Genomic DNA, 71,629 nt, shown 5'->3' on the forward strand with positions numbered 1-71,629 from the left:
TCTCACAAATTGCTAGACCCCTAAATGCTCTTCTTCAAAAAGATGCCATCTTTATTTTTGATGAAGAGTGTCTCCAAGCTTTCAACAAATTAAAGGAGGCTTTAATCTCAACTCCAATTGTGCAAGGGCCAAGATGGGATTTGCCATTTGAGCTTATGTGCGATGCAAGTGATGTTGCGATTGGAGGTGTATTGGGGCAAAGGGTAGAGAAGAGGCTTCACGTGATTTACTACATGTCTAAGACCTTGAATGAAGCTCAACGGAACTACACCACAACAGAGAAAGAATTTCTTGCCGTGGTTCATGCTTTTGAGAAGTTTTGGAACTACCTCATTGGTTCCAAAACTATTGTCTACACTGATCATGCGGCTATTAGGTACCTTGTGGCAAAGAAAGAGTCCAAGCCTCGTCTTCTTCGTTGGGTGCTATCACTTCAACAATTCGATGTAGAGATTCGGGACAAAAAGGGGGCCGAAAATGTGGTTGCGGATCATCTATCCCGGTTAGAGAACGTGCAAGATAATGACGATGGGGTCCCAATTTGTGATGAGTTAAAAGATGATGTGCTTTACTTGTTGGCCGAGAAAGATCTTCCTTGGTTTGCGGATTTGGTGAACTATTTGGCTTGTGGGGAGTTTCCCCCAAATGCTTCAAGGAACCAGAAGAAGAAGTTGAAAAGGGAAGCAAGGCATTACATATGGGATGATCCGATCCTTTTCAAAAGAGGAGTAGATGGTTTACTCCGTAGATGTGTGCCAAATGATGAAGTGAAGAGCGTTTTGAAGATGTGCCACTCCGATCCTTGTGGAGGGCACATGGGTGCCAACAAAACAGCCTTCAAAGTATTATAAAGCGGGTTATGGTGGCCTCAAATCTTCAAAGATTCATGGGGATTTGTGAAAACATGTGACTCTTGCCAAAGAACCGGTAATGTTTCGAAGAGAAATGAAATGCCTCAACAACCGATTCTTGAACTTGAGGTGTTTGATGTGTGGGGCATTGATTTCATGGGACCTTTTCCCTCATCTAATGGAAATCAATACATCCTTGTGGCGGTTGATTATGTTTCTAAATGGGTTGAAGCCATTGCCTCCCCAACTAATGACCACAAGGTAGTGATGAAGATGTTCAAAAAGGTGATATTTCCAAGATTTGGGATCCCTAGAGCAGTGGTTAGCGATAATGGTTCTCATTTTATTCATAATGTGTTTCAAAAGATGCTGAGAAAGAATGGGGTCCATCAACGATTTGGCACGACTTATCACCCACAAACAAGTGGGCAAGCGGAGGTTTCCAATCGCCAAATCAAGGTAATTCTTGAGAAAACAGTGGCTAGGAATAGGAAAGATTGGTCGGACAATCTAGATGATGCCCTTTGGGCCTATAGAACCGCTTTCAAAACCCCCATCGGCACTACCCCCTACCGGCTTGTATATGGTAAGTCTTGTCACCTTCCGGTTGAACTTGAACACCGTGCTCAATGGGCTATCAAAAAGATCAACTTTGATTTGGCGAGTGCGGGTGAACAAAGGTGGCTAGACTTGCATGAGTTAGAGGAACTACGGATGGATGCTTATGATTGTGCAAGCTTGTACAAAACCCGGTCAAAGGAGTGGCACGACCGGCAAATTGAAAAGAAGACCTTCAATGTTGGAGATAAGGTGTTGCTTTACAATTTAAGGATGAAACTGTTTCCCGGAAAGCTCATGTCAAGGTGGAGTGGTCCATTCACCGTTAAGGAGGTGTTCCCCCATGGAGCAGTTGAGCTAAATGATTTGGATGGATCGAGGTCATTCAAGGTCAATGGGCATCGCCTCAAGCTTTATTATGAGGATGCTCATGTTGGTTTGATTGAGTCAATGCAATGCAGTCTCATCTCTTGAATGTGTGAAGTACGTCAAGCTAGTGACGTTAAAGAAGCGCTTCCGGGAGGCAACCCGAGTTTCTAACCCTCCTCTATTCTATTTGCTTGATGTTTTCTTTTCTTCTTTCACAACTTTGGATTGATGGTTTTGCGTGTATTTGGTTTGTGTTGGTATTCTTGTTTTTCTTGCCTTAAAAAGGAATGCATTTTCCATATACCTTAGGCATGATTGTGTTGTATTTTAGTGTGTCTTGAGGGGAAGTTTTGTGCAAATTTTCAGATAGAGGGATTTAGGGGTGTTCGACCAAACTGCAGCAAGGTTCGGCCGAACTTTGCAAAAGTTTGACCGAACCACCCAAGAGTTCGGCCGCTCCTCCCCTAGAACTCAAAATGGGCTAAAAACTGTCGAATTCTAGAAAATCAAAGAGTTCGACCGAACTTTTCATAAGTTTGGTCGAACCTATGCTGGTCCGACCGAACCTTCAGAAAGTTCGGCCGCTCCTGTTCTGGAAATCAAATTAGGTTGAATTCTGGCAGTTTCTGGAAAATCCAAAAGTTCGGTCGAACTTTTAAAAAGTTTGGTCGAACTTATTATGGTCCGACCGAACCTCATAAGGTCCGACCGAACCTTTTTCGATCTTGCCCAGATTTAATAGACTTGAGCCGCTGCTTTCTCACTCTTACTTCTTACATTCGGCTCTCCCTCTCCCTTTTCTTCTCCTTCTCACCCTAATACTCCATAGTCACCCCTCCTTCAACCTCAAATCTCCATAAAAATCACTCCTATCTTTTTCCCTCCTCACTTCATTTACATCCACTACTCAATTCCTAAAATCTCCCATAAAAATCACTCCTTAAATTTTCCCCAATTTCTAGGGTTTGAGTGACTTGAAATTTCTTGATTTCTACTTACTTCCAATCAATTGTGGTATGGTTATTCTAACTTTTGCAAGCTCATTTCTTCAATTTCTCTTTGTTTTACCATGTTTTACATGTTCAAGTATGATATGTGGTATAATTGATATTGTTAGTCATGGCTTGTTTGATTTAAATGGTTATTGGGATTTCCTTGTTGTAATTGGTTGGTTGTTGTTAGTAGAACTTGTTTCATGATGAATATGCATGTATGACTTGGGGTTTTCATGATTTCAATTTGTTTGCTTGAATGTGTCAATCTTTCACTAGGTTGTTCATGCTACATTTTGATTGAGAAATTCTTGAGTTGGATGGAATTTTGTGACTATTACTCATTGTTCTCGGTTTGATTTCGATGAGTTTTGAGTGGATTTCATGAATTTTAGGGGACGTCATGCCCATTTTCGCCTAGGTTTTCTTAGGATTTGCATTCGATTGCCATAGGATTTTTAGCTCATGCCTTGGTTTATAAGTGTCCATTAATGCCTTGAATTGTATTGTTGCTACCGTCTACATCTATTTCACAACTCATGGCTTTTACTCTCATTGCACACACTTTTAATCTCGACGAGCTTCTTGTGCCCCCTTTTGGCTTGAATCTTCCTAATGTTAATTCTTGGCGATTTTTGTAGATTCACAATGCATCTTTTTGGCAAAAGCAAGTCCAAGAGGAAGAGGACGGGTGAATCTTCATCGTCAAATTTTCCTCCTCCACCCGGCATCTATGATCATGGCATCATCGCTCCAAACAAACACTTTTGGGATGTCTATAAAACCCTCATAGACCGTCCCATTCGTTCTACAAGGTTCTTCTGCGGGAGCACCTTAAGAAAGCTTGGCATCATGGATGAAGTAGTCCGGCTCGCACAAAACTTTGGTTGGGGCGAGTTCATTGACCTCCACGCTCACACCTATGAGCGCGTCACATTGGAGTTCCTTGCTTCCCTCCGCAAGGAAGTCATTGAAGAAGATAATGAAGGGAATGAATCTCAAATTATTCTTCACTTTCGTATGTTCAACGAAGACCATTCCCTATCCGAGAGTGAGCTCAATGAGATCTTCCATTGGCAAGCAACCGGGATGCATCAGCCTTCCGATATGACCTCAATGTGTCGCATTCCCTATAATGAACAAGAATGGTGGCAGAGCATCTCCACCAAGCCCATCTTTCGCACTAACACCGCAAAGGTCAACAACATCATCCATATTGCTTTGAGATACTTTGCCCGGCTCCTTCAGTATGCCGTATTCTTCAAGGCAAACCTCGGCTCTATGGTGAAAGATGAGGTAGCTTGCCTTTTCTTGGCCGACAATCCTCAGCGTTTAAAGTTCAAATGCTCCACCACTTTTATCTCGAGATTGTTGGACACTCGAGATGGGCGGCTTGGTGATGAGATACACATGGGGGGCATGATCACCCTCATTGCCCTTTCTTTGAATGGTGGAGCTTACAAGGACCAAATTGATTTGCTCCCCCATGTGCTCCAAAACAAAGAAGAAGAGGCCGTCGGCTACCCTCCTTATGCTCTTTCTATTGTTGCTCTCCGCAACCAACGCTTCATCAACTACTCCACCCAGAATCGCAAATTTATCCTCTTGGTAGATAATGGAGAAGAATGGTGTGTCCTCCCGGATCCTCCTCACACTTCGGTAGACCCTTCCAACCCGCTAAGGTGGAAGATTGCGCGAAAATTCATCCCCGATGAATTAAGGAAAAAACAAGCCCGCGGTGCAATCCCTCACCCTCAACCGGTCTACCAAGTGGAGCATAATTTCCCCCCCCCCTAGTGGGGGAGGTGAGACATCTTCTTCTTCTTCCTCTTCTCCTTTTGATATGAGTGCCCTGCGTAGTACCCTCGATGGTATTCGTTTTGATAATCAGGCTTCTATTGAACAATGGGGGTACTACGCAAGGATGAACTATGATAGTCTTGTGCAAGCGGGCGTTCAAACGCCCTATGTTAACTATCCCTACCACCCGCCTCAAGAGGGCCCAGTTCCACATTGGGACACCTATGACCCTAACAACCCCTCCCCCAACACCTATGCTTATTGGGAAGATCCTATCGACCCATCCCAACGTGTTGGTACGCCACCATACAACCCTTATCGGCCGGGTGGGTGCGACTACGCCTATGATCCGGCAAGCCCGAATCCTTTTGATGGTGGTTGGGGTACCCAAGGGTGGCCCTATGAGCACTTTAACCAACCTTTCCATCCATCCATGGATCGCCCGGGGTTTGATTTCATGAACCCCCCTAAGGAACGGGAGGATAGAAACCCCCAATGAGGGTTCTCTCCCTCCATTTCCCCCCCCCCGGACTTTCATGCCTATTCCTTTTGCTCGAGACGTGCAAAAGACTAGCGTGGGGGAGGATGTTCCTTTTGGTTGAAGTGTACATAGGAGGGTAGTGTGGTAGGATGGTAGCTTGTGCATATGGAGAACCATCACGGATAATGAATTTATTGTAGTTAGAGATGATTTTTTTTTGGTAATATTCTTATGATGATGATGTTATGAACCAAAAAAAAAAAAAAAAATTTGAAGTTGTTTTTCCCTCTTCTCTCTTGATCCCAAAATCCAAATCCCAAAATCCAAATTTTGTAGATAGCTTTTTGTCAATCTTTTTCTTTTGTTTATAATTCTAGTCTTTTCCTTTTGTTCACTAACTTTTCTTTGCATAGTTGTAGTGTTTCTTTTCTTTTGGCTCACTTTCCTTGTAGCTTGAAAACGGAAGCACAAAATGATGGGATAAGGAGCAACTCAAGCTCCGGAAACCTTGGTGAGATCGCAATTTTGCCTTGTGTTCTATTTCAAGCAGCATTTGGTGAGATCTTTCCCTACTTTCCTTTATTTTTTTTCCTTGTGTGCATAGTTAGCTTAGACTAGAATGGAGTTGATTGTTCGAGGTTGTTTGCATTTGATTCCTCGGAATCTGGTGATCGTTGGTATTGATGCCGAACGATCTTTGTTTGTCGATTGAGAATTATATGTTTACTAGCCTCTTATCTCTCTTGTACTCCTTGCATCAAAAAAAAAAAAAGGGGTGAAAAAGATTTTCCTTTTTATTCATGGCAAACCACGAAAAGCTTAAGGTTGTTTCATTTTCATTTCGAGCATAATAATGTTGACTCGTGTGTTTGAATGCTTTGCTTCTTGAGTGTTATAAGTTTGCATGCTTCGGGATTGCCATTGGTTGACTCTGGGACATGTTCATGCTAAGGTAGTTGTTCTAGAACTCGTTAGGCCCATCGAACCCAAATTCACTTGTTTGTGGTAAGAAGGTGTTGCTCTCATTAGGGGATTTGAAGCCCTAGAGATGGTTTTTGTAACCCGATGTGAGCTTTATTGTTCAAGCCTCCAACATTACTTGTATGAGCGGCGTAGGATCCTCACCAAGGCATGCTTAGATCTAGAACTTGGCGTCTGGCTCCCGAGATCGAGACCGAACTAACCTACGAATGACAAAGGCATTCTTCATTCGGTGACTATTTTTGTTTTCTAGTATTAGTTTTTTTTTTCTTTTGTATTTTTGGGTTGCATTTGCCCTTACCATGTTGAATCTTCCCCTCCTTGATTATAGCACATTGCAAGCCCATGGCCCTTTTGTTTTACTTTCACCCTTAGAATCGTGAAGCTCAAGCCATGAGGGTTTATTGTAGTTTTGATTTGAAATTTGGAAGGGAATGGTTCTACTTGGAAAGTGAAGCAGTGTTTTTGTGAATATATGTTCAAGAAAAGCAAATGTAAATCCTAGAAAAAGCCTTTGAAGCTAAAAAAAAAAAAAAAAAAGAGAGAGAGAGAGAATGTGACAAACGAAGGGTTGATGAATGAAGATGTAAGAGGAAAGCGAAAGCTCAAAAGTGTTTGGCATTATAGTTCAAGATTGTGGCAACGTAGTTTGAAAATTGGTTGATGATTGATTTTGAAAAAGAGGCTTGATCACCCTTTGCTTCACGGTTAGGCTAAGCACCAATTTCCAAATTCCTCCACACCCTTACCCCCCTAGCCATCGTTATAACCCTTTCAATGCCCTGTTGACCTAGGTTGGTTGAGTCACTTATCGGTGGAGGGAGCTGGAACTCAAGCATATGGAGAAGGCATGACTTGGTGAGATGTCGGGTTCCCCTATTTTGCAGTGTTTTATCTTTGTTCCGGCTCCTTCGAGGAGTCACTTGATGCTATCTCCAAGGGCGGATTTGAATCTAGATGAGGGAACGCGGTAAGATTGTATGGAATGCGGGGGGAGTGGTGCATGTTTGAGTTCTCTATGCTTAGCATAGCTTATCCTTCAATCAACTTTCGGCATCCCCTTGCATGCTCACTTCTACTACTCAGAAAGTTTGACACTCATTCATGTTTGTTATCTCCAAAAGCTCGATTTGGCTATGATTTGTGTTGGATTTGTTGTTTCTTTTTCCCTTGTTTTTGGTTTGTCTTGAACGCAATTTTGTAAGAGTTGTGGGGTATGCTCTCTGGAAACCCTCACGAGATCACAGCTCGTCCTCATCGGCGACCTTGGGGTTTAAATGGCTTGTTGCTTTTGCTAAAAGCAATTTCGGTTTTTCTTTTGTTCCTTGCATGTTTGAATAACTAATTCTTTCTCCCTTGTTCTTTTTCCTTTGCTTTGCTCGAGGGCGAGCAAAGGCTTAGCGTGGGGGAGTTTGATGAGTGACATTTATGTCACTCTTAGGGGTAGTATTTAGGTCTTTTTCCTCTTATTTTTCTTAGGTTTTTCCACCTCATTATCCTCTTATGGCTTCTTTTTGTGTTGATGAAAAGTAATGCTTATTTTGATAATCTTTATGCATTATTTTATCATCCCCATGCTCTCGTGAACTTTGGTATCTTCTGCAGGTTCCGTGACAGTCCTATGCACGGTGGGAGGCCCCTTGGCCAAGCATGGAAGCCATGGACAAAGGAAAGAGGGGCAAAAGGGAAGGAGAGGAAGCAAGAAAAGGAATTGCAAGAGGAGGTGTGGCCGAACCTCTGAAAGGTCCGGTCGAACCTTGGTGTGGTCAAACTTTTCAAAAGTTCGACCGAACCTCCAGGGTGCAGTGAAGGCAGTGTTTAACCTGTTTTCAGCAATTTTGCAGGAGAGGTCGAACCTCAAAAGTTCGACCAAACAAGGATCAGGGAGGTTCGACCGAACCTACATATGGTTCGACCGAACCTACCCTGAGTCCGACCGAACTTACCCATAGTTCGGTCGGACCTTTTCCCGATCTCAGCCAATTTTGTACGGACTATTTAAGGTCCTTTTGAGATCGTTTAAAAAAAAGACGGGAGAAGCAGGACAGTAGCCTAGTTTTCAGAAACCTCTCTTAGTTTGAAACATTCCTTAGGATTAATTTAGCTTAGTTTTCATCAAATCAAATCATTGTATTAGTGAAATTCAAGAATTATTCTCAAAGTTGGGCAATTTGTATTCAACATTTGAAGCTTCAATTAGTAATTTCTCCAACCTTCTTCCTTTTAATTTCAGATTTCATTTGGTATTTGCATGTTATTTAAATCTTCTTAGTTCTTGGTAATTTGTTATTGGATGATAGTTATTTCAATTGTTAACCACTTTTCCCCAATTATTAAAGTATTTAGAACCCTAATTCTTGATTGCATGTTGATAAACATGAGTTGTGAGTAGTTTTCTTGCTAGGGGTTGGGTGAAGCTCGACCTTTTTGGGTTAACTATGCAAATGTGGGAGAAGCATTGATGTTTGTATTGCAATTAAATTGATTATATGAGATTGCTTGTTAGTTCCTCATGATAGGTTTAGCTACCCTTGACTAAGGAGCTTGATAGTATGATATGCCTAATTTGACATGGAAGTGTAAATTGAGTACGTCATTACTTATTGTAATTTGATTATGTATCATCTATTGCTAAACTAATGAGGAATCTAAGTTTAGTAGTGTGAGTTGTTTTCTAATTGCATGAGGTTGATTTTACATATACTCCTTGCTATATCTTGTCTATTTTACTCCCCGTTTGCCTATTTGCCTTGGTTGAGCGGATCTCATTCCCTAGTATCTTTAATTCATTGATTTAGAACCATAGTTTGTTTGTCTTCTTGACGAACCCCTATTCACCAATTGACTTCGAGCTAGCTTAAGTGTAAAGATCTTTGGCAATCATATCCTGTTCCTTGTGGACCGAACTCTTACTTGTCATTATGCTTGGTTTGTAAGGTGTTTGTTAATAAATGTGTTTGATTGAGTGTGGAATGTACGACCGTTCGCACGCCCATCATAGATGAAAAGGGAATTATCACTTTTGCTGCATATAAACCCATTATGTACAAGGAATGTAGCAAACCGTTGATACCAAGCTCTAGGGGCTTGTTTTAAACCATAGAGATATTTCCGGAGTCGGCAAACATGATTCGGAAATTCAGAATTAACAAACCCGAGTGGCTGATGCATACATATAGTCTCTTGAAGTTCACCATGAAGAAAAGCATTTTTAACATTTAGTTGGTGAGTCGACCAATCTCTACCCATAGCAATACCCAATACTGTACGAATAGTTTCCGGTTTGACCACCGGACTAAAAGTCTCATCGCAATCAATGCCCACCTGTTGAGATTTACCATTAACAACAAGCCTTGCTTTATGACGCTCAAGATCACCATTTTCACTGTATTTGTGCTTAAATAGCCACATGCACCGAATAATATTCACCCCTTCCGGCCTCGGAACAAAATCCCAAGTGTGTTGTGTCATTAGAGCATCATACTCATCCCTCATGGCAGTGTTCTAGTTTGGGTCATGCATAGCAATTTTCGGATTTTTAGGCAAAGGGGAAATTGATTGAATTGATAGATTGAAATTTGCCTTTGGCTTAAATATCCCATGTTGAGCACGAGTGGCCATGTAGTGAGTGGGAATAGTGGGCCGAGTTTGTGGGGATGCATTATGTGGTGAAAAGGAGTGTGGTGGACTGATTTGGCGTGGAGAAAGGCCAGCTGGGCTTTCAAGCCCAGGCGCACCGTGAGTATGGCGCGGCCCAGCAGGAGAAAGGGGAGAAAGGCTAGCTGGGCCTTCAAGCCCAGGCGCACCTTGAGAGTGGCGCGGCCCAGCAGGAGAAAGGGGGGCTGGAGTTTGGGCTTGAGGGGTAAGTGGGCTCGTGTGAGCCAAATGATAAAAGGGGGTAAGAATAGGAGAAAGCTCAGAGTTGAGGAAATTTTTTGGGTGTTTTTGTCCCTGGGGAGAGTTACAACACGAAGACTGATCCGGCGTGAGCTGTACCTGCAAAATAAACAGAGACACCTATGGGGTGGTGCTCCGCCTCCGACGCACAAGTTAGTAACTTGAAGGGAGAGTAAAAGGTGCGGAAATTTAGGTGGGTATCTGCTCAAATTCCAAGCTCAGATGTCTCTATCAAAGAGTAAAATGTGTAATAAATGGTAAAACGTGCCCTCAAAAAGAGGGACATCTCCCTATTTATAGGGTCTTTGGGATTTGTGCCCCTGATTAGGTCACTGAACCTTAATCATTGGTAGGCTGCGCCGCTTTGCGGCTTTCTCGGGATTTGGGCCTGAAGGGCGCCTTTTTCCCTTAATTTCTGGAGTGACATGTGTCAAGCAGAGATTGGTCCACTTTGGGCCATCCTGAGGCTGACACGTGTCATCCTATGATTGGACCACGTGGCGGGGTAAAATTACCCTAAACATTTGCCCCTCACAGATGTGACGTGGCACACCACGTGGCATTTGTGACATGTGTCACGCTCCGATTGGCGGTAATTTTACCATTAAAGAGTAACCGTTCACCTTCCGAGTAAATTACGGAAATGCCCTCGTATTTACCCTCTATATATAGTCGTTTTACCCTCATAATCTTGTACGTTTACAAAAAAATTTCTAGAGAGAACTTTGAGAGAGCAGAAGTCATCCGTTTGAGTCAGGCGCAAGCAAGAAAGCTCGTTTTCCATCGACCCAGCCGGACCCGCCTAGTTCCAGATATTACATCAAAAGGTACCGTCTCTGCCTCTCTCAGCTCTTTTTCTTTTTTCACCGTTTGTACATATTTCTTGCAATAAATGGATGCATCACCAACACACACGGCACAGCCTAGGTTAGAGTCCAGCCGGTCACCAGGAACGGCTATGTCTAGGACTGGAAGTGCCGTATCGGGGTGTTGGGACCACCCTTTGCCTTGGATTCCGACTAGTTACGTGTCTGTGCAGGACACAATGGATCGGATAATGCAGACGGCGACTGATCCAAATTACAAGAGCGAAGACTCAGGCGGCCAAACGCCTGAGGGAGAAACGTCTGGTCAGGGAGACCAGACGGCTCTGGAGAAATCCCCTCCGCGCGCCCCTTCAACCCTAGCTGACTCTTTTTTGGAAAAGTTTGACCAAGGCGGCGACGAGGCCGTCTCTTCCCCCTTGACCCAAAATGAGGAAGAGACGGAGAGCGACAGCTCCGCCTCTACCTCTGAGAGCAGTGATGATTTACCCTCGCTTCAGGATAACGAGGAGGAGGAAAGGAAAAAATGGAACGAGAAGGACGATCCCTTCAATATCCACGTCTCCTCCAAGGACCGGATCCAAATGGAAGAAAACTTAAAGAATTTTACTCAAATGCACCCGCTAAGAAACGGGTATAGGATCCGGGTGCCGCCTGAGAATGGCACCATCGCCTGGGAGGACGATCAAGAGAACGCCAACAGCTATTTCGGCTGTTATGAGGCGGCGTTCAAGGCTGGCCTTCGCTTCCCCCTGCACCAGACGGTGAAGGCAATTTTAAGAGGCTACGGCCTCGGAGTCTGACAACTTACCCCCAACTCTTGGACAAACATTCCGGGGTATGTTGCCGCCTGCGAGTTCCAGGGGCTTAACCCCGGCTGGGAGGCTTTTGCTAGCATACATTATCTTAGCAGAAGCCCAGGCGGCTGGAGGGCGTGGTATACTCTAACCACGTATCCCCAATACATGATGACCTTGGACAAGGTCTCAAAATTCGACGGCTGGAAACACAGGTTCTACTTAATGTCAGCTCCAACCAGATGGGAGAATTATGAATTCCGTCTGTACAATAAGAAGCCCGACTTGATGGGCTGGAAGTGCGCTCTTCCCCAAATCCCAGAGGAAGATTTTGACAAAATCATTGAGGCAGACTTTTTTGGTCCCCAAGAACTGGATCCCCAAGAGCGCCTGGTTCAGGGATGAGTGCTTCCTAGCCGCCTGTGGGCTAGGGCACATGTTCACCAAACATTTGCGCCTGAGTTTATATCCGTCTGTAATATCTTTCTATCAGAATTGATTTATGATATTGATCAATTTCTCTTTTTGCAGAAGAAGCATTAAATATGTTGCAGACGGAGAAGACTCCCAAGTGGTCCTCTGCACTCATCCGCAAGCAACTTGCGGAAAAAGCTGCGGCTGAGGTCAAGGCCAAGGTAATAAACGCCTGACCCTTTCGCAAATCAATCTTAAAAATTATTTCTCCCGGATGCTAACTTTGACTTGGTTATTTCCGCAGGGAGGAGAGGTTGGAAAAACGTTTGAGAAACAACTCAAACGGGCTAGGGAAGAGGCCCCCGCCGTTCTAAACAAAATTAAAAAATCCACCTCCGCGTCAACTCCTGGCACCTCATTCGGGCATCAGCAAATGCGGATAGCGGGGCGAAACGAGAAGGTACGCGACAGCCTGTGCCTTGATCTCGTCAATCCCTTATCAGCAGCCGCGGGGTTCACCATGCCTGCAAGAGGTTCCCGCTTGGCCGACTCTGAAGGTAAGAACCCTTTTGAATCCCCGCTTGAGCTGGGGTGGCCTTTGAGGGTGAAATCCCACTCTCAACAGACGTCATCTTCAGACGGTCGGCAACAAATAGGTGCTGCCTTAGTTTCGCACTCATCACGTACTGATTGTGGTGCAGATCAATCTCCCCGCTGGCCAGACGTCCAGAAGCATGCCAAGGCCATGCTTGACGCCGTCCGGAAGAGGGATAAAGACAACATCCCTGGGTTAGAGACGTTCAATCTGGAACGCATTCTATCCCTACTGGCTGAGGTAAGAAACTTGTCAATTTATTTCCAAGTGTTTTATCCCGCCTGCAATACTTATACCGCCTGCTTTTTTTGCAGGCCATGCTGCAGGTGGACGGGCTCAAACGTCCTTATTCCCGCAAACGGGAAGAGGTAAAAAGGGCCAAGAAGTCCGCCTTAGACGCTGACAATATTGCTTTACACTCGACTATCGTAAATGAACTTGAAACTAAAGCAATCATTATGACACAGGCGTCTAGAATCCAGTAGCTGGAGGCGGATCTAGAGACGGCCAAACAGCGGGCGGGTGATGCTGAGACGGCCCAGAATAAGGCAGAGGAGGACCGGAAGAAGGCGGATAAGAGCGCCAAAAAGGCTGATGAGGCGCTCAAGAAGGCCCAGACGGACCTTGGCAAACTTCAAGGTGTTTCTGAAGAGAACACCAAACTGAAGACCAAGGTTGAGAGGCTAGAGAAGGAGGCCGCTCAGGCTCAGAAGAACTTTGCAGCAACCCTGGAGGCGGAGCAAAACCGTCTAGTTGCTGAAAGTGACGCTGACAATGATGCCCGAATGAAGATCGCCTGGGCTGCCTTGTACCCAGACGCGGATTACAGCATCTGGGCACTGGCTCACAGGTATGCCGAGGACGTGGTGTACCTGAGAGAGAAGGGTGATCCAGAGCCTGAGTCCTTCGACGCTTGGGTTAATGCCAACAATATGCCCCCCGCGCCTCAGCTACCTGGTCCGGGTGAAGCACAGGAGATACCCTCAGATGATGAGGAGGACCAGGAGGCACCGTCTGCAGGCAAGAAGTGACCTTTCAGCGGCAGTATGCCAATCTCTGTTTTTTATCTTTTCTTTTATTTATTCAGCGGCAGTATGCCAAAACTTGTTTTCCCGGCCTGCGTGCCGAGTATATTTGTATATACCGGCTAAGGAGCCGGGTTAATTAACAATTTCTCTTTCTCCCGGACGGGGTCCGGTTAACATTTAATCCACTACAATCGTTTGGTTGGGTGGACTTTAATGAATGCACCGACTGAGTCGGTTTTGATCACTTTGCGTTTCCGTTTGAATTTTCCTTTTTTGCGAGTTTTAATTTTTCATTTTTGCCCAACTTATCAAAAGCATGCGGCGATTTTTTGCCTAACTAATCAATAGTCTGGCTGTCCTTGCCCCTGGACGGCTGTGTGATTGGTTTCAAGTGGAGTTGGTTGATTGACTCTGAAACGTCTGATGCTGCAAAGAGCATGATATGTTTTGTAAGTTAATCAATCACAATAGTGATTGCCCTAAACCAAGTGCACAGCCGTTCACCAACAGGCGTTCCAGGTACTACCCAGGTGGCATTTTGTCCGTCCTGGTAGAGATTTCATAGCCATTGAACAACTCTTTTGCCCTGATTGGGATAGAGAGTGCAATTTTGGAATAAATAACCTGTGAGAACTTCATCCAGAGACCGATTGATGCCCCAGGGCATCCGGTATTTGGTAACTTAATTGTTCATCATAGATCATTCTGGTCAGACAGCTATGAGTTGACCAATTCGGTCGTTCAATTTTTGCCGTCTGAATGGGTACGTAGAGCCGACAAATAGTCTGTTCTCTGCGACGATTGCACCCGGAGGGGTGTCGCCGGACGCCTTTGTCCATGCTGGGACAGGCGATTTTATAAAATGAGCAACCATCCGGCCATTTCAGCCTCTGGTCTTGTTTAGGACCGGTTGTATAGCCACTAAGCGTTTTTGTGCTTAGTTTTTAATCGGAGAATTGGCCGATTTACCCCAAGTGTCGAACTTAGTTGTTTAAGCAAACGAGTCTGTCTGGGTATTACCCAGACAGACAGGAAATTATTTAATCATACCAAGTATCAAACTTAGTTAGGTAAATGAAAAATCCGTCTGAGTATTACCCAAGCGGATAGTCAAACCTAGTTAAATAAACAAAGTATCAAACTTAAATAAACAAGGGATCCGAGTATTACCCAGGCGGTCAAACAAATGTAACCTTTACTAAGTATCGAACTTATTTAGGTAAATGAAGAATCTGTGTGGGTATTACCCGGATGGATAATCAAAAAACAACAAATCAATTTTGCAAACAAAGTCTGAATCTTCATTAACTAACTCACTGTTTACAAAAAACTTACATTCTCAAAAGTAGTACTTTTTCAGATTGTCTACATTCCAAGTTCTAGGCAGGCGCCTGCCGTCTGGAGTTTCCAGGCGGTAGGTGCCGTCCCTTACTTTTTCATAGATCCGGTAAGGGCCTTCCTAATTTGGAGTTAGCTTCCCCAGCTCATTGGCCCTACCGATTGCCTCCATTTTTCGTAACACTAAGTCGTCAACTTTCAAGGGACGCTTGTGTACTTTTTTGTTGTAGGCTCTCGTCATTCTCAGATGGTAAATCTCATGACGCAAGGTGGCATTGCCCCTGCGTTCCGGGAGTGAATCCAATGCCAGGCACATTGCTTCCCAGTTTGCCTCTTCATCATATAGCATGACTCTGAGAGTCGGCTCGTAATGTTCAATGGGCAAGACAGCTTCAGCACCGTAAACCATGATAAATGGGGTTTCACCGGTTGCCCCCTTTGCTGTTGTCCGGATGGCCCATAGGACATGGATTAACTCTTCTGCCCATAAGCCACCGACTCTTTCTATTTTCTTCTTAATGTCGTCTGAGATGAGTTTATTGAAGGCTTCAACTTGGCCGTTTTCTTGGGGCCGGCCAACAGATGCAAAATATCTTGAGATCCTCTGATCTCCCAACCAAGTTTTTAGCTGAGGCGTCTCAAACTGAGGACCATTATCAAACACCATAGACATAGGTACCCCATACCGAGTGATAATGTTTTTCTAGATGAAGGAAATCACGTCTGAGGTTTTGATGTTTTTAACCGCCTCAACTTCTACCCACTTGGTGAAATGATCCACATCCACCAAGATGTAGCGCTTTCCGCCTGGAGCAGGCGTGTAAGGACCCATAATGTCCATGCCCCATTTTGCAAACGGGATTGGGCTGTGGATGGCCGTCAGGTCAGTAGCCGGACGGTGAATGAGTTTGCCAAATTTTTGGCACTTGTCACATTTCTTTACCAACTCCTTGGCGTCTGCCTCAAGAGTGGGCTAAAAATAATGTCGTCTGGCTCTGAAGGCTAGGGACCTGCCGCCTATATGGGAGGCGTAGAATCCCGAGTGCAAGTCTTCGAGAACTTCCTTCCCCTTTTCAAGGGTGACGCATTTCAACAAAGGCTTCAGAAACCCCGCCTTGAAGAGTTCTCCATTTTTCAACTCGAAGCTTGTAGCTCGCTTTTTCAGGACGACTGCTTCCTGTGGCGAATCAGGAAGTGTACCGTCTGAGAGATAGGCCCGAATGCCATCCATCTAGGTAGAGCTTCGGTCCAGAATTCCAATGGGATCCTCATAGATGCTTCTCTTTTCAAGAACTTCCCAAAAGAATGACCGAGGCGTATCATGGCAGGCGGAAGACGCCAATTTTGACAATTGATAAGTGTCATTTATGTCGCTATTTTTAAGAGTTTTCTAGTTATTTTTTCATAGTTTTTATATCTTTTTACTTGGTTTTAATAACATTTTATTACATTTGTCATGATTGCGTGTGAAATGTCGTTATTGCTCAATTTTGGCTTTTCTTGCATATTTTAGTTGCTTATGGAATTAGATTAAACTTTATTGGTTTATTCTTATGTTTAGGAACACTTGGATAAGTTCATTGCTCAATATTGAAGAAATATAAAACATAAAAGAACAAGTAATGAAGAAATGTGCACTTGATTTTCAATGATCGAACTTCAAACGCCTATATCTTTTGATCTACAAAACATTTTGGGGCAATTCTGATTGGAGATGAAAGCTTATTTTGAGAGCTTTCCAAAGACAGGTCATATGCCCAATTCCGTTTTAAAACGTGGGAGATATGCTCATTTGAAGCTGAGCGGTTTGCCCAGTCCGATAGGAGCGGGCGCGCATCCTATGAGGAGCGCCCGCTCTAAACTTTCTGGAACGATTCTGCCATATTTTGCTGCAGCTAGGGGCGCCCGTGCACGAAATTGGAGCGCCCGCTCCTCTGCACGCTGCTCGACTTTTTGCGGAGCTTCCTAGGCAATTTAGTAAGGGGTATAAATAGATTTTTTGCTCATTTTAGGGGGAAAATTCATATTTTCAGTAGTTTTAGGTTAGTTTTAGGTTTTTAGAGAGAGAAACTCTCAAATTTTGGAGAGAGAAAGTGAGAGAAACAATGGTTTTCATGGATTTTGGATAATCAAAGGAGGAATTTGATGATTTGAAGATCTCCATTTTATATCAATGAACATTTCTTACTCTCTTCTCTCTTTATGCTTTATTAATTGCTTTGTTAATCATGTTTGAGTAGATTTCCTTCTACTAGGTGTTGAGTGAAGCTTTGTTATGGTTAATTGAGTTATTTGAGATAAATTTGATGATAATTGTGTGATTAAATTGATTGAATTGATGATGGCATGTTGTTTGTTTTAGATTGGATTGATCTCCCAAGATAGCAAACTTAATTGCATGTTAGTTCTAGTTTGACAAGGGATTGTGAATTAGAATTTATATATTTGATTGCATTTTGGGTAAATTTCTTCTATGCACCTAGTCAATGAGGGATCTAGGCTAGGAATTTGAGAGATTGCTCTTGATGGTAATTAATTCCCATTTTAATTCTTTCTTTGCATGATTGATTATCAAATCGATTCCCATTAACTTGTTAATTTTTCAAAGTGGATCTTTGCCCCTAGTAGACTTTGTAATATCTTGATCTTTATATGTGTGTTAGTGTAGTTGTAGTGTCCACTATCCATAAACCGACTTCGGCGTAGCTTAAGCATTAGATCGAGAACAATCCAACATTACCGTTCCTTGTGGTTCGACTCCAAACTTACCACTAGACTTGTTTAGGGGTTAGTTTAGGATTATAATAAATTTTGTTTGGCCGTGAGGAGGTTAGTCGACGACATAATTTCCCCGCGCTCAACAATGCATCCGCCTGATTGTTTTCCGATCTAGGCACTTGACTCAGCCGGAATTCCTCAAGTGCCTTGGTCTCTTCTTTGACAACCTGAAGATATTTAATCATAGCCGGATGAGTAGCCTCGTAGCTTCCCTCATACTGGCTAACAACCAATTGAGAATCAGAGTAGGCGTCAATCATGGCCCCTGCCGCCTTACACATGCGAATGCCGGCTAGTAGGGCTTCATATTTCACCTCATTGTTAGAGGCTTGAAATTTGAAGCGTAGTGCATACTCAAATCTGTCCCCTTCAGGAGACTTGTAGATTAAGCCTGCACCACAGCCGTTCTTTGTAGAGCTCCCATCTACATACACTTTCCAAACCTGATCAAGATTATCCGGAGCCACCGGACGGGTCATTTTAACAATGAAGTCGGCAAACGCCTGACCTTTCACTGCCTTTCTTGGTTCGTAAGTGATTTCAAGACTTTGCATTTCAATAGCCCATTTCAACATTCTCCCGGATGAGTCCAAGGTAGACATTGGCCGCTTGAGTGGCTGGTCGGTGTAAATCACCACCGGATATGCCAAAAAGTAAGGCTTCAGTTTTTTGAAAGCCATATACAAAGCAAGGCCAAATTTTTCAACCATGGGGTACCGGAGTTCAGCATTTTTAAGAACATGGCTAATGAAGTAAACCGGGAGCTGCACGCCGTCTCGCTCAGCAAGGAGAATGGCACTGAGGGCATGATCTGAGACGGCTAAATACATGTACAACGTCTCCCTAGGTAAAGGATTGACCAACCTAGGTGGAGAATGTAAATTCTCTTTCAACCTCTGGAATGCCGCCTCAGCATCATCCCCCCATTCAAATCTGGTCTTCTTCCTAATTGCTTGGAAGAAGTAGAGGCACTTGTCGCCTGACCGGCTGAGGAACCTCCCCAAGGCGGCCAGACAGCCGGTGAGTCTCTGCACTTCCTTGACAGAACGGGGTGACTTCATGTCAATCACCGCCTGTATCTTCTCAGGGTTAGCCTCTATCCCCCTTTGATCAATCAGGAATCCGAGAAACTTCCCAGACTCAACACCAAAGACGCATTTCTTTAGATTTAACATGACCTTATGCCGCCTGAGGGTGGTGAATGTTTCTCGGAGATTAGCAAGGTGATCCGTCTGTATCTTGGATTTGACTATCATGTCATCAATGTACGCCTCTACATTCCTCCCAATTTGATTAATGAAGACCGTATTAATCATCCGTTGGAAAGTGGCAGGCGCATTTTTCAAGCCAAATGGCATCACAGTATAACAGAATAACCCCTGATCAGTGACGAAGGCCGTCTTCTCTTGATCCTTTTCCACAGAGGTATCTGATGAAAGCCGGAATAGGCATCCATAAAGCTCATCAAGGCGTGACCGGCTGTAGAATCGACCAGACTGTCGATCTTTGGAAGTGGGTAACTGTCCTTTGGACACGACTTGTTGAGGTATGTGTAATCCACACACATGCGCCAGGTCCCATTCGGTTTCTTAACAAGGACCACATAGGCCACCCAGTCAGGAAAATTACAAGGACGGATGAACCTGGCGTCTAGCAGCTTTTTGACTTCGGCAGCTGCCGCCTGACTTCTTTCCTCGCTGTGGTTTCTTTTCTTTTGCCGGATGGGATTCTTTTTGGGGTCCACGGCAAGTTTGTGGACAGCGAGATCCGGGCTGACGCCTGGCATCTCTTCCACTTCAAAGGAAAAAATGTCTTTGAATTCCTTCAGCAGAAGGTGCAAGTCTGCACCCAAAGTAGCATGAGCAACCGTCCCAACCTTTACAGTACGTTCTGGACGGCTGTCATCCAGAACGAGATCAATGCTTTCACTAGCCGGTTGGGGACGGAGCTCATCTGACCGTTCGCCGGTCAGTGATTGCTATTTTTTCTCTTTATTCACCTCCACCAGCAGAGGTGCCTTTCTTTTCTTTCCGGCTGCTGGTGGGGCAGGTGCTAGATCGGCATCCTTGACATTGTCAAGGTCAATTGGTTCCTGACCGCCTGGGGCCATAGTGTCTCTAACGGCTGAGAGATAGCACTCCCGGGCCGTCTTTTGATCCCCATTTAGGGAACCAACAGTGCCGTCATCCCTCTCATACTTGATAAGCATGAGAGACGGGATGATTACTGCCTTGGCTACGTTGAGGGTCGGCCGACCTAGGATAATCTTGTAGGCGGTTAACTCCTCAACGACCAGGAATTTGACGATAATATGTCGTCCCTGGCCTTTCTCTCCCAGCCGGATGGGTAAGTCAATTCTTCCGGCTAGGTAGACCATCTCACCCCCAAAACCAACCAAGGGGTGGGTGACCGGATGCATGCTGCTGACATTGTATTTCAGCTTTTGCAGGCACCGGAGGCTGATGATGTCTGATGAGATGTCGGTGTTAATAAGGATCGTCCAACCAGCTGGTTGGCACCCTTACATTCAATGACGACCGGGTCATCATGCGGACGGCGGACACTGCCCCTGTCCTTCTTAGTGATCAAGACGTCTGGGAAGGAGGTGCTTGCAGATGCCTGCTCATCATCATCCTTGTCCATCTTTCGAAGATGGCTCTTGGTGCCCCGGATGGTAGGGCCACCACAGGAGAACCCGCCTGCTATTGTGTAGACCGGCTCCTTGTCGTATCCGAGCTACTAGCAGGCTGGGGGGTAGTCTTGGAGGACTGACCCTTATTCTTCTTCTTTTCCCCAGCTGGGGACTTGGAAATGTAGGACTTCAACATTCCTTTGTCAGTCAGACGGTCCAACGCTCTTTGAAGGCTGAAGCAGTCGTTGGTGTCATGGCCAACTTCCTCATGGTATTGGCAAAATTTATTTTTTTTCCTCGATTGAATGGAACTTTTCATTGGATTCGGCTTCTCTAGGGACAGCCGGTCCTTAATTTCCATGAGGATGGAATTGCAGTCCTTGTTAAACTCGTACTTGGGGACGTACGGTTTAAACTCTTTCTTCTTCTTCTGGGACGGCTGGTCAGAATCACTAACCGCCCAAATTTCTTTTCTCTTCTTACTGTCTTCTTTCTTTTTGGCCGGCTGGGCTGGCCGACTGTCTTTCTGCTTATCGGACCTCTTTGAGTCCGACTGGCTGCCAGGCGAGCAGAGGTCGGTAACTTGAATATAGCTTTCCGCCTCCCTCAGAGCTGCCTGTAAGGTGAAAGCCCCTTTTCTGACTAGGTCGAACTTAAAAGTTGACCCATCTCTCAGACCTTTGAAAAAGTCTGTAAAAGCTACCTCATCAGACAGTCCTTGAATCTGAATTCTAATCAGATTGAACCGCCTGACATAAGAGCGCAGCCCTTCTCTCTCCCCCTGCTTAATGGTGCTCAAGTCCAAGCTTGTTTTCTTAGCAGGGATGTTCATTGAGAAGTTGGAAGCAAATAGGAAGGCAAGCTTCCTAAAACTGTCAATGCACCCGGCTGGCAGATTACCAAACCATTGTTGGGCGATGCCCTTCAATGTAGCCGGGAAGCAACGACATCAAGTGGAATCATCCAACCCCTGCAGATACATGAGGTTGGTATAAGCCATGAGATGGTCTTCCGGATTGGTGGTACCGTCATAGGTACCAACCAACACATTCTTAACCTTGGACGGTTGTGCCGCCTCGGTTATCTCCCGGGTGAACGCAGAAGGTTGTTCACCCAGGCGAAGCAGACGAAGCTGCCAGTCCAGTGGTTGGACATTTTGGTATGGCGCCTGACCTCCAAAGAGGGCCGGCTGCATGAAATGAGGGGGATACTGGCCGTAGACCTGAGTAGGCACATACGGTACAGCTCCAATCATATGAGGGCCAGAATGGACGGTATTACCGCCTGTCTGACTCTCATGCAAGGAAGATGCATTCTCGGCAGAGGTATTGTTAAAGCTGTCAGGAAAGTTCGACGTGGAAGCTGACTCAGACAGCTGTTGATTTCTCTTTCGGTTGATGATCTCCCGGACATCAAGAGATGACTTCTTACTTCTCACCGGCTGTTGAGTCCAGCGGGAGTTATTGTTATTCCCCTTAGAAAAAAGAATTTTGGACCAATCAATGGTCCTGGCTGCCTTCTCCTTTGGATGAGGAGTGGGCTGCCGATCTTTGACTGACTTCCCCTTTTCCTGAGGAGTCTTCTTGGCCGACTGACCTCTACTTGGGCCAGCCCGACTCTGGGTGATCAGCTCTTTAATTTCACCCTTGAAACTTGTCATGAATCTCATGAGCTCGTCTCGGGTGACAGGCGCTGATCCAGCTGCCGTATGGGTTTCCCCTTCCAGCTGCCCAGGGGGTCTACTTGCACCCGCCTAGGAGGCACCCCGCTCCAGAGTCTCTCTGGGCCGGATGCGCTTGATTCTGAGAGAGCCGTCTTCGGCTGTAAAGGTTTCGACTTGAGGATCTTCATCCTCAAGGTCTGTAAAGACTTCTGGGTCTTCGCCCAGACGGTTAGGGGGTGGTACAGACTCTTGAACCATCTTCGAGGTACTCTCCCCACAGACGCCGCCAAATGTTTTGGGTGTTTTTGTCCCTTGGGAGAGTTACAACACGAAGACTGATCCGGCGTGAGCTGTACCTGCAAATTAAACGGAGGCACCGATGGGGTGGTGCTCCGCCTCCAACACACAAGTTAGTAACTTGAAGGGAGAGTAAAAGGTGCGGAAATTTAGGTGGGTATCTGCTAGGATTCCAAGCTCAGATGTCTCTATCAAAGAGTAAAATGTGTAATAAATGGTAAAACGTGCCCTCAAAAAGAGGGACATCTCCCTATTTATAGGGTCTTTGGGATTTGTGCTCCTGATTAGGTCACTGAACCCTAATCATTGGTGGGTTGCGCCGCTTTGCGGCTTTCTCGGGATTTGGGCCTGAAGGCCGCCTTTTTCCCTTAATTTCTGGAGTGACACGTGTCAAGCAGGGATTGGTCCACTTTGGGCCATCCTGAGGCTGACACGTGTCATCCTCTGATTGGACCACATGGCGGGGTAAAATTACCCTAAACAAAAATCATAATCTGATTCCTTAAAATTGGTGAATTCCTTAAATGGAAATATTGACTCATTAAAAATTACGTGACGGGAAATTATGATTTTGTTGGATGACAAATCATAACAAAGGTAACCCCTGTGGTTTGATGGATACCCAAGGAAAAGACACAGAGTGCTACGTTGGGCTAGTTTGTGAGGGCTAGTAGAAGAAAGATTAGGATAGCGTAGTGAGCCGAAAACAAGAAGGTGGTCGTAAGATAGAGTACGAAGGAACAGAATTTCAGTGGGAGTTTTGTGATGAAGAGTTCTAGTAGGAAGGATATTAAGCATGTATGTAGCAACATGTGAAGAATACACCCAAAAAGAGGGTGGCAGACCGGCATGGAAAAGTAAGGTGCGAGACATGTTATTGATGGTACGTATCATTCTTTTGGCCTTGCCATTTTGAGAAGATGTGTTGGGACATGAGAATCGGAAAACCATACCATTTTCTTCACAAAACTTGTGAAATGGGGTGTTGTCAAACTCACGCCCATTATCACTTTGGAAAGATTTCACCTCCTTCTCAAATTGTGTTTTGACATAAGAGCGAAATTGGAGAAAAACAGGGTAGACTTGTGACTTGAATTTCAAAGGATAAACCCAAACAAAATGTGAAAAATCATCCAAAAGCACAAGAAAATACTTATGACCCAATTTACTAATTATAGGGGAACTCCAAAGATCCGCATGAACTATGTCAAACGGTGAGAAAGTTACACTCAAAGATGATTTAAAAGGAAGTTTAACATGCTTCCCTAAAGGGCAAGAGTAGCAAAAATGGGTACTTGTACCCTTATTACAAGAAATTAGATTTCTATTGCGAAGAGAATGAAAATCTTGAGTGCTAGGATGGCCTAGTCTACTATGCCATGTTGAAAGAGAAATTGCAGCAAGAGATGTAGGTGGGTTGTTGGAAGTAGCGGAAGATGATGAGAAAGGGTAGAGATCCCCCATGCTATCACACCTCGTTAGGATGTTCCCCGTAGTGAGATCCTTCACAGAAAAACCAAAAGGGTCAAACTCAATAGACACAGAATTATCGCTAGTAAATTTCCTAATGGAGATTAAATTTTTGATAATGTTAGGGGCATATAGAACATTATTAAGGGCAAAGGGTGGATGAGGGGGGGAGGTATGAGTGTTTCCATAACCTTTAACCGGAATATGGTTTCCATCACCGACCAAAATGAAAGAAGGAGAGTTTGAATGGACTATAGAAGAAAGAGTACCGGAGTCACGGGTGAGGTGAGACGTGGCGCCAGTGTCCATGTACCAAGAAGCATCAGGTGGTTGCATATGCATGGTGGTGAAAGCATGACTCAATTCCGTTAGGCTCATAGGTGGGCCAGTGAATTGATGCTGAGGCCTAGAAGATAAATAGGCTTGGGGTGTTGGATTTCGTGGCCCAGAGCCAAGGATGCCTTGACCTCTATTTTGCTGACTATTGTAAGGAGGGGCTGTTGGATATGGGCATGGAGGGGAGGCCCATTGTCCATTTTGTGGCCATTGCTGAGTATTGGGCCATTGTTGATTAGGCCATTGAGGTTGAGATGAGTATCCTTGTTGCCATTGTGGCTGATTAGTCCATTGTGGGGATTGATTTGACCCATTACCAGAAGGTCGTCCCCCACGTCCACGCCCTTTACCCCCACGCCAAGGTTGTTTGTGTCGACCACCGCGACCACCACCGTTACCAGCACGTGGCTGCTGTTCAGAAGACGGTTGGCTGGCCGACGATTGAGTAGGAGTTGCGGAGGACGAGGTGAGTAATGCGTGCTGAGTATGCTCCTCCTGTTTGTTTTTGCGGGTTTCCTCAAGTAATAATTGAGAACGGGCTTTGTTAAAAGAAGGCAGAGGATCGGCTTGTTGTATCATAGTGGCGATTGTGTCATATTCACCCTTGGTTAAGCCCTTAACCAGTTGAAGAACCATCTTATCTTCAGTGACAGGAGTGCCTACGTTGCCGAGCTGATCGGCGAGCATTTTAATTTGTTTACAATATTCTGCAATATTTGAAAAATTCTCTAATCGAGTCCCGGAGAATTGTTCATCAAGGTAAACAGCCCGCGTGTTTTTATTGTCCTGAAAAATATCCTCCAACCTAGTCCATAATTCTAGAGCAGTGGTGCCGGGCTTCATGATCGTGTGAAGGAGATCACGAGAAATAGTGCTGTATATCCACTGTTTGACGATCGCGTCAAGACGTTGCCAGGTTGCGGTGTCAATGTCAGATGGTCGGGGGACATCCGCATCAATGTGATCAAGGACATACTACGCGCACGCATGAATATGGAAGAGCTCCACCCAAGACGCATATTGGTCGTCTGCATTATCAAGAACGAGAGGGATGAAAGGAGGTCAGAGGTGGTGGTGGAGGAGGTGTCTCCTGGTTTTCATTCACCATGGTGACGATGGGAGAAAACAAGAAGAGAAAAAAAAGAAAAGGCAAGAGACGAATTGAAAGGCAGGCAGTCGGAAGTTCAAGGGATTTAGAGAGAAATCCTTGATGGCTCTGATACCATGTTGGACTGTGTAATTCCCTTGAGGGAGTCTTCTCATTAACCAAGTATATATAATACATGAGATACAACCCTAACACCATTAATGGCAATAATATAAATTACACAAAGTATCTGTTCATATTCTAACATCATCGTTAGTAAGGCAGGCGATGATATTTAGGTCGGTTTTCGACCCGGTGTTGATCCTGATTGGGAGGCGGAATATGGTATATAGCTATGGGGTGTTCGGAATCACAGTTCTTCTTTGTGGACTCCTAGTTGTTTTCTTGCCTGAGACAAGAGGTAAAGTGTTATGTGATACCATGGAGGAACAAGAGACTAGAGATAATGGTGTATAATTTAATTTGTCAATAACTTTGATTTTACTTGAAATAAATGTGATGGAACAATGATATACTGTAATATATTCTCAATGACTGCTGACAAATAAAAAGAAATATATACTTTTACTATTCTTTAATAATCGCAATAATTTAATTTAACTTTTGATTATCTATGCAATGTTAACTTTAGATACACCTTTTTTTTATTCTTTTGGTGTTTAGAGAGCCATAAAGGCGGGTGATGAGAATCGATCCCGGTATCACCTGGAATCGGAAGGGGAGCTAATTACTTGAATCACACTCAACTTTTTTTTAATTTAAGTGTACAATATAACATAATATAAATGATATTACTTGGTCTTACGATTTGTCTAGTACGTAGGTGGCCATAAATGATGGTAATAAGAATCCATCATTTGTGTGTAAATTTGTAGGGAAAATCAAGGTTCATTTCCATGATTATACTAGATCATCCCAAATTGTCCTTTTTTTTATATTAAATTCTATTCTTACCTAATACTTTCTCCCAAGTGGTAATGAATTTACATTATTATGGGGATTACAATTTACAAAATTAATTTTCTTTTAAGGAAAAAGATATATGCAGTCCTTAGGGCTGCATATAAGAAGTTAAAAGTGAAAAGAATTAACAATAAAAAAATATTTATTACACCGATTTACTCGTGAATTGTCGATAAATTCCCAACTTAATACTTAAAAAGGAAGGATATTAAATGCTTATATGCAGCCCTAAGGGCTGCATATAGCATTACCCTTCTTTTAATTTATATTTACAATTCATTCCTATTACCAACGTTTATAGCCGGCTACCAAACGAGCCATTATGTAATTGAAGTGGATTGAGCTATTGATAGCTTAGTCAATCGCATAATAAACTAATATTGAGATGATTTGATGAATCATGTGCTTCTGGAAAGCATATCTAAAAAAAAAAAAAATTTACATTATTAGTTTGTATGATTTGCCCGACTCACCAACATTATTAGCTAAATTGTCACATGAATTATTTTTTAGTATCGCTCGTAAGAAATGCGTACAATATAATACAATATTTTATCCGATAATTTCTAAATTTTATGATTAATAATAACCAACCATCAATGTCTTTAATCAACCGATTAATTTGAATTCATATATAAAGATGATGCTTTTACAAGATAATTAGTTGTAAATATTAAGCCTTAAACTTTACAGAAGCTAAAATTCCTCTTAAGGTATACTTTAAAGTTGTTAAATTTATTTAATTCAATATTGTTTATATCCTATATAATCTAATGTATGTTCTTGTTGTATAACCTGTAAATCTGTATTCTGCTGATATTTTATAATCGATTATTGATTGAAACCTGATCCAATGGAGCGCGAAGATGCAGTAATTGATCGTGAGGAAGAGGTTATGGCTCCTCTCTTGGTCGTCGTCTCTGTGGATGATATAGTAGAGAAAAGTCTAGGACGTTTAAATTGGATACAAATCATACAAGCAATCCTAGCATCTCTACCGCCTTTTTTTGACAGCCAGCAAACGTACATGAGCAACTTCGCTCATGTTCAACCAAATTGGCACTGCACATATACAACATATAACAATGCTTCTTGTATCTCTAATAAGTCTAACATATGCACCCTTTCGAGGAACGAGTGGGGTTGGGATACAGGCAATGTGCACACTTCGATCATGTCAGAGTGGGATCTCGAGTGTGCTAGCTCCTTCATCACCGGCCTCCCAACGACTTGTTACTTTGTAGGATGTCTATTAGGTGGGTTGTTGTTAGCTACTCTTGGTGATTCATCGCTTGGGCGAAAGAACCTTCTTTGCATTTCATCTTTGGTAATGTCCTTAGCAGCACTTGCCTCTGCATTTTCTCCCAACATTTGGGTGTATTCTGTTTTTCGATTCTTGAGTGGGGCGGGTCGTACTCCTCTTGCAATCTGTGCATTGGTTTTGTTGACGGAAAGAGTTGGGAAAAGATGGCGGTCACAAGTAGCTATGGTAGGATCATCCATTTTTCACTAGGAATATTGGCATTGACTGGTATTGCCTACTTAAATCGCGGTTCTTCTTGGAGAACTCTGTATTTATGGACTTCAATTCCCGGAATTTTGTGTTCCATTTTGTGTTATTTCTTCCTTTTTGAGTCCCCTAGATGGTTGTTCATGCAAGAACGATCTATCGAATCTATTGCCATCCTACGAAAACTAGGATCTATAGGTCCAATTGGTCACGATTACATGACCTTGCTCATGACCAAACTCGACACACAACCAAACGTTACTAGAATTAGTACTAGTACATTTGCAGCCCTTAAGATTCTAGTTAAGAAAAGATGGGCTGTACAACGATTGTTAGCGTCTATGCTCTTAGCATTTGGCATCGGTCTTATGTACTTTGGCATGTTTTTAGGAGTTGGTAACTTCGGGTTTAACATCTACTTAACCTCGACGTTCAGTGCATTATTGTCCTTGGCCTCGTATCTACTCACTTTCCTGTTTTGGATCCAAAGATGCAACAGACGGACCTCGTTGCTCGGGTTTTGTGCAATTAGCGGAGTAACAAGCATACTTTTCTCTATAGTAGGCCAAAATAAAGGTGATCATAATTTTTCATGAAGGTATATATGTTGGACTAGAACTAGTGTCACTATTTTGTGCATGTATGGCGTACAACCTCGTGTTGATGTATACGGTAGAGTTGTTTCCTACTTGTGTAAGAAACTCGGCCTCATCACTAGTAAGGCAAGCGATGATCCTTGGCTCGGTTTTCGACCCCGTGTTGATTCTCCTAGGGAGGCAAAATATGGATTATAGCTATGGGGTGTTCCGAGTCACAGTACTTCTTTGTGGGTTCTTAGTTCTTTGCTTGCCTGAAACAAGAGGCAAGGCCCTTTGTGATACAATGGAGGAACAAGAGTTTATGGATAACAACTGTAGCAAGTCTATAATTTGATTTGAATTGATTTTTGACTTTTGAGAATATCATTCATTTATTTTCTCAATTACGTATACATTGTAAGTTGAATTGGATACTACGAACGAAGTACTAGTTTTTGTTCTACTTGTCTATCTTATTCAGATCATGTGATCAAAGTTTGACTATAATTTATGATTTTTATAAAAGGAAAAAAATATAATTCTTTGTGGTTTTCTTCATATCATTTCAATATCTTTGGCACAAACAATAATTCAGTCATAAACTCATAAGTCATAATAGAGCTCAATTGTGAACCCTTCACCAACCCAATCCCCCCTAACGTCATTAAACTATTGTGTATCCCGGGCGATGCACCGGATTTTACTTTGAATATTAACAAATATTATTTGACCTATAATAAATAAACTATATACAGTAATTAAAATAAAATTGAACAACATTTACTATGTAGCTATATAAGCCAAATTGATGTTTAATACAAAGTATTTAGTATATTTTAATTGAATTTGAAACATCATTAAAAGATAGCAAAGATGGTTAGAACATTACATTATTTCTTATTGATCTTGTGTTCAAACCTAATAAACATTTTTATTGCATTAAAACATGTTTATAGTATGATGGATGATTTGACATACTTCCATATAATACTTGTGAAAGGTGATGTGGCATATATCAAATACATGTGAAGGGTGCCACGTGACACATATTCCGTTTTAGGAACGCTTTTTAATACATAAGTATAGATTGTCGGCTTGATTTTGATACTCTCAACTCACACATAGGTTACTTTCCTAAAACGCTCCCTCACATGTGAGACACTTTTAACCAAATTTAAAGGGGACTCCATCCCATAAATATATGACAATAGTAGGAGTAATTCATTAGTGTTACAAAATTTGTAACTCTTTCTTCTTTTATAATGTGGAACACTCAACTCTCGGAGAAGAAGCAACTTGTAGTCAAACTTTAACAATTTGAATAACATCCACCCTATTTGATACTTGTCAACCAATTATGATTAAATTTCTTGAACCCAATATTCAAAACAAAAAATAAACCCTATTCAATGTAAACCGATACAGTCTAATTCAACTCAATCGATTTTCTTTGTCTAACTTCAAACTAAATTTTCATACATAAGTCGTAATATTGCTACCATTTCTTAGTTGTTGACTTGTTTCTAGGTACAATTAAAGCAATACATATTAAACTATTAAAGGATATATTTTTAATCATTCGCTCGTATGAGTGTATAAAAATGAGTAAAAAAAGTCTACAATCGAACGACAAAAACAGCTTTGTAGACGTGTCTAGAAATGTCAAATCAAATGTGTAATTCAGGTTAGATAAAGTCAAATCATATCGAGTTTGATTCCTACAATGCAGGTGTATCATGCACCGATATACATTAAACGTATAATCATATCTATTCAAGTCACTTCGGGTATAATCGAATTATTTTCAAATCACAATGGACTAGGGATGGCAATTCAGGTTAGCAGGTCGGGTTCGGGTCGATTTCGGGTTATGTTTAGGAACAAATCAAAAAAATTGTGTAAAACTTAATATTATTACGAAATATGAAATTTTAGTAAAATCGAGTCGAATTCGGGTTGTTCAGATCGGGTCGGGTATCTCTCAATAACTTTGGGTCGGGTCAGGATTGCCAGCCCTACAATGGACCATCCAAGTACTCTATTGCCAAATATGCCAAGTAATTTGAGGCCCAATATAACACATTTTCCACAACAATATGGATCATTTTGATTTCTGCAATTTCTGCATTTGGTTCAAGTTTAGAGAGAAAAAGAGAGCAAATTTAAGAGAGAGAAAACATGGGAGGTGGACATGGAGGTCATGGAACAACCTACAAGGGGATGACTCTTCACGCTCCCAAACGATGGCATTCCGTCACCGGCAAGGGAATGTGCGCCATTATGTGGTAATCTTTCTCTCTCCTCCATTTTTTCTTGATTCAATTTTATTCTAATCAAAACCCTAATCGATTCGAACAAATTCTTCATATATTGTCTTCATTAATGGAGGGTCTAATTCAGTAATAACTGATCGATTTCACATTTTTGATTTTTTTTATGTGGGCTTTGCATTTTCTGGGGATTTTAGATATTGGGGGATTGATGTGATTTCGATCGTGCAATTGATTAGGGTTTGAAGTCGGAAAGTTTGGGGCTTTGATGATTTGAGTTTTAATTTATTAGATGTTTATTGTTGGTAGTCTTGGTACCCAATGTAAGAGTGATTAGGATTATGGAATTTGTAATTAATTTGGGGAGGTACTTTGATACTCGTATGATTCTGGAACTGATCAGCGCAGAACCTTGCTCGAAGATGAATTGTGTGGAATCTCGCTCGAAGATGACTAGTGTAAAATCTCGCTCGAGGATGAGTTATTGCCTTATTGGATTATACTGGAACTGAGTAACTTATTTATTGATATAGTTAAGTAGCCCTTTTAGTTAAAGTTGCGTGAGAGGCTCTTAATGATCTTTGCCGGCATTGCCACATAGACCTGCTGCCTGATAACACTTAAGTATTCTGAGTAGGAACAATGTTCTGGATTTTGTATGTCCTTGCCTGTGTGCTTATTGTTGTACCTGTTTAAAACCTGGGCAACACAATCCAAAAAGAGCTGAGTAGAAAATTTTGCATCCTAGCTTATCTTTGAATCAAATTCAGTATTATGTGCGCATTTGCTCAAGGATTTTGTAAATAGAAATAATTTTGAGGAAATTGAGTGGATGGAGATGGTTAGCTGCGTAGGGAAACATAGGTAGATCCTCATTGCTTGTCATGTGAAGCCCAACAAGCTCATTTCCTCCCACTGCCTTTAGCTATTTCCGTGCTCCAATCCTCCTACTCTTGTTTGACAAATTTTATAATGTTCAAGTCAGTTGGTAGTTATATGACTTATATCTGTGAGATACAGAAATAGCATAAGAAAATAACATAAACTCTCCATGGAGTTCAATGCAAGAATTTCATGTCAACATTTCTGCATAATACTGGTAATTTGCATGAAATTATTGTACTTTATAAATACTTTGCTCTAGGAGTCCAGGGTGATATAAACGGAAATAATTTTGAACAAAATGTGACGAGGAAGATGATCAGCTGTATAGTGAATGTAGGTAAACTGTAGAACCCAATCACTTAGCCCAACAAGCTCATTTCCCCCCATCCCTGCAGTAAGAAGAAGAAGAGTCTGCATATTTAAAAAGGAAATGCTGGTATTCTCATTGTGTAGCTATGCTCTTGAGATTTTGAAGTTCTTGATGATATATTGGTTAGGCCTGAGTTCTTGCTGTCCTATTTCATGAGCTAAAGTCATTATTTATTAAGGACCTTATCTTTTCCTTGTTGATTAACTAGATTGAGGAAATAGTTGGAATTGACTGATATCAATCTTTTTTGGAGAAAAGATGCGTATCTCAATTTATCTGGTTCTAAATTTATCTTTCAGGTCTGAAGTTTCGAATAGTGACTTGTTATCGTGTGATACTTGGGTTCATATAATGATCGAGTTTTGTAAATATGAGGCAGACTGGTTTTTGATAGTTGATGCTTGAAATTTTTTTAAGTTAATTGCTGCTCAAACACAATCTAGAAGTTGAGGAGTGAGGACAGTTGAATACTTGAATGAGACTTGTGAGCTTGTGACATGAGAAACTTTTGTACAATTAATGGTCAACTTAGTAATTAACTTCAAGTATTTCTCATGATTATCTTTTTGTATATGGGTGACACTACCAAGTGTATAATCAGGGTGTGCCTTCTTCCTCTCTCCTCCATATTCTGCTACTGGAAATTCCTCTTGAGTTAACCATCTCCTTTAAAATTTTCTAAGGGGCTCCTGCAAACCTATGTCGTCCTAACATAATTGTCCATGACTGTTCAATATTCTTAAATTATTTTTGGCAGTGTAAAGAGTTACATATGTCATTTCTTAGTCTTCTAGTTTTGCACTCTAGAGATGGTGCCAATTGTCATCTTCTTTGTTTGACTTGGCTGCACTCTTTTTGATCAATTCTAAATATATTCTTGGGTGCATATGCTTTTGATATCTGTTTGGATAACGTTTAAATATTTGTTTGAAAGAAAATTTTGATCAATTCGGACACCAATGCACCTAAAATGTCACCTTCGTCCATTAATTGTTTCCCAGATGATTAAAATTTCTTTTAAAAGCTAAGATATTTAAATTTTCAGGTTTTGGGTTCTTTACAGAGCTAGGCAAGATGGTCCAGTTGTATTGGTGAGCTCCACTTCAACCGTTTTTTTTTTTTCTTCTTTTTTATTTTTTTAATCATGGAGCTGAATTTCCCTCTTTAAGGTGCTTTACAAAGCTTTCTTACACTCGCTTTTACATTGATGCCTTGTGCGCTTGTTTTAGGGTTGGAGACATCCCTGGGATGGGCATGATGATCATGGACATGGAGATGGACATTAGCCAGATTTCTGGTATTTCATCAAACCTTGTGATTTCCTATGGTGATTTGATATGTTAGATTACATGATTTAAAATTTTATTTTGAAAGACCAGTAGTTATATTATCAGAATTAGCATCAATTGTGACTAAGTTGTTTAAATTTACAACTATTATTGTATCTTAGAATTTTCATCCAACTAATTTTTTCCTCTTATCAAATCATTGTAATTTGAACCGGACTTGTGAAGTAAATAATACATGTAGATGATAAACACACCTTTTCAATAGCTAGCTCACTTGAACTATACAACTAGTTACTCCCTCCATCCCAAGATTCTTCCATTTTCCAGTTTGATTTATGAAGCACATATTGTATACTCTGATTGTTGTATTCTATCCACACCATATTAGAAGGTTAATTGGGGAAAGGTTGTAATTGCAGATTTTGGAACCCGTCATCTTCTTCAACTCAGCCTTATTGCTGGATGTTGTTCTCTATTTAGTTCTAATTATGATCTAGTATTAGCTGATTTAGAAATGGAATCAGAGTGCTGCACTGCTGATTTTGTAGGGTGAATATAGAAATTAGTAAGCTGCCCATAGATCATAAAATGAAGTAATTGAGATACCATGATTTTTTAGCAGCTCTAAGGATCCACATATAGTGAAGTGAAGGTGTGCCTTTTTTCTGTCTGAAGGAAATGAATCTCACCTGCTTCTCATATTTGTTTGATTTCAGGGCAGCTAAGTTAAGAGCTTGAGCTGATTGGTGAAAAGATTTGCTGTTCAACCTTATTGTGAATGCAACATCGGACCTCTGAGTAATTTCTGTTCAATAATGTAATCTTGATATTTGCTGTATTATTGTATTACAATCTGGTGTCGCTGTTTTTAATTTAGTTTTGGCAGCATGTTTGGTTTATTTTTAATATGTATGGTTTGGCGAAACACTGCTTTCAATCAATTGCATGTTTTCCAGGGTTGCTTTCTAGCAAGTAAATCAGGACCTGGCTTCTGAAGTTTTAAATGTCTTTAATCTTTTGCAGTGTGTTTGGATTTGACAGTCGAAGGGTTTGGCACATACGTCATTCCTGTTTTATGTGTTAAAATCCTTTTCTGTAGCCAGTGGCTGAAGTGGTAGGGCACACAAAACTTTTATCAAGGTTTTAAAACTTAAAAAAATAAAATAAAATAAAATAAAAATCAAGACACATCTACGCACCGCAATAGAACATTAAGTGAAAAATGAATAAATAAAAGGAAATTAAGCCAGAAAAAAAAATTACAAAAAAATAAAAAATAAATTGAATGTTAGCTGCGTACTGCAATAGGACATTAACCGGACTTAAAAAGATATAATGAATGTTGAGTGTCTGTAGCCGTACTGGATCCAACCATCTAGCCACTGAATAGCTCCTTTCACCCTTGTTATAGTCACCACCACCTTTAACATCTCTTTCCGACCACTTGTAGTCTTGTAGACACCAAATAAGTAGGCAGGTCTCATGTAAGATTTTGCGAGACTTGAGAATCTTTTAAGGGCAATTAGCTTATCTCTATAAAATAGTAACAATACTAACAAATACAAGGTTATCACTTTCAATAAATGTAGGTTTAAAGTTAAAATAAAGGGATAGTAATAACCATTACAAATTTACAAGGAAGAATAGCCTCTCCTCAAGGGTATATACATGTCAAGATTAAAAGCCTTATTCTAATGAGTGCATGGATGTAATAATATCTTATGTTATGTTTGCTAATGGAAAATTATTACTGGATTAAATGAATAAGCCATCAAAATTTTATTTCATAAATAGGAGGAAAAAGACCAATTATCCCATATAGGGAGTTATAGACTCTTTCAAAGGTTTCAAAGAAATACTCGAGGACTATCCAAAAAGTACGCCTGGTTGAACATGGAAGTGACATAAACTACATAGTAAAAGTAAAAATTGGTTTACCGCTGGAAACTTGAAAAAAGTGAGTATCGCATAACTTGAAACTCGTGGAACCAACTCAAATACATGAAATACAAAATATGTTTCTAATTGATTATTTCCTCTTGGTTTAGTCAAAATAGGGTGGATTTAAACATGTGACCTATCTTACAAACTTGACTAAAACCTCATTGGTAAAAAAAATAATAAATAAATAAATTAATCGAGGGTACTAGCTACTCCGCCTTGATAATTATGTATGGACAATAAAAAAAAAAACCTATATGGTGCAAGAACATTCTATACAAGTTATGTACCAAGATTTAACTATCTAGTGATTTCATAATCAATAAAATAAAATCACAAGTGTACGCTAAAAACCTTAAAAACGTGAGATACAAATATACTCTCTTCCACCCCCACAATAACTCTATATAATGGAGGGCCTCTTTATGGTTTCAGATAATTCAATTGAAACAAGTTATCACTTTCTCTTTTTAAATTGCGGATACAAAAATATTATAAAAAAAATATATATATTACTACCATTATGCAAGGTAATACATATACATGTAATAATTTATAATTATATTATCGAAATAATTAGGTCGATATGATAACAAAATTATAGATAAGACTTCATGTATTTCAAAGATATATAATCAATTTAAAACTCACTCTTACGTTGACTATTGATTTTTTGTCTGGTTATCGTTTTCCATTATCCTTCTACTGTTAAATGATTGTCCGCCCGAAATCGAGTAAATCTTTGTTGAATCAAACGACAAGTATTAACAAAGGATGATGCGTACAAGTATTACTTCAAAAATAACATATAATAACATGGTATAAAAATTCACTTGTTGTAACTTAAACATTACACAATATTTCTATCATGATCGATCCTTCATGCCACATTTATCATGGCGTTGTCTTAGCTAGACTAAGAAAGCAACTCTTGATCATACTTGTATATCTTTTTCTAATGTTTAATATTATATCTATTAATAACTAAAATTATTTTTAATGAATTGCAATTAGTTTGTTGAATTTAAATTTTTGTTTTTAAAGTTATTAAAACCCCTTTACTTGTTTACTTTGTGTCTACGTTATTAGTCAAACACTATTATCTTTCTTTTTCTATATTAAAATTCATGGTTTGACAATAGTAAGATTAAACTAGAAAAAATAAAGAAATTTTACAAATTTCTGTATTTATGATATTATGAAGTACGTTTATATATAGCACCTTTTGTGAGTTATATTGATATAGGTTTGAAATTTGCTAGTTTTTAAACTTGGTCCTCTATGGTTATTCAAAAAGAATTGAAATTTGTTAGTTTGGTTATTTAGATCGTTGAATTTAATTTTTTTTGTGTACATACATTAAAGAGCATACAATATAATGTAAAGAACGTATATTTCCAACTCAAATAATATAATGATCAAACTCAAAGAATATATTATGCTCGCGTTCTTTATAAATATCTATAATGTTTTTTTTTCGCCCATGAAAAATTGTCTAATATTTTTTCCGAATGTACCATGGACATGGTGCAACCGGGTGTATTATAGATTATTAACTAATTCTTTGCCTGAGCGTTGCTCGGATATTCACAAGAAAAAAATTATTTTTATAAATTACTATAATCAAATTATTATAGATTAGATATAGTAATGTATATAGTACTTATCTCTAATTTTAGTTTTTTTTTTTACATCTTATGAATTTGAAACTGAGTTAAAATCCTTGTTTAAAGTAGAAAACGAATAATACATTTTATATGGTAACGATTAAAGATTTAAGGGAATATACAAAAAAAAATATTTTATTTATTTAAGTTGTTATTATTGCTCTATTTTTGGATTGCATATCCTTTTTTTTTAATCACCTATGTTCTTAGTTTTTATGAACAAAAAAATGAAAAAAAGGTTTTGGCAGGAAATTTTCTAATAGAAACACAACACCTGTACTTTGGGGATAAGACTTAGGATTGTTTTAGTATATTCGTATTGATTTAACACGTGTGTCTAAATGGAACGTGTCGGATTATTTTAGTATATTAGTATTGATTTAACACGTGTGCCTAAGAGCATGCACAATGGTGAAGAAAAATAAAATTCCTCACCACTCTCTCTCTAACTTTCCCTCTCCTCCACATCAGATTTTTTGTGAGGAAATTTTTTTTATCCCATCAATGAAAAAACCAAAAACTCTCTTACCAATCTCTCTCTTACTTTTAACCATACCCATCTTTCTTTCTTTCTCTCTCTAACATAATTTATTAAAAAAAAAAAGAAAAAAAAGGAAAAAAAAGACATAAACGTAAGAATTAGAGAGATTGGGGCCGCGTGAATATTTTTGTGAATAAGTTCACAGTGTGAACTTTTTTACAAAAGTTCATGAAGTTTTTGGTAAAAAAATTACCATTGGGATAAAATTTACCCCAAAATATTTCTTCATGCAACGAATTTTATCACCATTGGGAAAGCTCTAAATGAAACGTGTCAGCCAAATAAAAACGGAAGAAGTGAGTATCATTTTGGAGGGAGAAATCACACATAGGGATGTCAACGGGGCGGGGCGGGGCGGATTTTGGCATTCCCATCCCCATCCCCGCCTCACATTTTCATCCCCATCCCCATCCCCATCCCCATCGCGGGTCTAAAAATTATCCCCATCCCCGCCCCGGCGGGTCCTACTCCAAAACCACCCCCGCCCCATCCCCGTCCCCGCCCCGTCCCCGCCCCATCCCCGCTAATTCCCCGCCCCATACCCGTCAATTTAGTATTAAAATCCTGCATATTATATAACTAAAAATTAATAGTACATAAGAGGAAAAAAAAACAGTAACTCCAAATTGTCCACAGTACAAATATTATAAATACTACAAGTTTACAAATATTCAAATACATAAGAAGAAATTCATTAGGCCTTGAATTATTCGGTGCAAAGTCCACTTGTTCCAGAATCGATATCACATGTTTCAAATCCTTCCTCTAATTCTCCCACTAATTTAGCATATTTATCATCCTTAAAATCTCCACAATCTGCAAATACAATGTTAATTAATTAAAATAAATAAATAAATAATATTATTAATTAAATAAAATGTTATATTAGCTATTTACCTTTAAAAGCAGCCCATATCCAATTTTGAGTACACATCAAAGCTTCGACAGCTTCCGGTAAAAGCCGACTACGATAAGGACTAAGAACCCGACCACTTGTGCTAAATGCGGACTCTGATGCAACAGTAGAAACAGGAATGCTCAATATATCTCGTGCTATTTGCTGAAGAATGGGATATGTGCCTCCATTTGTCTTCCACCAGTTAAGAATATCAAAATCTTGGACTAGAGGCACATTAGCAGCATCTAAATACTTATCCAATTCTGAAATTTCATGACTTGAGTCCTTATCTTGTTGCAAAAATTCTGCAAATTCTTGCATAAAGGTCTCCTCATTGGATTTGCTACTACTATCCAAATCAAAAGCTTGTTGGCTGCTACTACCTTGAGTTTTACCCATCTTAGACCCATACTCATCAACCAATCTTCGTAGAAGATCACTAATTCTACCAACCTCAATTTCAAAGTCATGCTCCTCAAAATTTTTTGCAAAATAAAAGCGAATAAGAGCCATTTTGTATCTAGGATCTAGTATTGTTGCCACTCCCATTAAACCATTCACACTAGCCCAATACTTGTTATATTTTTGTAACATAATGTCGGCCATTTTCCTTACATAATCATGAGGAGATAAAAAGCCAACCAGAAATAGCAATTCTCAAAGCACAAATTTTAGGAAAATAAAGATTGGCCGTAGGGTAATTTGTTCCTGAAAAATTAAGGGTAGTTATACTAAACACTTCCAAATGTTCACATATTTTCTCAACTTTTTCCCAATCTTCAGGGGTCGGTGGATTCTTATATAAATTATTACGAGCACTTAAAACAACAAACACTTCTTTATAACTAGTAGCAATAGAAAGCATTTCATAAGTAGAATTCCATCGGGTTTTGCAATCAAGTGCTAACTTTCTACTACACTCAGGAGCTATTTGCTTAGCCACTTGTTCAAACCTTTGTACTCTCTTATCAGAAGCAGTCCAAAACACAACACTATCCCTGATTCTTTGAACACCATTTGATACCACAGCACTTAAACCATCTTGAACAATCAAATTTAATATGTGAGCACAACAACGCATATGAAAAAAATCACCTCGCAATAAAAGTGAGTCATATGGAAACACTCCTTTCAAAATTTCCATCATTGCATCATTAGTTGAACAATTATCCACGGTTATAGAAGACAACCTAAGATCAAGATTCCATGATTGAATGCTTTCTTTCAAAGCATCAGCAAGAACCTCAGCAGTATGAGGGGCGGGGACATATAAAAACCTACCAAAACCAATGAAAATAACATATATTATTTGTCTATTCAATACTATTGTGGATATATGGGCTCATTATTATCATCTATCATCATAACTTATAATTCTTATAATTGTAAATTTCACACAAAAAACTATAGCAATACAAAGACAACCAAAAAAAAAAAAAAAAATCATAAGTAACCAGAAAACGATACCTTATGATCCGACTTTGCAACTTCCATGTATTATCAATAAAATGTGAGGTGACCGCCATATTACCTTTTCTCTGGTTGTCAGCTGTCCACATGTCAGTAGTTAAGGCAATCTTACCCTTTGCTTTCCTCAACAAGGTTGCAACATTATCCTTCTCAAGCTCATATCTTTTCATAATATCTTTTCTAGTTGTGTTGCGAGACGACACTTTAAATCCAGGTTGGAGTGTCTTGCTATATTTTCTAAAACCAATATGCTCAACCATGCTAATTGGATACTCATGCAAAATAATCATCTCTGCCAAGTCTCTTCTTCCATCTTCTTGGTGGAATTCATAAGGAGCCAATGTCATCGTGTCATTCTTATCATTCAAGTTTTTTTTTGTACCAAACATTCTTGTTTGTCGAAGATCTTGACATACTCTCTCTGGACATATTTTTATATGATCTTTCAAATGAGTAGTTCCTGCTTTTGACCCACCAGCAAGTAGCTTAGAGCAATGGTTGCACTCAGCTTTTATCACATCACCAACTCTCTTTCTCTTAAAGTCAGACCACACTGCCGAAGTATGCCTACTAGTAATTGGTAGGAGAGAAGGATCGGAATTAGTCTCCAGAGGAATATCATCATCATCTAATGCAATTGGAGTATTACTAGCTGAAGTGGGAACACTAGCATTATTCTCATTTTTTTGATGTCATTCTCCCCTATAAAAATTAAATAAAGACAATTAATGCACTAGACATATTGACTGCAGTATTGAACACATTTAATATCTCAGAAACAACAATAATAATAGCAATGCACAATAGCACATGCAGTCAGGCAGATCATGCTTCTAGCACAGCTTCTATAATTGGTGAGCCCAAACTTAAAAATAAATAAATAAATAAATAAAAAACCATTTGAAGTTTTGTTCACTACTATAAGCTTCTGCTGCACCTTAGTGTTAAAGAAGTGAGAATTATTGCAAATTGCATCAATATTTTATGTCCTATATTTTGCAATGAATTGCATGGTCATGAAACTATGAAAGTATGCATTTTCTGTCATACATATTTACAATTCAGAAAATGGTAGTCCCAAGTTACATATAATGCTGATGTATGATGCAAATTTGATTATGAAATAAATAATTTTATGGTTAAAAGACATCCAGGGAGTTGACAATTTTGTTAGATTATGAAATAAGTTTCCCCACATACTTGATACTCCCTAATCCCTATATTAATAATGTCACCCCAATAGAGATTCCTGGACCTGACAACTTTAGTTAATATAGGCTTTTGCCGACTAAATTAGGTTTATGAACAAATATGATTTATAACAAAAGAACTTCATCAAACGTTCATAGCCAAAAGGTAAAACCATAAACATTATGGGAAATCAATTACTAATTTTAAATCTTTATACAACAATATGAATAAAAATACACACACACATACTAGCAGTACAATTAATAGAAACAACATGCATTTACCTTTCGAGATGTATCAGAAAAACCTGTTTTAGGAGTAATTTCAATAGGGCTAAATGGCTAATGACAGTGGTCTGTGAAAAAAAAAAGGGAAACAAAGTTAATACAATTGAATTCAAGTAGATCAAACAAAAACGTAAAAATTTATCAAGTAAATTGACGAGAAATATACCGGGTTGAAGACGAAGATCCGATTGCACACGAGGTTGAAGAAGAAGAATCGAAGAGAGGGGTGTGAGTGTGTGACCATGCGTGGAAGTAGATTGAGAGGAGAGAGTGAGAGGAATTCTGAGAAATTAGGGTTTTTGTTTTTGAGAATGAGGGATTGAGGCATTTGAGGGTGGGCACTGGTAGTGGGCTACTAGGCTGGGTAAGTCAGTACAATTAGCACATTTTTTTTTTTTTTTATGATTTTATCGCATTAATCACTTATCTTACGCATGTATGGGTCGGGTATAAAGCGGGTTTGGGGTGGGGCGGGGCGGGGAGGGGCGGGTACGGGGTGGGTCAGGCGGGGCGGGGCGGGTCTAGGCGGGGCGGGTCTAGGCGGGGCGGGTATTACATAAAAACCATCCCCGCCCCATCACCCATGGCGGGTATGGATTTTAGACCCATCCCCGCCCCGCGACCCGCCAAAACTAGACCCATCCCCGCCCCATTGGGGCGGGGATGGGGCGGGTCTCCTATTAGACCCGCCCCACTGACATCCCTAATCACACATTCACACCGGATAATAATCTTTGTCATCTCCCAAACACTGTAAGAACCAGCTCAGTCTACGAAGCTCAAAACCACCACTTTCATGGCGGATTCAGCTCTTCAATAGTCAATATCATCTTCCATCAATCCACCTTCAATGGAGAAGCTCCCTTCGAAGAAAACCCATCTCACAGTTCAAGAATGGGAGTCTCTCATCGACGACTTTCACCATGGAAATTCTCATCGATGGTCTTCTTCAATCTCCTCACTTTCTCTCCTCGATTTTTCTCTCTCTTCTCTTCTCAAGAAGGATTTCCCTCTTTCCCTCAAACTCCATCTTCTCATCTTCCTCGACGAATTCGCCGATCAAATTTTTGTTTCTGATGATGAAGAACAAGTTCTTTCGAGATTGATTGATGCCCTTAAAGTTGTAATTCAATCCCCAATTGATGGGGTTTCGATCAATTACTCGCTCAAGGAGCAGATGCTTGTTTCTGTTACTTCGATTGTGATGAGAATTTGTTCAATTAGGGTTAGGGTTTTTATGACTCAAATTGAGGTGTTGGTTGCGATTCTATTGACGATTATTAATCGGCCGAATCATGGGGTTGATCGGCAAACGAGGGCAATTGCTTGTGAATGTTTGAGGGAATTGGAGAGAGAATTTCCGTGTTTGTTGGCAGAAATTGTGGGGCATTTATGGGGGCTTTGTCAGAATGAACGAACTCATGCTTCTCAGAGTTATCTTTTATTGCTTTTAGAGGTAATTCATGACATTGTTGTTTGTAAATTGAATGTTGCTTCGATTTTTCGTACTGCTGTTCCTTTAGTTCCTTTTAATGTTCCGCAATGGGTGACTGCCTATAATGGGGAGGATAATGTGGAGGGTATGCATTTTGGGGTTGAATTGTCGGGTTCGAATGAGAAGGAGTTGAAGCGGGTGATGTCGTTTTTGTTGGAGAATTCCCAGGTTTTGACTTGTTGTGGGATGGTGGAGTTCATGTCTATGGTGATGCCATTGGCAGTTGGTTTGGAGCTTCATAATTCTTTGTTGAAGGTTCAGTTCACTGGGTTGCTTTATAACTATGATCCCTTGCTTTGGCATGTTGTTTTGATGCTTTGTAAACGGTTTTTGGATGCGTTTGATGGGGACGAGGCTGAGATATGTAAGCGGCTGGTGTTGATTGCCAAGGTCGGACAGCAGCCTTTGGTGTTTCGGTTACTGGTTCTTCATTGGTTGTTAGGTTTTGTCGAGTTGGTGTCTGAAAAAGATGTTGGGAAAAGGAAGTTAGTTGTTGGGATGAGCTCACATTTCTACCCGAATGTATATGATGCACTTGCATTGAAGTCATTGAAGCTGGATTTGATTGCATTTTGCTCTGTCATCATTGATTCATCTGTGAGCCAGGATGAGTTTTCAGGGAAATATGTGATGAAGTACTTTGAGGACGGTCTAGTCTGTGTATCAGGATTTAAATGGCTGCCACCTTGGAGCACGGAGACAGCAGTTGCTTTCAGGACCTTGCAAAAATTCTTGATTGGTGGATCAACTCATTCCAATGCTAATCCATCTACCAGCAAAGATATCATGGAGTCTGCAATCTTCTGTGGTATACAGGTACATGCTCAATTTAGTGTCATTTACTCTTCCTTGTTTTGTTAGCTGAATACTGTATCAATATTTCAATATTTTGGAAGTAATCATCGTATTAGAATTAGAGAACTCTTCGATTAAAAAAAAAATGGTAGTGCTTGTAATTCAATAATTTGAGGGGACCTCCAGTCCACGCAGGTGATAAGAAAGCATGCAAAATGCATGGCATGATTGTCATGGTTAGGTTAAGAATAATTTACTGGTCCAGTGTCCAGATGCTTGTGTTTTAGGCGGTCATTTTTGTTATATTGAACTTTTACTCCGTATACCATCTTATATTCAAATATTTAATTCATACAAAATAGCATGCATCTTATGTTTGAAGAATGCCACCTTTCAACAAATGAACAATTCACTCTATGACTAATAGAGTGAATCATGTCAACATACTGCTAATGATCTCTATTATATTATATAAGCCAATTCTTGAGGAGTTTGTTGTCCACCTATAATACCTAAAACACCCTTAGTTCTAATATAACGAGCTGCCATACATGTTTTTTGAAATGTGAGGCACTCATCTTGTGCATAGAGATCTAGTACTAATTAAACTGTGTTTCCAAACCCTTCTTATAGAATGATTTCCATATTGACTATCTTCAAGGGGTCTGTGGTGACATTGTGACAATAGTGGAAATCTCAAGAAATTGGTGCAATCTTAGTGACATCTTTTGTTTGTTCTCTTTTTTTTTTAATTATGTCTTCACGTATCATATGGTCCAGTATGCTAGCTTCTCCAATATTTACTTTTTATACTAGCTTTTATTGGATTCTATCCTTTCTTGGTGGATTTCTTGAACTTCATTAAGGTTTTATCCAAAGTGAATGGTTGATTATGTTGACTCCTCATATATAAGGCAGACATGTGTAGAAGTTAAATTAATAAGGTTATGGCTTTGTGGGTGGATAGATAAATACGGAAATCATGTTGTATCAAGGGCTTTTAAATATTGGGATTTGGATACAAAAAAAATAGCTAGGCTGTGCTAGTTTGAGGGATCTAGGAGATAACCCTTGGAGCATAATCAGTCTTCTGGTGCTGAATTGAAGAGTCTTTAGATGCAAACTAATGAGAAAGATGGAGGTGTAGGAGCTGTATGTGAGCAAAGATTTACACTTTGTTTGGATTGAGAAAACTGGATGGAAATGAAGAGAAGAGAAAAGAAGGGATCCATCCTCCATTGTTTGGAAACATTTGGTAGGAGGGAAGGGAAGGGAAAGGAAACAGAAGGTTTCATTTTCCCTCCCTTTTTAATCCTTCCAATGTTGGAAAGATTTGGAGGGAAAATGTAACCTTATTTTCTCCCTCCTCTTTCTTCTCCTTCCCTCCCTTCCCTTTCCCTTCCACTTTGCTTTTCCAAACAAATGGTTAGAGTTAGTATCATAGAAATATTAACATGTAGCAATTTTAGGAGTTATTTGGATTTTGGAATTCTATGCTGGCCATGTGCAATGTTCGCATAGTGCCATTCGCCCATTCTTTACTTATTAAGTGGTGGAGGGAGAGGAATGCAGATTTGACCCCTTTGTATTTTCATTGGTTGTTCAATAAGTGCCTGTGGGGGTTCAACTAAAATTGCATACTGTATGTTAATTTTCTTTATAAGAACCTTATTCAACATCCATACTTGGTTTAAGGTGTAAGATGCTCTAGTGGTCTAGTTGCTTGGAAGAGAAAGTTAAAGGACAAGCGGATTGCAGAATTCTGGAAGGTAGTTCAGTTGACTGTAGGAAGGAGGAAATTGGTGATATTTTAGGTGAAATTCCTACTCCTATTGAGCATTTGAATTTTGGAAGTAATATATTAAAGTATTTTGTATAGTTGGACTGTTGGAGTCACGTGCTTCAGCATAAGCATTTACCATCCTTTCGTCATGTTGCAAGTGATAATTCATGTTATTTATAAATCAGGTATTTGTGAATTGTTTATAGAAATTTTTTGTTTGGGTGGGTATACAGGCTTGTAAGCTTTAAGTTTATTGGAGGCATGTTACTCTATGTTTCTATTGGGCTTTAGTGCTTCACAGTTGACACGTCCTTGGTGTCCCTTCTAGTTTAGATCTTTATTATTTATCTCAAAATAGGGAACAAAAAAGTAAAAGAAAGAAAGTAAAAAAAAAAAAAAAAAAAAGGCATAGGCCCATGTACAGACACTACTACATTGTCACACACAAGTAGAGCTGTCAAAAGTTGACCCGACCTGAAACCAATCTTAGACTCAAGTTGACCCGAGTATGTGAGACCCGAACTCGAATATGAACTAACCTGGAGATGACCCGACCCAAATGTAACCCGTCAACCTGAATCGAACCCGACTTGAATTGAAATTGACCCAAACTCGTTTTAACCCGAATTTAACCCGACTTGTTACTAACCTAACCTGAATTCAACCCGAGCGGTTCCTAACCCGACCCGAATTTAACCCAACATGTTACGAACCCGATCCGAAATCAACCCAACTTGTTATTGACCTAACTCAAATTCAACCCGACTTGTTATTGACCCGACCCGAATTTTACCAAACCTATTCTTAACCCGACCTACAAATTCAATTTGATCTGTTACTAACCCGACTCGAAATCAACACGACTTGTTATTGACTCGACCGAAATTAAACCCAAATTGTTCCCAACCCGTTTCAAATCACCTTTAATGCAATTTAGACTACCTTATTGTTGTTGATCAAAGCATTTTGTCTTGGGAGACCAAGTCGGTGCAAGCCAGCAAAAGGAAGGAGTAACATCCTCAAATTTAAGGGTTAAATATAGTATATATTTGTTGTATGGTCAAAGGAGATAATTATCTTCCTAAATTATAAACTATAGTTCCCTTGTATATTGCCATATATATTATAGTCAAAGGAAATAATTAGCTTGATAAAAATAATAATTATTTATTTATAGTTAGTTGAACTCGAATATGACCTGACTTGGAAATGACCCCACGTGATTGTAACCTACAAATTATTAACTTGAACATAACCCGACTTGACTCCGAGAATGACCCGACTTGGAAATGACCCAACCTGATTATAACCCGCAAATTATTGACTTGAATCGAACCCAACTTGAACCCAAGAATGACCCGACCTAATTATAACTCACAAATTATTGACTTGAACCAACCCAGCTCAAACCCGAAAATGACTCGACCTGATTCTAATCTGCAAATTATTACCTTGTAGTCTTGAACCGAACTCGACTCGAACTCGAGAATTACCCTAACCCGTTTCAACCCGTTTCAACCCGAATTAAACCCGACTTATTGTTCACCCGACCCGAATGTAACCCGACTTGTTATTAACCCGACCCAAACCTGATAGAAAGTATTACCCAACGTGACCCGACTCAAGCATGACCCAACCCAAACCCGACCCGCATAGGTTATGGAATTAATCCAAATTGACCCGACCCACTCTTACCGAACCAAACCCGACCCGTTTACCAGAATTGACAGCTCTACCCGAAACCTCCAAATATTTCAAAAAACGTGGATATTAGCCTTCAATTTTGGAATTTTTTGACTTTTTTTTCACCCGAAAATAAAAATTGCTGAAATGTTTACCATGGTCCCTAATACCCTTCGGAAGTCCAATTGACCGGGTGAAACCATCCAATTTGCTTTTAAACAACCAATTTACCGGTTTACAACTTGCACCGATTTCATTAATTCAAGCCTACCACGAACATTTATGACAACATATAATGATCATATATGGATCCAAATGGCATAATATGATCCCGAGATGTATTCCCTAAAATCTCAATGCTTTTCGACACTGGGCCTCGAAACATTCAACATTTCTCAAAAAGCGTGGATATTAGCCTTCAATGTTGAATTTTTTGACTTTTTTTTCGCCCAGATATAAAAATTGCCAAAATGTTTACCATGGTCCAAAATACCCTCCGGGAGTCCAATTGGATGGGTGGAACCATCCTATTTCCCTTCAAGCGACCAATTTATCGGTTTACAACTTACACCGATTTCATTAATTCAAGCCTACCACGAACATTTTGTAGGGGATTATAGGTACTACGCAGCGGAAATAATCATGAATCATATTCATATAGCACCTAACCAAGGATCTCATGCATAACACATAAAGAGTAAGAATAATACCTTTGAAGCGTGATTCCACTAGTGATCGAGCAAGAACAATAAGGAGAACAAGAACCCCACGTGTGATTCCTCTACTTAATCCACGAGCACGGATTAAACCTCCACTAATGCTAGTTAGTTGTGACTGAACGCTTCAATCAACCTTCAACGGAGATCCGAGTCACGAACACACCACACCACCACCCACGCGCCTCTACACGCGCCGCCCACAAGGGAGAGCCGTACGGACAGGGAGGAGAGAGAGTGAGGGCCGAATAGAGAGAGAGAGAATTAGGGTTTTGGGATGCTTGGTTGCTTGTGTGACAATTTACTGTATGTCAATTGTTCTATTTTGCAACCCTAGGCATGGTTTATATTTATAGATCATATCTAGAAATAAAACCATGTCAAGTCCAAAACCCATTAGACTCTTTTAATTCTCCAAGCCCAAATATCAATGTGGTATGTCATGAACTCATGAGGCCCAATAATGGGCCTCTAACTTGTTTAACCCAATACTCTTATGTGTGACCTTGTAGGATCCATTCTATAAGGCTTTGGGCTATTAAGCTAGCCTAAAGATCAATTGTCATATCTAGCACCAAACATTGACAACCCTATAGAATGAACTTATTATCTCCATAATAGTGATCCTTGATATATCTAGTAATTGCACTTATCGAAGACATAACTCCTTCAATCTCCCACTTGTCTGAGACAAGTGCGCAATATTCAAATTCCTTAAGTTAATGTGTGTCGATTTGATAATATGATTGCATCTCATGTCGTGATTATATTAGTCTACAAATCTTTTCTTGAAAACTGAGTGAGAATTACAAAACAAATGATTACTATATAATCCATTTGAGCACGGCCATGCATTTTTCTGAATTCTCTCTCTTCAAGAGGCCAAGACACATTCCTAATTAAATAGGTAGACTCAATTCAATCTTGTGGCAACCAAGGCTCCCACTCAATTTCTGAAATAACCAGGAAACACCCTTTATAATCTCCAGTTACGGGCAGACGTTTGAGTGTACCACAGCTATAACATCCATTGAATGAAATCAATGTTCCACTCATGTCAAAGGAATCCACTAATATATCCGGAAGTTCTATACTTGAACTTCAAAGTAGGTCTATAGTTCGATCATGCATCATTCATGCATATCCATGTGATTGACTGAGCCTCATTATGCTCCTATAGCCCATGAAACTGCGCTATTCAATCAATCTTACTTGCTAGTCCATTATTAGAAATCATTTATGTCCAATTTAATGATTCTAAACTAGGAACTTCAAATAATATATGGATTTTGATCACCTGTGATCAATCCATAATTATTTTGGACATTTTATTTAATATTGAAAACCATCATTAAATAAGAGAAATAATAAAATTTCTGATTAAACATAATCCTGCAAATGAATGTATTACATATGTAACTTATTTTTCTCCAAAATAAATACAACTTCTAATTACATCATTTGCCTCAATCCAGATTCACTACCATGTTTCTCATGCTTTGGAAGTGGAAGGGGTTTAGTAAGTGGATCAGCAATGTTCTCATCCGTATGAATTTTGCACATCTTGACATCTCCTCTGTCAACGATCTCTCGAATGAGGTAATATTTCCTCTCTACATGTTTGGATTTGAAGTGTGACCTAGGCTCCTTTGACTGAGCAATGGCGCCATTATTATCACAATACAACTCGATTCCCTTTTGAGCACTTTATAATATCCAGCTCAGTTAGGAACTTCTTAATCCAAACTGCTTCCTTAGCTGCTTCAACAGCAACTAAATATTCTAATTCTGTTGTAGAGTCTGCGACAGTGCTTTGCTTCGAACTCTTCCAGCTCACTGCTCCTCCATTCAGACAGAAAATGTATCCAGATTGTGATCTGAAATCATCTCTATTTGTTTGGAAACTCACTTCAGTATAACCTTTGACAACCAACTCATTTTCGCCACCATATACCAGAAACGTTCCTTTAGTCCTTCTCAAGTACTTAAGGATGTTCTTGGCAGCCAGTGTGCTTCTCCTGGATTTGCCTGGATTTGCCTGAAACCTGCTACACATACTCAGAGCATATGCAACATCCGGCCTCGTACATATCATGGCATACATGATTGACCCTATTGCCGAAGCATAAGGTTTATCAACAATACGTCTCATCTGTTCTGGCGTGTTAGGCATTGAGATTTACTGAACGTAATGCCATGAGACATGGGGAGAAATCCTCTCTTAGAGTCTTTCATGGAATACCTATCAAGAACCTTATCAATATAAGTTTCTTAACTTAATCCAATCATCCTTCGAGATCTATCTCGATGTATCTTGATCCCCAATATGTATTCAGCCTCTCCTAAGTCCTTCATGGAAAAACAACTCTTCAACCATTCCTTGACTGCTCAAGCATTGGTATGTCATTTCCCATGAGTAGTATGTCATCTACATACAAGACCAGGAAAACAATGCTGCTCCCACTAGACTTCTTGTATACACAAGGTTCCTCTTCACTTTTGATAAAATCAAACTGTTTGATTGCTTTATCAAAACGAAGATTCCAACTCCTGGATGCTTGCTTCAATCCATAAATGGATTTCTGAAGTTTGCATACCTTACTAGGATTTTCTGGATCCTCAAAACCCTCAGGTTGTGTCATGTACACTTCCTCCGTCAAGAACCCATTCAAGAAGGCGGTTTTGACATCCATCTGCCAAATTTCGTAATCGAAAAATGCAGCAATCGCTAGAAGTATCCGAATGGACTTAAGCATGGCTACTGGGGAAAAGGTCTCATCATAGTCAATACCATGAATCTGTCTGTATCCTTTCGCAACCAGTCTTGCTTTATGGATGTAGGCATTTCCATCCTTGTCTGTTTTAATTTTGTAAACCCATTTGCAACCAATAGGTTTTACCCCATCAGGCAAGTCAACTAGGGTCCACACTTCATTTTCAGACATTGATTCCATTTCGGACTTCATGGCCTCAAGCCATTTATCTGAGTTGGGGCTCGCCAAAGCTTGCTTGTAGGTTGTGGGTTCTTCATTCTCCAATAAGAAGATTTCAGAATCCTCAGTTATCAGAACCTCAACAAACTGTTTGTTTCTGATTCTGGCAGACCTACATGGGGTAGGAGCAACAATAGAAATATTCTCTCCAACTCTTTGAAGATTTTCGCAAGAATTAGGTTCAAGTGGGACGATAGGAGTCTCGCTAGTCGAATTAGCTTGCTCCGACGCATGATTAATCGACTCATGCGCCCTCGCCTCTGATGTGGTGTTATCCACATCCATTTGTTGCTCGTCTCGAATTTCTTCGAGAACCACTTTACTCCCACTTGGCTTTCTAGATAGGAATTCCTTTTCTAGAAAGACACCATCGCGAGCAACAAACACTTTGTTATCTTCGCGATTGTAGAAGTAATACCCTTTTGTTTCTTTTGGATAGCCCACAAAGAAACACTTGTCTGATTTAGGTTGTAGTTTATCACCTTGTAAATGTTTTACATAGGCTTCACAACCCCAAATCTTGAGATAAGACAACTTTGGAACTTTTCCGATCCATATCTCATATGGTGTCTTCTCAACTGCTTTGGACGGGCTTCTGTTTAGTACTCTGGCTGTTTTTAATGCATATCCCCAAAATGATATGTGAAGATCAGTAAAGCTCATCATGGACCTCACCATATCAAGTAAAGTCTTGTTCCTCCTTTCTGACACGCCATTCAACTGTGGCGTTCCTGGAGGAGTTAATTGTGAAATTATTCCACAATTAATCAGATGTTCATCAAATTCTTGGGTTAAATATTCACCACCACGATCTGATCGTAATGCTTTAGTTGTTTTCCCAAGTTGGTTTTGTACCTCATTCTAGAATTCTTTGAACTTTTCAAAGGATTCCGATTTGTTCTTCATTAAGTAGACATAACCATATCTACTTAAATCATCAGTAAAAGTAATGAAGTAGTTAAACCCACCCCTTGCTTTTGAACTCATCAGTCCACACACATCCGTATGTATGAGTCCCAAAAGATCACTAGCTCTTTCACCTATACCCGTGAAGGGTGACTTAGTCATTTTCCCAAGCAAGCATGACTCACAATTTTCAAATGATTCATAATCAAATGAAGAAAGAAGTCCATCCTTATGTAATTTTGGATGCGCTTTTGGTTTATGTGACCAAGCCTACAATGCCATAGGTAAGTTGGGTTTGAACCATCTGTTTTCTGCCTTTTATGATCAATATTGTAGACATGGGTTGTATATTCTAATACATACAAACCATTAATTAATTTGGCGTTGGCATATAACATATTTTCTTTCGAAATAAAACAACACTCGTCTCTTATTTCAAATGAAAATCCTTCATAATCTAAAACAGGAACTGAAATAATGTTTTTAGTTATTGTTGGTACATAATAACAGTTATTAAGCACCAAAATAAGTCCAGAGGGAAGTCTTAAATGATAGCTTCCAATAGCAAGTGCAGCAACTATTGCTCCATTTCCTACTCGAAGCGTTACTTCCCCTTTTGCCAACTTCTTACTTTCTTTCAAGCCCTGTACGTTATTAACGATATGAGCACCACATCCGGTATCAAATACCCAAGTGGAAGATGAAGTAAGATTAATTTCTACAACGAAAACATCAAGTAACTTTTTACCTTCTGTTTTCACTGGTGTATAGTGGGGACACCCTGGTGTATGGCATGGCCAACTACCGCAAAAGAAGCATTCGCTTCCTCTCTTCTTCAGGAACTCTTTAGCATGGTTAAGCAACAAATTAATCAATGTCACCGAAGATCCCTCATCATTATGAGTGAGCTTGACAATGTCAAAACCATCATGGAGTGAGAACAAAATAATATCATGAGCAGTCATCATCGATCGGTTTCCCAAGGACATCCATTTGATTGAACATTTCAATCAATTCCCTTACATGGGCCCTTACTGACTAACCAGGCATGAGTCTTTTAGCCATTATTTTACAATGGACATTGTAAGCCTCATATCTTACACTGTCAGTCCAGGAGGGATCGAGTTAACGACCTCTCTTACATTTTGATCATTTATGCCTCCACTTCCTAGAGCTCCTATGCCACCTCGACAGATGGCACGAAGACATTTGTACAATATGGTTAGCTCATAGTGCCTGAATCTTCTTTTCCAACAAGTTGGAATAGATTCTAAAATGAGCTCTTTGATTTTCTCTCTCTGCAGCTGAAACAATTTCAGCATGCCTTTCAGCTCCATACTTTTGTGTGTATTTGCTCTCAACAGGAATGTATAAACGAGATTCAAGCCCATGGCTTGTGAGAACATTTCTCAACTCCTTTTCCCATTCCCTGAAGTTTCTGAGATTCAACCTTAAGTTAAGTTTCTTTGGTAAAATTGTGTTGTCGTATAAGTTATTCATCTACAAACAAAAACAAAACGAGGCAAAATTTAATAATTATGTTTAATAAACTTTTAAAGTACCATAAGCGATTATAATACTGGTAACTTTAAAACATTCATTCAATTTAATTGATCCCTATTGAATAGAATGATTCCAAGATCCTTTATTTGTGCAATAATTGACCGGACTTTGGCCCTACCATCAACTATTACATTTTCAAGGTGAGTAAACTCTTTACTGATTACAACTCTTTGTAATTCTTGGTTGAATAATTAACCATCACATGTTTAATTATTACCCTTAGCTTCAAGGTTCTAAACTCTTTAGGTAACCTTATTGAGTGTAACCAATCAAAAGTGTAAAATTTGTTTTACCCCCACTCCCCTAAGATATAATATGACACCCTGCTTTGGCATGACCCATCATAAATATCAAAGGTTTCATCGGGTTTTTGATTGGAAAAGCTACCTTAATATTACTGGGACCTAGATTCATTATGTTGTGATTATTTAGTGAACTTTAGCGCATCATCAAACAACATAAATAAAATCTAACATGCATAATCTACTAATACATAAATAAAACATGACATAGTATGGCCCCTTAATCTTAAGAAAACTAATAAAGCAAAAGCTCCCACTTGACCTGACTTGGAAATGACCCGACCTGATTGTAATCTGCAAATTATTGACTTGAACATAACCCAACTTGAATCCGAGAATGACCCGACTTGGAAATGTGTCAACCTTATTATAACCAGCAAATTATTGACTTGAACCGAACCCGAGTTGAATCCTAGAATGACCCGACTTGAAAATGACCCGACCTGATTATAATCCTCAAATTATTGACTTGAACCGAACCCGACTCAAACCCGAGAATGAACTGACTTGATTCTAACCAACAAATTATTGACTTGAACCGAACCCGACTCGAACCCGAGAATTATTCTATCCCGTTTTAACCCGTGAAAACCCGAATTAAACCCGACCTATTGTTCACCCGACTTGTTATTAACTCGACTTAAACCCGATAACAAGTATGACCCGACATGACCCGAATCAAGCATGACCTAACCCAAACTCGACCCACATAGGTTATGGAATTAATCTGAATTGACCCGACCCGAGTTGACCTGACCCACTATTACTCGACCCGTTTACCCGAATTGACAGCTCTACACAAATGGCAGTCAAAGACTGTTTTTTTTTTTTTTTTAATTATTGTGTTTGCTTGTTCATATTTGCACGAGTTTTGCTAAAAGTATTTAATTTGAAACAAATGTAATTGCAAGAAACATTTGTAAGTTTTGTAACTTTATTTTTGGAGGTGACTCTGATTCTGAATTAATTATTACCTCTGTTTTCCGAAGTTCTTCATGCTTTCCGTTTTCATTCTCTCCCCCCCCCCCCCCAAAGTGAAAGTACCCACACAGTTCACCTTTATGGGGTGGGGGGTAAATTTGGGACTTTTAATACTGAATAAGAAAAACGGAGGTAGTATCAATATGAAATAGTATGCATTGAACAGAATCTGTGTATGTGGCTTCAGAGCTAGCTACTCTGTTAAGTTTGTGTATAATATTTCACCAATGACACTCTATATATACCAAATTAATACTTTAATAGAAGACATCAAAAAATGATTTTAAGAGATTCAATGACTTGGAAAGGAAGCATCGATTAGTCAGTATCATCTACTCTCCTCTAGTTGAGATTTAGAAATATTTAATTATTTTTTCTTCTCCTTTATTCCTTGTATGATTACATTATGTTGACTAGCCAATTGTACTTTAAGAAACATAAGTTTTTTCTTCTGTTTTTTACTTTTGTTCATTTCAATACATAGGAAAGGGGTTGTATCATGATTAAGTATAAATTTGAATTCCTAGACTGCAAAGTTTCTTGGAGAAACACAATCAACCAACAAATTGTTATGGCCATTTTGCTAGTAATTATTTGTATTTTCTGTGTGCATGTCTTTCTTTCTTTCTTTTTTTCAGTTTTTTTTTTTTTTCAGAACTCCATAATTTGCTACTTGGCATTTTTCTTTTCTGCAAAGTTGTTTTCATCTAGAAACCTTGAAGGATGGGTCTGGCTCAAGTAATTTACTGCCCATCATAGTTTCATGTTCCTGGCCGTAAGCAAGAACAATAACACTCACCAATGATTAGAACAAATGAAAATTTTATCTATAATATTTGGTATAAGTGATACTTATCCTTTATATGATAGCCATTTTATTGAGTAGCTATCTTATTTGAAATAACGAAACAGCTTAAGGTATCCGTGTTTAATACTCAAAAGTATTTTTAAAGAGCTGCTTGAGTCAAGGGCAAGCTTCTCTCTAGGCTTATATCTGAAATCCACTAGACAAATAGGCATTAAGAGATATAAAACACAAGAAAAAATTTCTCTGTTATAATGAGGAGTGGGTTCTGTCCATCAAATCCATCATTTATATTTATTGTGTGTTTCAGTGTTTTCCCTGATTAATTTAATTTTCCCCCATTTCTCTTCGTCCCTATATTGAGATTTACAGCGGAAAAAGAGGGTTTTTTTTTTTTTTTTTTTTTTTTTGGGCGGGGGGGTGGGAGGGGCGGTAAGAGTAAGGGTTATTCTCACAAGATCTGCCTTGCTTTTCAGTGTTGATACAGTTGTTGTCTCCATCCTCTATGGACAAAACATGGATAGTGAAGCTTTCTACTTTGTAAAGTTTATCTTATGGTTTATAGCCACAAATTTCTATTTTGTTAAGTTTATCTTATGGTTTACAGCCACAATTTTCATTTGTGCATTGCAGACAATGTTGGTGAAGTTGCTATCAGACTTCCAAAAGTTGGTTCCTGTGGTTGTTACTTTGATTGATCGATTATTGAGCTGTAAAAAGCACTGCTACCTTGGGGAGAAGCTGCTTCAGATCATTGATGAGCACCTACTTCCTAAGATTGTCATAAACTATCGATTTTCTTCTTATTTCCTGATTTTTGATAGAATTGGGAAAAATGATTCAGTACCTCCTCAAAGATTGCTGGAGTTGCTTACGAAGTTCACAATTTTTCTTGTTGAGAAGCACGGTCCAGATACTGAAGTGAAATCCTGGTCCCAAGGAAGCAAAGTCCTTGGCATTTGCCGAACAATGCTTTTGCACCACCATAGTTCCCGTTTGTTTATGGGACTCTCTCGACTTCTTGCATTTACAACTCTGTATTTTCCTGATCTGGAGGTTCGTGACAATGCAAGGTACTGTCATGAATCTTATATTGTCATCCCTGTAGTGTCCCACTTTACTTTCTGCACTCCATATCAATAACATATAGATTCTCAGCTTTCTGCTTTCATGTTCTATGATTCTTCAATTCTGGAGATAGTAATTTATATGCATTTCCATACAAAGTTTACAAACTAGGGCATGTGGGATGTAGCCCTCTATATTTTAGGGGGGTATTTTTTATAAACAAAGTTTTCTGAGGAAAAAAAAAATCATTGGGCTTATATTTGGGCCTTCTATGTGCCTTAAATTGTGATTCATTTTTGTTCAGCAGACACAAAATTATGTTTATGTGATAAAGGTTACGGCTTTAGAATCTTCTTCATGCTCTCTTTCACCTTAGGGAATATTAATTTATCTGTTCTGTGATTTGTAGGATTTACCTACGAATGTTGATATGCATACCTGGAAAAAAACTCAAGCATATGCTGAACCTTGGGGATCAATTGGTTGGCATCTCACCATCACCTCATGCAAGTTCTACATTTAATGTTCAATCTCCTCGGTTTTCTGAGGATCTTAAGAAATCCAGAAGTATTTCATCTTACATCCATCTTGAGCGGATGATACCACTGCTTGTGAAGCAATCTTGGTCATTGTCTTTACCAGCTATTGATTATGACGTTGACAAGAATGGCTATGTGGATGGCATCAAGGATAGTGAATCACAGTTGAATGATAAAGATTCCAGTGACTATAAAGCTACCGACTTTTCCCCTGACAATAAAAGATTAGATCAGCCTCAAGAACCTCTACGAGTTATGGATTCCAAAATTTCAGGGACTTTGGATATATTGAGGAAGCATTTTTCATGTATTCCTGATCCCAGGCACATGTCAGGGATCAAGATTAGAATTCCCTGTTCTTTGAGGTTTAGATCTGATCATTTCAACCGCATATGGGGATCAGATTCAACGGGGGAGGTTGCTAATGAATTAGATGCACTGCCTGCAATGTATGGAATAGTTCTCAAGTTCTCGTCCTCTGCTGCTTATGGTTCTATACCATCATATCATATCCCATTTCTTCTTGGTGAATCAACTTTTGTGAGTCCCCGGAAGAAAGAGTCACTGGACATAGTCCCTGCTGGAATCCCCTCTAGTGAAAAGTCAGTCTCTAAGTCACCAGTTACCATTGAATTGGAACCACGAGAACCTGTGCCAGGTCTTGTTGATGTTTCCATTGATGCAAATGCAGAAAATGGTCAGCTTATACATGGCAAGCTTCAGGGGGTCTCAGTTGGAATTGAGGACATGTTTCTCAAGGCTGCTGCCCCATCTGAAATACTGGAAGGTGCAGTTCCTGAATATTACTCCCGCCTTTTTAATGCTTTGTGGGAAGTATGTGGTACCTCTTCCAGTGCTGGCCGGGAGACATTTTCACTTAAAGGCGGGAAGGGATTTGCAGCAATCCATGGAACACAATCTGTCAAACTCCTCGAAGTTCCTTCAATATTTGCAGTTCGTATTGTGGAAAGATATTTAGCTCTCTTTGTTGTTGGTGTGATTGGTGAATCTCTTGTGGAGATTGTGAAGGATGGGGGCTTAATCCAGGATGTTGCGTGGATGGATAAGTCGTCAGATTCTGCTGATGGAAATAACTCAGTTGCAAAGTCTGCTGGTGGTCCACTATATCTCACATACTTGGATAACGAAGATGGTAAGATCAACATTGGTAAGACAAACATGGGATGCTTTCAAGTGTTGATATTTTTACCTCCCCGTTTTCATCTTCTCTTTCGGATGGAAGTATCTGATTTTTCCACACTGGTACGAATTAGAACAGATCACTGGCCTTGTTTAGCCTACATTGATGAATATTTGGAAGCTCTTTTTTCTTCATAGATGGAGCTAGTCTATTCCGCGGCTATATTTTGTAGAGAGGAAATTCATTCTGTTTTCTCTTATTTGCCTTGTGGCGGTTAATTACAATTTTCTGTTCAGATTCTTTTCCCAGATTGTTTTTTAGTTGGGAAAATATTCTTTTTGCATCCGAAATAAAAGATGTACATATTTGAGTCTCTGTCACTCATGTAGTGTTTTTGTATATGAAATTTCGAGTTGTTTCTGGCAGTATACTTCCCCGAGAATATGGAGTTACAGTTGATTCCAAAATTTTGGTATAGATCTGGCTGTTGACTGTAAGCTGCTGGGTTTTTTTTTTTTTTTCGAACTGGCAAATTTTTTTTTTTTTTTTTTTTTTGGTGTTTAGAGAGCCACAAGGGCAGGGGTGAGAATCGATCCCAGGATTTCCTGAAATCGGGAGGGAAACTCTAACCACTTGAGCTATCCCTCACTCTCTTCGAACTGGCAAATTTGATCAAGTGGCAAAACCCTACTGAATATAAATGTGTGATCGGTACAGTCGTATAATCCTCTTGATAGTACTTTTGGGGGGATAGAAAGTCCCTTGTAATAGTCAAGTAGTTTGAAATTTGAAATCCTTCTCGCACTCCAGCTACTACACCCCAACTTTGATTCTCTTCTTCTGAATCTTCACATTACAATTGCATGAAAAAAAAAATGACCTAGAGCAATAAGCAACCAATTATTTTTTCAAAAAAAAAAGAAAAAATTAACATTTGCTACCAGCGAAAACACACCGTATCACATTTGCTACCCGTTGAAAATAAAATTTTATTTTGCTACCACACAAATTCCTAAAATATATATTTCACTACCAAAGACTAAGGCCGTTACTTTTTCCGTTAGCCACCATTCAACCACCTTGCAGCCACCCCTCTACTTCACTGTCACTCGTCCCCTCAACTACCACCCCTCCCCCCTGCCGGCGCCGACGCAAACCCACCCCCACCCCCCTTGCCGGCGCGACCCCACCCCTCCCTTTCCCCTACCTACGCAGCCAACCCCCCTCCCTTTTCCCGTTCTTGCTGCCATTCCCCCCACCCCGAACCAGAAACCACCCCCTTTCCCTTTCCCCCACCGGAAATCGCCCCCCTCCCTATTCCCCCCACCGAAATCGTCCCCCTCCCTTTCCCTTACCCTTTCGTCCATCACTTATCCTAAACCACCAGCCTCAAACCACCCTAAACGAGAGTTTCGATTTCGATTTCGGCGGTTTGGGGCTGGTGGTTTAGGATTTCGAATTCGATTTCGAATTTTAGGGTTTCGATTGGTTGGTGGTTTGAGGCTGGTGGTCGGGGCAACAAGAAGGGGAAGGGGGTTCATTGGCTGCGTAGGGGTGGGGGAAAAGTCGGGGTGCCGCCGATGAACATTTGGTGGAATTTCGCGGCGAAGGTGGCGGTTTAGCAGCAGGAGACCACGAGGTTAGGGGTGGTTGGCAGGAGGGGAAATGGAGGAGGTGGGGTTCGCCGGCATCGGGGAAAAATTTGGGTGCCATCAAGGGGAGGGGGGAGGGTGGCTGACGCCGGGACAGGGGAGATGGGGTGTTTGAGATTTTTTTTTTAAGGATTTTTTTTAATAATTTAAATTATTATTTAATGAAATATGGGGCCCACTTAACGGAACCTTAACAGATTCCGTTAAGTGGTAGCAATATATACAGTTAGGGAATTTGTGTGGTAGTAATTTAAAATATTTTTTTAAACAGGTAGCAAATGTGACACGAGGTGTTTTCGTTGGTAGCAAATGTCAATTTTTCCAAAAAAAAAATAAGCAACCAATTATGTTCACCAAAAAAAAAAGAAAAAAAAAAAAAAAAACAATCTACGCTACTTGTTTTTTTACCACCCTCCTCCCCCACACACCTTACTTACCTTACTTTTTTTTTTTAATAGACTTACTTGCCTTACTTTGTTTCATCTTTCATCTCCTTATTCTCCTATTCCCTTACACGCTTCTTATCTAAAGTTGGTATTCCATCCTTTATTCCTACTAGTTTTTTTTTTTTTTTTTTTTCGTTGATAAGGCAAAATGTCTTATCGGATCAGAATCCTCTCACAGGTCCTTCTAACCCGATTTAACGAGCCAAGCACTCTAGAAGTGTTGGGGTGGGGGGGGGGAGTAAGGGAATTCTCACTCCTAAAAATGAGTCAATTTATATATTCAATTATTAAAACATTTATTTCGTCCCATAAAAAATTATTTATATAATTATTATATGATATATACATATTTTAAAAACTTCATTAAATTTCATTTTTCATTCTTAATCCCCGTAAAAATAAACAAAAATATCTATACAAGCAGGGTTAGTGAAAAAGAAGACGTAAATGAGCCGAGACTATATAAATCGGAAAAAGTCTTGTATACATTAATTTTATTGTAAAACGGTCCGTTTGAGCATAAATTAAACTATTTTATGGTAACTTTAACCAATTAATGAATACCTTTTAATTTATTGTTTGTTTGAATTTTATTTTAATGTTTAATTTCTTATAGATACGTGACTACATACGGTAAAAACAAGGATGATTAATCTAATACATTATAAGTTTTTTGTAAGATAAAATTTATTAATAGAAAAATAATAATTTTTGCAATATAAAGATACTCATAAATACTTTTGAAATAACTTTAACTCGTTTGATAATAAATTAACATAAACCGGCATTTTTGGAGAATTTGTGTATAAAATCGATCAATTGGTCTTGTATGGACCCGGTCTACAATAAATTATTAAAGACCCAAAATTTGACACTTTCAAATAATATAATCACATTTTGGATGATATAATCACTTTTTTAGACGATATAATTATCTTTTTGTAAGTCATATTTTGAATTAAATAATCTCATATTAAATCATTTAATGAGATTATATAATTATCTTTAGGATGATAAAATTTAAAAATCACCTTTTTGAATGATGTAATTTACTATTTAATACTTTTTATAATGATAAATTTACTTTTTGAGTGATACATTTACATAAATGTTTCAGGATGATATAATCACTTTTGTCGTAATATAATCGCATTTCGTATGAAATAATCACATTCGTATGGTATACTAGAAGGTTGGTTCTACAATAAGTTATTGTAGACCGGGTCTATTCTAGTCTTTATACCGAGCTAGACATGGTTTTACTAGAATTTGCCGATACACCGTAAATCTGTAATAGTCTAGTCAGTAGGCTCACTGCCACTCACTACTTCACCAGATAAAAATCTATCCAGAAGAATCAACTCAAACAACCACCCAATTCTCTTTACTCTGCCATTGATTATCAACTAACTACACTCTTCATAGTTGCAGAATGGAGACTCTTTCAAGAGGAAGCTGCCCAGTTTTTATGAACATCTTTTTTGCCAGAAATTCAAATCAAAGTAATACAATATTGTTTCCCAAATCATCTTCACTAAGAAATCCCACTGCTTCTGTCCTTAAATCCCCTTCTCAAGGTTACTTCTATAAATCCTTACTTTTAATTTTCTTGCTTCTTGCAACATTTTCATGAATTTGTGTTTTAGAATTATGGGTTTTTAAAATTAACCCTTTTTATGGTAAATTTAAGAAATTTCATGGATGAGGTGATCTGGGTGTTGTGAATTTTAGTGTAAATTCATCATTTTGAGTTGGGATTGTGTAAATGAAGCATTTATTTACTTATAATGGACTGAAATTCATACTATTGTTCCCTATCTTATTTCTTGCTCTGGAATGTTGTGTTTCGGCATTATTCTTAAGTTCAAATTAAATTTTTTCTTAATCTTGAGTTATGATTGTATTGGTTTTGTGTAGCTAGATTTCTATGATTCGCCTTCTTGTGGCAGTTTGTTGTCGTTGTCGTTGTCGTCTTTGTCAGTGGTGTATGAATTCAGGTGAAAGGAATAGTACCTTTTTTTTTATAAAGAATTATCTAATGTCTTACCAAACTAGAAGTTGGCCTTAGGTGGATCAAATTGGCAAAAGCAAAGATTTACATTGTGTACTTGTATGTTCTACCATGAATCCGAGCTTAATTTTTTGATGTGCTTGCTGTCGTAAAGCCGGTTGAATTGGCAATTGCAAAGACTCAATTTTAATAGAATTGAACATATCTTTCAAATTGCCTTACCTCGGGTTGATAGAACACTATACTTTGGTGTGCTTAAGTTGGTGATTGATGGTAGAAATCTCATGGAGTGCTTTGATATTGTCCATGATAAGCAGACCTCAACTTGTAAAAATTGAAATTATTGACTATATTGTGCTCATGTGGCCATGTCTGAAATTATAAGCTGAATAAGGCTGCTCTATTATGACGTCATGCTTATATCTTTTCTGATCTTCTTCAGCAAGTGAACGTGCTGATGAAGATGTTTTGCGAGAATTTTTCCGGGATAGACAGTTGAATGGAGATATTATAACAAAATACTCTGATAGATTTTTTAAGAAAGAGGTAATGAGAGTCATTGATGATGAAGCTGCTGATGTAGATTATAGCTCTCAACCAAATACAGAGGTATCGCGGCACTTTTTAGTTCTCCATTTGTTCTTTGTAGATAATGGTGTAGTTAAGTTTGCCTATAAACCTAGAACTTTATTCAAATATATCTGGAATTGACCTGATGCATTTTTAGTTTTCTCTAGATAGCCACAGATTTATTATTCTTTCTAGTATCTAGTATTTTAAGTGATACCTGCATGTCTTTAATTTACCATTTCGATTTTCGCATGTTTCAATTTTCTTATGATCTAAGTATTGTCAGGCCTTGACTGATGAGCCTGACGCAGGGTTTCTAAAATTGACAACAACTCAAGAATGGTTGATGGGTGAAACTTCTGCACCAATCAATAGGAAGCCAACCAATAAGGTCTGGTTTAACATCTGCCTCATGCTTGCTAATGCTTCCTTCTTTCCTCAACCTTTTGTATTTTTAGGCTGTTATACAAATTCACTTTTTGAGGACAAACAGACAACTTACTGATTCGGCATCTGATAATAGGAAATACAGGACGATAGGGAAAAAAGAAGGAGGCTCAACTTTCTAAATTATGAAGCTGTAAGACCCTTGATTGTACATGCATGAAAATAGCTACTCATTGCCTATGTTTTTCTTGCCTCAGCATCAAGATTATATTGAAATTATGTTATATCTGATATCTTTTAGATGATGATGTCCTATTATATTTGCTTTTACATGAGAAATTGAGAAGTGATGATAATAAATACTATCCAATTAAGAATTTCTGTTTGTTAAATTATGTCTGACCTTCATTGAGGACGACACTCCACACCAAAGCTGGATCAATTATCTTTTTTCTAAAAATTTTAGTTGAATTTCTCATAAATTTCCTACTGGAAGCTATCTTTAATTAATGAATCAACTTGAACCTCTCTCCTCTCTTCTCCTATATCTTTTACTTATCAATGACATATTTGGCAGATACTTCTCATAGTAGTTGATGTAAATGAATCTTCAATAAATACTACAACATAGTACATTTTTTTACTGTTTTAACTCAAATACTCGATAGAATGTCAGCTCTGTATTCAAAAAAAAAAAATGTCAAACTCTGTATATTCTATCTGCATCCCTTTGTTAGTATAAACTTTCTTTTATACAGGAATATGTCAAGCCTTTTACTTTTTGCAGCAGAGGACTCTAAAAACATTCAATGTAGGCCAAAATGGTTAAACAAAGAGTTCTTGGTGCATTCCAAACAAATCTCTAAATATCCAATAGAAGAACTGGTTATATTAGTTTTTTTTTTTTTTTTTGAAAGAGAACTGGTTATATTAGTGATTAACAGGAATAGGGTGCAAATTCATCATTAAGATTGATATGAGGTTGGAGCATCTGCTTATAAACTACTCCCTCCGTCCCTAAAAGATTTATAAAGTAGTTTACAATCAATTTATGATCAGAGATTAAATATTACCCTTATGCTAGTTCCTTGACGGGGCGTTTGGCATGTGGGAATGGGAATTTGGGAAATATAAAGTGGAAGTGGGAATGGGAATTGGTAAGTGGGAGTTTGTCAAATATTCTCAATCTCTTGTTTGGCATATAACTTGGAATAAAATTAGGATTAAAGGCCGAAATTACAATTTTATCCTTATTGTCTTAAATCTCAAAGACTCAAATTTGATATGCATTATTAAGTTGAGGGCAATTATGTCTTTTATATAGCTAGAGAACTCCCACCATTTTATTACCTACCCCCCTAGGTAATAAAATGGTGGGAATAGAGGGTAAATATTCTCAAGCTTATTCCCACTCCCTAAACTAATTCCCATCAAACAAACATGGGATTATGGAGACTTGGGAAGTTGGGATTAATATTCCTATTCCCACCTCATAATCCCACATTCCAAACACCCCCTCAGGGAAAAAATTTAATTCTACAGTAGATTTAAGGTTTGTACAATTATTTGTGATGGCCTAAGAAATATTCATATTCCTGACTGTAGTCAAACAGTGATTGGTACTGTTCCTGACCTTTTTTCTTATGCTAATTATCATGATGGGAAATTCTTGAATATATTAGCCACAGTAAAATAATGATAAAAATAAATATTTTTTTTTTTTTTATTTCCTTATCTAAATTCTCTAATTTTTACCATGGATCAATCTCCTAGTTTTTCTAGCTTATTGGTCATTAACGTTGCTGATGTTAGCATGATTGCATTTCCAGCTTAAGAGGGAATTGCAGTTCATGACTTTGGGGATTGGAGCCGCCTGTACTGGGTATTGCTTATTCATATTCTCAATCCAGGTAAGATGAGTAAAAGGAAATTATGTACAGTTGGTAGTCTCATTAATGCAGATAACAAGCTTCTATCTACAAAAAACTTGACTATAAAGCTACTACGTAACTGCATCTCTGGCTTCTCTTTCAAACTGTATTTCTTGCTTATCCAATAAGTTGTCATGAGTAGTGCAAGTGCAACTTACGAAGAACCACCTACTATGTTTATTAATGTGGTCAATTAATTCCTTCTAAAAATTCTTTAATATGCTTAAGAAGATATGTACTACAGGAGGTGAGTTTTAATCACAAGAAAAAATTTTACGGAGTATATTCTTTAATATAAATATAATAAATCTTGAAACAATGAAAACTCTGAAGCTATACCTAATCTTCTGTTATAATACTTTTTTTTTTTAATTATAGCAGGTGATAGTATTTCTGAACCTGGTATAGTGGTATATGATTCTATTTTCTTACTTATGCATTTCTTTTGTATGTTTCTTAGGCAGCAGTGAGTTATGCTTCAGGAGTTGGATTTAGGTTAGTTACCTTCTTTAATAGTTAAATTCTAGGTGCTGGTGAACTTGAATATTGTGAAAGTTGATTAAGTTGAAGCCAAGCCTTTGAGTTTCTCTGTAACTACTCAGCTAATATTTGTCATTAAACTCTTGCAGTTTCTTGTATCTACAACTTTTGTACCAGCATGCAGACAACATATCACAGGATTCAGTTCCACAAATTTTCCGGCAAAAGAAAACAAAGAAGTACACCTTTTTCGCCTTTCTTACTATGCTAAATGTTTAAATATATATATATTATATATATATATATATATATATATATATATATATATATATATATATATATATATATATATATATATATTATATATATATATATATATATTATATATATATATATATATAAGATTACATCCTAGTTATTTAGATAGCTAATGTTGTGCTTCTCTGCCCCTTACCTGTCTGCTGTCATACTGATCAGAATTGGAATACGAAGTGAGGATCTGAGAGATTCACTTGAAAAATCAGTCAAGGGAAGTGGGATCGCTCTTTCGTCTCCAAGACTTGTAATCCCTGCAGCAATATATGGAACATGGGTCCTGCTTCACCAGAACTTCGCTACTGATCTCTTTGATTTCCAGGTATTACACAAACTGTTTAAAGGTTATTTCATAATGTGGCTGGGAGTTTTGATATCTACGAATTTGGTCTTAAGCTCTTAACTATCCTTCTGATTCATTGTTAGATTGTGCCTGCTATGTTGGGATTATTTGCTTACAAAGCTGCCGCGCTCGTTCAAGTTTATAGAGATAATGAAGACTTACAATTCATCTTTCCAGATACCGAGGAAAGCTCAGGTGTCTGAAAACTCATGTCTTGCTTCGAACATGGAACATTTTACCTTCCCCAGTTCAGAAAGCTATTGTTAATACCGAAACTGACATTTTGAGGCTGGAACACACTTTTTCTAGGTCAAAAATTCTGTGTATGAGTTGGTTTGATCTGTATGTAATGTAGGATACTAGGAGGCATATGAAGTACAGAGATCCAACTTTCTGCCTTTGTAGGTACTATAGCAGATGATAATATATTTGTTGTACCCTTTCTGTTTGAGCTATGCCATTAGTAAGCCATCCCCTTTACATTTTCTTTCTTTGAATTTGGACCGGCGTCCGTCCTAAACTTCGTGAAGTTTCTCAATGTACAGATTAATCATGGATTTATGAGTTATGTAAAAATGAAAGGATTGTTAGCTAAGGCGATAGTTGATCTAGATCAGGTTTCTTTTGAACCAGATTTGTTTATAAAACAAAAGATAAAAATTGTACTGTAAAACAATTTTAGTCTACTGTTTTTTATAATTGCACCATTTTTTGTTTGAAAGTCTCATCATCTCTCTCCTACATTTACCAATAATAATATGTTAATTAAATTAGAGGAAGTATGTATTTCTTAAAGGATTTATATACATACATAATCATAGATATTAACTGATAATGACGAACATGAGAAAATGCAGACTACATATGGAGAAAAGTTAACATTAGCTATCAGAAAGTAACCCTTAATTTAGGTTAGGTACAAAAAACTACTTGGATAATTATGTACAGAAAATATTCGCAACAGATTGTTAAAGGGGGGAAATAAAGGGGATGAAAGCCTACTGCTACAATTTTCTAGGGCTCTAGGCTTCATGTATTTTTCTAATTCATCCAACTATATTCATGTATTGCACTATTGTCCACAGATCAGAAACTCGCATGAGGTGATTTAGTGATGGTGTCTTGCAAATATCACAGCATCTTCATCTCTCTGCGACATGCAGCATGCTCTTATGGAGCACAGTTTGGTTCTATGTTTTCACGTGCAGCAATGTCAATCAGCAAGTCATCAAGACCTTCATTATAACCAAAATTTCCAATCCATTATCGCTCAGAAGACGTTTAAACTTCAAACCTGTGGTTTGAGAGGAAGTAGGCCAAAGTGAAAGTTGCTCGATTGAATGGGGTTCTCCTCTCTCGTAACATAAACCTGGTTATCAAAATGTCAACCATATCATCAGGTCCAATTTTAATACAGAAGCAATAAAATTGCAAGAATCCATAATTTTCATTGATCTTCACTCTTAACTCCTTCCATCCCCAATATAATTACCTTTTCTAACAAAATGCTTGTCCCCAAAAAAACTTTCCATTTCATATATGAGTTGAGTTCACACAAAAAGGCAGACAAACAAACATTAAATCAACCAGCTAATTTTTATTTTTTTTCTATTATTTCACTCAAATTTTTTTAAATAAAACTCTTTTTTTTCTCACCACGTTATCATAAACATTAAAATATACCAACTTATATCATGCACCTTTAATCAACAAAACCTACTCCACTATTTCACTCCTAGATACTTGTGCCTAAGAAGAAATGGAAACTTTATTTGAGGACAGAGAGTGTTTCATTGTATTTTAACTCAAGTATCAGTGCTTCAATGTTTCAATCTCACTCAGTCAACTGTTAAAAGAAATCCCTGTCTTCCAGCATACAATATATATACTTCTACACTAAAAATATTGTAAAAATGTGTTTAGTTATACAAATATAATATAAACTGAGCTCATTACCTCGTAAAAAAAGGACTTATCTCCATTCCTGCCCACTTCTGGATGCTGAGGAAGGCCTCACAGAATCATTTGAATTCCTACTTTTAGATTCGTTATACTTCTCTCCCTTCTGTTCAGCAGCATCTTTTTGCTTACGCTGCATTTCCTCTGCATGCCTTTTCCAAAGTGCTTCTCTATCTTTTCTAGGCATTTTCGAATACCTAGGGTCTGATTTCAGAAAGCTTTTAGCAGTAGACCAAGAGCTAAGTACAGTTCTCCCGTCTTCTGTCTCTTTTGTTGCGGCTTCAGGAGTAATAACCTCCGCCAGAAGAGCTCTAAAGTCATGTGCACACCTCTGGACATCGAAAGAGGCAACAAACTCCAAGTTAAACAAGCCTGGGTGGCTGGGGCAGGGGTGGGTACAGAAAATATCATCAAGCTGAAAGTTAAATCACAAAAACCTTATGTGGAATTTAATCCACTCCACAACAGATTTTAGGATATAAATTGTTCAATAACTTAGTGTCATTTTAATTGAAAAAAATATGGTAGGAGTTTGTGGGGAATATTGTATTGTTACTTCATGAAAACATGTGTGAAGGGAGAGAGTGGGTCTAAAAGGAGAGGTATGAAATAATTATTAAAAAAAAAAAAGGTGGTGTTAAACTATTTTAGGATAAATGAAAAAGCAAACTAATCTAGGACCATGAAGTATTAAAGAAGAATAATTTGCAGCAAAGGTTAAACTCAGATCCTCCATCCAGAATAAATTGCAGCATAATATCAACTATCAAGCACGAGCAAGGTTATGCACAATCATACAGAAAGCCAAACTCAAATTAGCACGTTTGGCACATGTAATAAATGCCTGTTTTAGGTTGGCCGTCACAGATAAAAAAAATGTCACCCTGCCCTAACCCGTTATAATTAAAGAGTGGGTGATTTAATGGGATAACTATGTAATTTTCACAATTCGCAAGATATGCTTTATAATAGGTGCGTCCTGGCTCTCTTTCCTCGCTCATTCCAATCAAGGAGAACCTTGGGAAATCTAATCAATCTATTAGTACACTTAGTATTAAAAAAATGTTTGCTTCAAAGTTCAAACTTCTCTTAGACATCCCAAAATAGCACATGGAACTGTTAATTGTATAATAAGAAAGAAGATATTACACTTCCAACCACAATCTCAACTATTCAGAACACTGAAGAAAAAGAAAGGGAGGAAGGGGAAGGGGTAGGACGGGAAGGGGAGGGGAGGGGAGGGGATGGAAGAAAGATAAGTTTTCCTACCAAATCTCTCCTTTGTTATCCAAATGAAAGATAGTTCATCCCTCCATCTCCTTCAATCCAAACAAGGTATTACAGTCACCATCCCAATTACTCAGAAAACAATTCATATTTTGGAGTAACCGAGTAACTGCTTTCACTCTCTTCCAAACCATGCCCCCTCACCCCCATAATCCCTCCCCCACCCCTCTCAAGGCCCCAACAAAAAAATTGCCGAAAACCAATTGCTAAAAAATGTATAATGTACAATAAAATAAAATACACAATAAACAGCAAATTACCAGAACAAATTCATGAACGAGATTTCAGCACTTTTGTCAGCTCAGAGGATTGGATCACTAATGCATTAAAATTGAAAAGAATATGATCATAACTCTCCTACTGCATACCTCATAAAGCATCTTGACATGTTCTCGAAAGAGCTTCTCCAAGTCAGATTCATCCAAATCAGGATTGGACGCACGTCCTTGTGGATCTTTCGCAAGTTTAGGTTTTGACTCCGTCCAAGATGCCTAGCAATAGAAGTTGGCAAACATGAAATAGCCATTGACCTAATAAGAGAGACAGAAATTGAATAACCTACAGTCCTAGAAAGCAGATCCACCACAAAAGTTCAACAAAGAAAGTTTGTATGTCAATATGGAAAATCAAATAAGGCTAAAGAGCCAACATAAGTTCAAGTTGTTCAAAACAGAAGAATTTAAGGGTGATAATATTATAAAACAAATGCTGGTGTATTTGATTACATGGATAACTTTAAAGTCGTAGTTGGTGTACTGTAACCCCTACAGATTTTAAATGGTGGTTTGTATCTGGAATATGGGAGGAATCAAGGAACATGAATGACAAGAACGGTGAGATGCTATAAAAATGACAATTGAGGATGAGGAGTTGAAACTTGAAAGAGTGGTAAGCTCTTCTAGCTCCTGCACCCATAACACCCCTCCTCTGGGAATTAAGCCAGTAACTGTGCTGGCACTCCTGAGACAAGAATCCCCCCAATGCCCCAGTGTGCCTTCCATGATAAATGACAGTACTCTGGAAATCAAGAATTTACCTGAGGATTTTTTATTGTTTCAACCAGTAATGCTTGATATGATGCAACTGCTTCCTTTCTACGAACCTTCACCCGTACTCTTTCCATCTCTTGCTCCTCTCTTTCTTTTCTCTTTCGAAATTCCCTCTCACGCTCTTTCAATTTCTCCTGCAATAGTGTTGTATAACACAGCATTAAAAAAAATATATAAAATAAAATAAAATAAAAGGCAACCTTATCTTACTAGCACTCCAACTTTCCAGGAGTAGGTAAACAAAATTTCCTAGATACACGATACTCTCCCAATCGTAAGTACAGTGATTCAATACATATGATAAGCTGATAATTAGGCGATTCAAATTACTTCTTAAATTCTAAAGGGAATCATTATTCCAAGGTACTTACAACTCTAAGAGATTTTCAGTTCACTTATGTTTTACGTTAATAAAAATTAAGAAGGATAAATAAATAACACTTTGGGGAACAAGATCCGTTGCCACTGTCATCATCAGCATTGAAAAGAGAAGATGCTTCTTCAACTATAACACAACACGTATTAAATTTGAGTAACCACAGAAGTGTTTAGAAGACTCTTTCTGTAAAGATTAAGAGCAAACACATGGTTTTGTCGAACACAAGATGTGAAAATGTTGTATGGTTATTCAAGAAGTACATAATAAGAACACGCCAGGAGGGTGGAAGGCTTTGACCTAGATTTCTGCTCACTAACACCTTTTAAGGAAAAAAAGGGGCGCTAATAGATATCCTAACTTAAGCAACTTCAGTACCTGTTCCTCCCTTTTTGCCTTTTCTGCCCTCTCAGCTTCATCGTCAGCAGCTTTTAACTCCGATATGTATTCATTAAAGAAAATCTCTCGATCTTCATGCTTTACAGCTTTGTACCTGTTGTCGTCCCGAAGGCCATCCTTCACCTGTGACATACTTCTTATTAATAAAGCTGCAGGCAAGTTTCTATTAAAGCACAAAACAAAACCTATTGAATTGAAGTCATTAATTTTTGTGTAACCTTGTACCAATAAATTTAAGAAACTTGACATTTCACAACTAACTTCATAGCCAAGTCTTTTGTGCCAATTCTAATTGGTAACCAGAAAAAAGAGGAAGTTCCATGGTAGCTTTCATTCAAAGCCTCATCTGGCAGATGAAAGACTCTCAGTAGGATTAGCACGTGTAGATGTATGAGTTATCGTGAACATTCAGTTTTCTGCTGGAATTTTATATGTTAAATGTATACGTTGATAACTCAAATTGAAAAGACCATTTTCCAAGAATCTGTATCTTAGTTTACTGATAAAACAGAAACTATTAACAACACTGAGCACACCAAATGTTTGAATTGCACTGTGTGTCTTCAAGTTCACAAAAAAACAAAT

At 39.0% G+C, this 71,629-nt stretch overlaps 5 protein-coding genes and 1 pseudogene across 5 annotated transcripts in view; 4 read left to right on the plus strand and 2 right to left on the minus strand.

Moving 5' to 3' along the window:
- The first annotated feature begins 27,025 nt into the window (after positions 1-27,025).
- On the plus strand, positions 27,026-28,615 carry LOC110701817 (annotated as a pseudogene).
- Positions 28,616-30,356: 1,741 nt separating this feature from the next.
- On the plus strand, positions 30,357-34,070 carry LOC110702038 (NADH dehydrogenase [ubiquinone] 1 beta subcomplex subunit 2-like). Its single transcript, XM_021879678.1, has 4 exons — positions 30,357-30,545; positions 32,831-32,876; positions 33,015-33,082; positions 33,791-34,070. Exons 1-3 carry the CDS (start codon positions 30,439-30,441, stop codon positions 33,069-33,071), a joined length of 210 nt encoding a protein of 69 aa, XP_021735370.1. The 5' UTR covers positions 30,357-30,438; the 3' UTR covers positions 33,072-33,082; positions 33,791-34,070.
- A 4,330-nt stretch (positions 34,071-38,400) lies between these two features.
- LOC110702039 (zinc finger BED domain-containing protein RICESLEEPER 2-like) lies at positions 38,401-40,268 on the minus strand. Its single transcript, XM_021879679.1, has 2 exons — positions 39,589-40,268; positions 38,401-39,398 (listed from the first exon to the last, which is right to left on the minus strand). The coding sequence occupies exons 1-2, from the start codon at positions 39,978-39,980 to the stop codon at positions 38,741-38,743; spliced, it is 1,050 nt and encodes a 349-aa protein (XP_021735371.1). The 5' UTR covers positions 39,981-40,268; the 3' UTR covers positions 38,401-38,740.
- A 1,512-nt stretch (positions 40,269-41,780) lies between these two features.
- Positions 41,781-58,336, plus strand: LOC110702041 (AP-5 complex subunit beta-1-like). The gene is made up of 3 exons (XM_021879680.1): positions 41,781-43,380; positions 55,725-56,164; positions 56,569-58,336. Exons 1-3 carry the CDS (start codon positions 41,920-41,922, stop codon positions 58,034-58,036), a joined length of 3,369 nt encoding a protein of 1,122 aa, XP_021735372.1. The 5' UTR covers positions 41,781-41,919; the 3' UTR covers positions 58,037-58,336.
- Positions 58,337-61,218: 2,882 nt separating this feature from the next.
- LOC110702043 lies at positions 61,219-66,461 on the plus strand. The gene is made up of 9 exons (XM_021879682.1): positions 61,219-61,514; positions 62,391-62,557; positions 62,805-62,909; positions 63,042-63,098; positions 64,735-64,815; positions 65,297-65,331; positions 65,466-65,555; positions 65,794-65,953; positions 66,058-66,461. The coding sequence occupies exons 1-9, from the start codon at positions 61,370-61,372 to the stop codon at positions 66,175-66,177; spliced, it is 960 nt and encodes a 319-aa protein (XP_021735374.1). The 5' UTR covers positions 61,219-61,369; the 3' UTR covers positions 66,178-66,461.
- Positions 66,462-66,839: 378 nt separating this feature from the next.
- Positions 66,840-71,629, minus strand: part of LOC110702042 (pre-mRNA-processing protein 40C-like) — an 18,529-nt gene continuing 13,739 nt past the window's right edge. Inside the window, exons 12-16 of the mRNA XM_021879681.1 lie at positions 71,024-71,167; positions 70,257-70,403; positions 69,589-69,711; positions 67,931-68,264; positions 66,840-67,343 (exon numbers count right to left, since the gene is read on the minus strand). Of these exons, the coding sequence (XP_021735373.1) occupies positions 67,947-68,264; positions 69,589-69,711; positions 70,257-70,403; positions 71,024-71,167 (732 nt within the window). The 3' untranslated portion in view covers positions 66,840-67,343; positions 67,931-67,946. The remainder of the gene's footprint in view (positions 67,344-67,930; positions 68,265-69,588; positions 69,712-70,256; positions 70,404-71,023; positions 71,168-71,629) is intronic.

This window comes from Chenopodium quinoa, unplaced genomic scaffold (assembly GCF_001683475.1).
Source record: "Chenopodium quinoa cultivar QQ74 unplaced genomic scaffold, ASM168347v1, whole genome shotgun sequence".
NCBI lineage: Eukaryota > Viridiplantae > Streptophyta > Magnoliopsida > Caryophyllales > Amaranthaceae > Chenopodium > Chenopodium quinoa.

Excerpts from the sequence above, each read along its gene's own strand:
- LOC110702038 (XM_021879678.1), top strand. The coding sequence starts at position 30,439 with ATGGGAGGTGGACATGGAGGTCATGGAACAACCTACAAGGGGATGACT. Across the intron at positions 30,546-32,830 it reads GGAATGTGCGCCATTATGTG|GTTTTGGGTTCTTTACAGAG; the intron begins GTAATCTTTCTC and ends TTAAATTTTCAG. Across the intron at positions 32,877-33,014 it reads AAGATGGTCCAGTTGTATTG|GGTTGGAGACATCCCTGGGA; the intron begins GTGAGCTCCACT and ends CGCTTGTTTTAG.
- LOC110702039 (XM_021879679.1), bottom strand. The coding sequence starts at position 39,980 with ATGTTTGGTACAAAAAAAAACTTGAATGATAAGAATGACACGATGACA. Across the intron at positions 39,399-39,588 it reads TTGCAAAGTCGGATCATAAG|GTTTTTATATGTCCCCGCCC; the intron begins GTATCGTTTTCT and ends TGGTTTTGGTAG.
- LOC110702041 (XM_021879680.1), top strand. The coding sequence starts at position 41,920 with ATGGAGAAGCTCCCTTCGAAGAAAACCCATCTCACAGTTCAAGAATGG. Across the intron at positions 43,381-55,724 it reads CAATCTTCTGTGGTATACAG|ACAATGTTGGTGAAGTTGCT; the intron begins GTACATGCTCAA and ends TGTGCATTGCAG. Across the intron at positions 56,165-56,568 it reads GAGGTTCGTGACAATGCAAG|GATTTACCTACGAATGTTGA; the intron begins GTACTGTCATGA and ends TGTGATTTGTAG.
- LOC110702043 (XM_021879682.1), top strand. The coding sequence starts at position 61,370 with ATGGAGACTCTTTCAAGAGGAAGCTGCCCAGTTTTTATGAACATCTTT. Across the intron at positions 62,558-62,804 it reads GCTCTCAACCAAATACAGAG|GCCTTGACTGATGAGCCTGA; the intron begins GTATCGCGGCAC and ends AAGTATTGTCAG. Across the intron at positions 62,910-63,041 it reads ATAGGAAGCCAACCAATAAG|GAAATACAGGACGATAGGGA; the intron begins GTCTGGTTTAAC and ends ATCTGATAATAG.